The 72089-nt window shown below is 42.5% G+C and overlaps 1 protein-coding gene across 6 annotated transcripts; it reads left to right on the forward strand.

Moving 5' to 3' along the window:
• The first annotated feature begins 1234 nt into the window (after window positions 1–1234).
• DUT (deoxyuridine triphosphatase) lies at window positions 1235–13462 on the forward strand. 6 transcript variants are annotated; one of them, XM_028506887.2, is made up of 7 exons: window positions 1375–1497; window positions 2568–2706; window positions 4543–4634; window positions 6795–6839; window positions 12327–12401; window positions 12547–12617; window positions 13026–13462. In XM_028506887.2, exons 1-7 carry the CDS (start codon window positions 1473–1475, stop codon window positions 13080–13082), a joined length of 504 nt encoding a protein of 167 aa, XP_028362688.1. In that variant the 5' UTR covers window positions 1375–1472; the 3' UTR covers window positions 13083–13462. The 6 variants fall into 6 exon arrangements, with proteins under 6 accessions (XP_035889115.1, XP_035889124.1, XP_028362688.1 ...); XM_036033237.1 differs by lacking the exon at window positions 1375–1497 and adding an exon at window positions 1751–1874; XM_036033249.1 differs by lacking the exon at window positions 1375–1497 and adding an exon at window positions 1898–2029 and having other exon boundaries at window positions 2590–2706.
• The last annotated feature ends 58627 nt before the right edge of the window (window positions 13463–72089 follow it).

Raw genomic sequence — 72089 nt, forward strand, 5'->3', positions numbered from 1 at the left:
GAGGAGTGAGACAGGGGAGGGTGTTTGAGGTGGGGGGAGGGCGGGATGGTTGTTTTTCACTGTAGACCTTACAAAAGTGTTATTTAGAAAATAAAATCCTTTGATTAAAAATTAAAGGAGTGAACAGAAAAATCAAGACTTAGAGAATTGATCATATACAGAGGCCCAGTGGAAGAGGCAATGAGACCTCTACCATTTATTAATATCACAAATATTTATCAAGCACTGTTCAGAGTCAGGCACTAAGCTAGGCCTCAGGCCCTGGCTGGTGTGGCTCAATGGACTGAGTGCTGGCCTGCGAACCAAAGGGTTGCTGGTTCAATTCCCAATCAGGGCACATGCCTGGGTTGCAAGCAAGGTCCCCACTTGGGGGCCTGTGAGAGACAACCACACATTGATGTTTCTCTCCCCCATCCTCTCTCTCTAAAAATAAATAAAACCTTTAAAAAAGTAATTTTAAAAAAGCCAGGTCTCAGGAATACAACTGTGATCCCAGCACTCATAGAGATTATGTCTACTACAGCAAATAGTAAACAAGAAAATAAATGCATAAAGGAAGTACAGATTGCAGAATAAGTGGTGAACTAGGAAGAAAAACAATGGTGGTGTGGAGAAGACAGGGCAGCTACTTCAGTTAAGTATGACAGGGAAGGCCTTTCTAAGATGATTTGAGACTTGAAACCCATGAAGCTCAAACCAAGGGTGGATGCGTAGAGATTCCCAAGCAGGAAAAGTCTGATGGGTCTAGAAACTGTTCAAAAACCACCACCGATAGAACACCAGGACAGAACACCACCAGAGGTGAGTGGGATGATGGCTCTAGATGAGATTGGAGCTGGATCATGTGACCATAGGTATAAATTGAGGAGTCCTCAGGGCATAGGTAACATTTAAAGCCATGGGAGGAGTTCCAACCTTCAGGAGGAAGAGCCTGTGAAACAGACTGAAAAGGTGGGGACTGTAAGCAAAAGAACAGCAAGGAAATTTGAAAACTTCCCCAACAATACCCTAACATTTTCACAATTTTTCTAAAACTGCGCCGACCCCCCAGTTTGTAATTAGTTTGACTAAGTTTGGTATTCATAATTCTACATCAGTTCTGGAGATGAATGGAGGTATTTCTATCCTAGAAAAATCAATTTACTATTATACAGAAAGTGATTTGCTCATCCCCACTCAAGGGTATACCAGCGTGGCTCAGGATCTTTTGAGTCATGGGGGATGGGGGGCGGGGGCGGGGCACTCTAAGATGCTCTGGAATTTCAACTGGGAAGTCGTTGAGGTTGTCCTTACGACCCAGCCCCTGCCCCGACTTAAGAGTAACAATACATCTGCACACTGGGTGTGGAAAGGCAATCGAGAACACAGCCTACGGCACGGCCTAGGGCGCAGCAGAGCACAGCCGCCTGTCTCGGGAAATGTGATGCGGTACCGTTGCTGTTGCTGCCCCTGCGAGTACTGCCTGGGGAGTCATGGCCGCGGGCGGCGTTGCCCCAGGTAAGTCAACAGCCAGGCGTGCAATGGGCCCCGCAGATAATGCCGGGAAACGGGGTCCCGAAAAAGAAAAAAAGGAGAATAGAAGGAAAAAGGTAGAGGCAGCCGGTGGCAGTAGCCGGATTCCCGATTTAGAGCGTGCCGCGTCCCCGGAGGCCTAGGGCCTCCGCCAGCCCGAGAGCGGCCTCCGCACCGCCTCCTGCGCCCCTCGTCAGACGGCGGCCGTTACTGCTTCCGAGGTCACTTTCCGGTGCGCACTCGGCAGGCGCCTGCAGGGCCGCAGTAACCAACCCGCGCCTGAAGCTCGGGGCGAATGACTCCCCTCCGCCCTCGCCACGGGCTCGTCTACCACTTCCTATCCTCTTTGCGCCGCTCAGTGGGTAAAGACGCGCTCGGACCGGAGCCGAGACGGCGGCCCTCCGCCGGCTAGGCCGGCCCCCTCGCCCCGCCCGCGCCCGGCCGGGGACCGCGCAGCCGGGGGCGATCCCGGCGCTGTCCAGCGCTCGCCGCCTGAGCAGAGGATGTCGCAGTGCTAGTAATGTCTGGGCCCAGGTTTCGTAAGGCGTGGGGAACCTGGGAGTGCCGCCAGCTGTTCCCGCACTCGCCTGGAGGTCTGGGAAGGCGCGGGCGGGGCAGACGAGCTACACCCCGGAAAGCCTTCTGCGTGCTCCGCTGGGTTTAGGGGAGGGCGCACTGCCCCTTAGGCGGGAGAGCAGTCCACTCCGGTCACCCCCCGGGGTGGGGTGGTTCTTTTATTGTGAGACGGGGAGGCCACCGAAGTAGCCCCCTGAGTTACACCCGTGCGCTAATTTAGAAAGCGTAAAAGGGCTCAGTAGTTTCCGATCCCAAATCTGGTTTCGAAGAGTGGTTTCCAGCCCCAAATTTGCATCCCGCCTCCCCTCTCAAGTCAAAATGTGGGCTCGTCCAGGTGGGGGCTGCTGGGACAGGGCGGTGCTGGCGGGAAATTAAAAATTCGGCGCTTAGCCTGCGGTTAGGCTTATTCGCGTCTTTCCTCTTTCCTTGCTTGTTGCAACGTGTGCCGGCGTTCTACTCAGCCATGCCGTGCTCTGAAGAGCTACGCACCCTCTCCCCCAGCAAGCGGCCCCGGCCTGCAGAGGAGGACGGCGCGCGGCTTCGCTTCGTCCGGCTGTCTGAGCACGCCACCGCCCCGACCAAGGGGTCCGCGCGGGCGGCCGGCTATGACCTGTACAGGTGGGTGGTGGCCGCTGGCCGCCCGCGCCCCCGAGTGAGGCCAGTCCCTGTCCCTGCCATCCCTGCTCCCTCTTAGAGGAGGCTAATTCCCGAATTTTAGAGCTTTCTTATTAGCTTATATTCAGGCCCTCTGCTGCCATGCCACAGCTTGAAACGTTCACCTAAAAGATTACAGAAACAAATGGGTTTTGGTGGGGTTTTTTTGCATATATATACGGTTTCCGACGTTTCTGTGTTGAAAATTTTAGCTTTCCTCTTTAGCGTAAATTCAGTAGGGATTTGGGCAAAGAGTTTGGAAAAGTAAGTAATATACATAAATATCCTCTGAGGCGTCACTTTGCAACATTGCACTCTCCAAGTGGAAGGTAGAAAGGAATGAGGCCCACCTTGGCCTTCAATACCTAGGCAGGATTAATGAAGGCTGCTTTTGTCTTAAAGGGTTAATACCATTTCTCCACACGTCCATCTTTAACTTGGCCCGGAGGACAGGAAATTTCAGAATGGGCTTGAATATGAAAAGCAAGAATGTGGTAATACTACCACCTTTGCATTTGTACACTTTTTACCTATACTAAAAACTTTTCCATATGTTATTTTTATAAGTCCCCACAACAATCTGAATACATGAGTGTTACTTTTTACAGATGAGGGGGTTTGTAAAGAGCTGAACTAACAGCCCGAAGGCTTGAATGTAACAGAACTTTTGACCTTGAATTCAGTGCTTCCCCACCCCTGCCTGCCCTAGACTATGGTGCCCACTTCTTAGAATCACTAAGATAAGTGAAAAGCAATATTAGCGGTAGGGAATGTTCATTGCATGACTAAATCCTGAACCTTGGGATATTCTAAAGCATTCCAGGTCATTCTAACGTGCAGACTACTCATCTAAGTCATAAGTAAGTACAGGAGAAGAGGAGAAAGAAGTGTTACGGTAGTAAGGGAGAAAAAAAGAAAAGTGAGGTATAGACTTGTAGCTGAAAGGGCTACAGTTCAGCTCCTTAATTTTCAAGAGTGAAAACAGTTTGACAACATGTAGTTTGACTACCCCATGTCTGGGCACTTTTCTGAATCTTAGAAGAGACTGGTTTTAAGGCACCTGGAGCATCTTCATACACTGAAATAGAGACATAGGAATAACTGACCTCTTTAATAAATTAGTGTTTATTCAGAGCAAATTGCATTGAGGGAAGTAAAAATATAGTACTGCTTTACCAGTTTAACAAAGGTCTGCAATGTAACTTCCAGTTGCACTTGTTAAATTTCTGTCAAGGTGAAGGTACAAGTAATAACAGTAGCAGCATCTGCAGGGTGAACCTTAGAGAATCAGTTCCTTCACAGTGTCCGTCTCCAGGACTGTGCACGGTGGTCAGCTCTCACCCTCAGCCAGTGAAGGCCGTGGCCGCAGCTTGGTATGCTTGCTCCACTACCAGGACCGCAGGACAGACGCAGCCCAGCTCTACCCTGTGACGTGGTTCACCCACTTCCCCCTTTCCTTCTGCATGGTTTCCATTATCCCTTAGGGAACTGTTGTGAGAATATATGAGCTATTATAAAACGTAGTTAGACCTGTGCCTGGGGCATAGTAAGGACTTAATAAATGTTAGCTTTTATTTACCCTTCTTTTTTAGTTCTCTTTTCATACTGTGTTAGTGAAGCATAGACCTTTTTAAAGGTCTACCTTTTCTGGTCCCTCCTGCTAAATAATTACCTGCATTTCCCAACCAAATTTTGTTCAGGGGAGAATACATTTACATCTTGTCACCTCTTGCACCAGAAAAATTCATAGAGAATTACACTATCTTAATACCAGTTATTTTTTTCCTAATGTCTCCCTAGTGCCTATGATTACACAGTGCCACCTATGGAGAAAGCCCTTGTGAAAACCGACATTCAGATCGCTCTGCCTGCTGGGTGCTATGGAAGAGTAGGTAAGCCACTGAAGATTCATCCTGCTCTTCCTTTGTAACAATGTTCCTTCATCTTGGTTTTATCTGGGGTGTAAGTGAGGGGCAGGGTATTGCTCAGTCTGTGTCCCAAAATAAAAAAGTGCCTATGGTGATGGAAGCTGCAGCCATGTGAAAGCTTTCATCTATATACAAGCACACTCCAGTGTTGCAGGCTCTGATGCAAACACCACGGTGAGGCAACTAGCACAATAAAGCAAGTCATGTGATATTTTGGGGGTTTCCAGTTCATATAAAATTTGATGTTTACACTATATATTGTAGTCTATTAAGAGTGCTGCAGTACTATGTCTAAAAAGTGTACGTATCTTATTTTTAAAATGCTTTATTTCTAAAAAAAAAAGGTGTTAGTCATCATCTAAGCCTTCAGTGAGTTGTGATCTTTTTGCTGGTAGAGGGTCTCACCTTTGATTTCTAAAACATGCAATACCTGTGAGACAAAATAAAACAAGGTCTGCCTGTATCTGCTTTTGCCTCTCGCTATTTTTTGATTCCTTACTGGAGCTTTTAGAAGGCTCACATTGGCCTAAGAGGTTCTCAGAACCAACTCACTGAAAATATAGGTGATTATTAATTGGCGCTTTTTCCAGTGTTACCACCAACTCCCCCTTCACAAATCAGATTGCATATGAAGGCAAGATTTCTTTGTGAAGATTTCTTTGTGATGAGAATGGCTCATACTAGTTATGTAAGAAAAGAGAGACAGTCTTAGGATAATGAATGGCACAAGACATTTTACATCATGGGAGCGAGACTTCTACCCTGTTGATCCCAGAGTATATCAGTCTACCTGGCCTTCTCCCCTTTGGATTTACCCCCTTGGGGCATGTTAGGGTAAGGGGTATTCTTCAGAGAGGGAAACGCCTCAGAGGGAGGAGCTAGGACAAAATGGAGTGCAAGTTCACGGGTGCGGCTTTTCTGAAGTGATTCAGTTGTCACTGGAAAGAGGGTTTAAAGCTTTTCAAGAGCACAAGTACTTGCTGACTAACTTCAGAGTAAGCGTGAAGGAGCAAATGGAGCTGTGACCCTCCCTGTAGGGTTGGGGTGGGAGGTGGTGGGTGGCTAGACCACCACTATCTATCCTGTTAACCCAGGGTCTGAGAGCCGCTAATACTTAAGCCTTTAAGAGAAAAATGAGATTAGCTCCCTCTCTGTTTTAGAGTATTTCTGGAAGGGGGCGGGCGGATCAGGAGATGGAGTGAAATGAAAGTAAAGGCAGGAAGGAGCAGCATTTATTGACAAAGATTGCTGATTTAAATTATTCTGGAATAAAATACCAGAAGTTAGAATAGTTAATGGTAGGCCTAATGCTCAAGTCAGCAAGTATAAGTTAATAAACTTAGCTTTTTATTTTTTCATTTTAAGAATAAAAGGCATAGTAAATTGATTTTTTAAGGTTTAGGCAGTTGGCTTGACTGATACTAAGCCTGTTACTCCGGTTCATTTGTTACACACAGACTTGTCTTTCAGCATCTGTATCATGGATCAGAGTCCCAAGTTCTAGACTAAGTTCTGCTATATTTCTTCCCATCTACAATACACTGCAGCATGCTCAGAACTCCCACCTTAAAAGTCCCAGCCCTGACCCATGTGGCTCAGTCGGTTGGGCATTATCCTGCAAAGCACAAGGCCTGCCTTTCAATTCCTGGTCAGGGCATATGCCTGGGTTGTGGGTTCATTCCCCAGTCGGGGTTCTTACAAGAGGCAACTTATCGATGATTCTCTCTCACATTGATGTTTCTCTCCCTTACCCTCTCTCTCTAAAAAAAAAAAAAAGTCCTTCTGCTCTCTTCATGCCCCTGGCAGCTATAGTCCTCCCGTTGTGGCCAGAGTTCTTCACAGGTGCCTATGTCCCCGCTTGCTCACCTTCAGCCCATTCCAGGGGTCTGTAGCTGCACCACCACTGCAGTTGTGTGGGGCTGGCCTAAGTTGGCTTCAAATTAAACCTTGTCTGGTTTTTCTGAACTAATTGACTTGGGTAATACGGTAAATAAATGTATTCTTTAATTCAGAACCACCTGCAAAAGTTAAGATGAAGATATCAGTGGTAGGATGTGAGTCAATTATAGCCAGTAATTGCCCTTCCACCTTAAAATAGCCAATTTCTTCTTTTTTGTTTTCTAGCTCCACGTTCTGGCTTGGCTGCAAAACACTTCATAGATGTAGGAGGTATTGTATTTACATTTTTATTTTGTAAATATTTTTAAGTATTTACTTTGCTTAAGAGGAAGTAATCAAGTGACAAATTTTATATTTAAAATAAGGAAATGGTTTTTGTTGTTTCTTGCCTTTCAGAAATTTCTATCTCTGAATAATAGACAATTGTGATATTTCGAATGCTATGTGATTATATGTAACCTTTGACCATTATGTGAAATGCATGTTGTTTTACTAATAGGTTTACTAGACACTGACAGATAGGATTTCTGCTTTGGTTTAGTGATAATCCACATTTAGTCCAAAAATGACTCCATTCATAGAAGAAACTTTGTTATTATAAGAGAAGGAAAAGCTTTTATGTCATCTAAGCAATTATATTTTGCTTAAATAATTGCTAAGTATGTATATAATAATTATTTAAGCAAAATTTTCTAGAAAATGCCGTTTCATCTTATAGTAGGAATTTTCTTAACCTCCTTAAAGGAGAGGAATCTATGTTTGGCAAGATATAAAAAGAGAATCTTTCCCTAGTCAGGAGAGCAGACACAGCTTTCCTGTCTAAATTTCTTGCTGAGCCTGTCCTCCACGGCTCCTATTTCTTTTATAACAAAGCCTTACTCGTGTCTCCCAAAGTCAGCAACTTGCTCGCCAGGTCCCTCTCATGAAGAAGCCCTTGGCTCCTGCTGGCCACGCTGGTAAGATGTCTCACTGCCCCTCGCTGTACAGAAGTTCTCTCCTTCCTGATAATGCCTCCCTTGCTTCCAGTCTCATTACTGGGTACAGACCCCACTGACAGGGCTCTCCTGTCCTGACTCTTCTTTTTTTTTTTTAATGTTTTTCCTCCAGTTTTCTTTTTTATTTGTGCCATTTAAAGTAATTTTCTTACAATAGCTTTATTGACATATAATTTACATTTCAGACAACTCACTCAACTTAAGGTGTATAGTTCAGTGGTTTTAAGTGTATTCACAGAACTGCAATCATCACCACCATTAATTCCAGAACATTTTCATCACCTGTCAAAGAAACCTCATATCCGTTACTACTCACTCCCTCTTGCCCCCCAAACCAATAGCCCTGCGCAACCACTAACTTATTTTATGTTAACATAGAACCATATTTAATACTTGGTTGAATTTTCCATTATAAGTGGAAACAGGAATAATCAGAAAAAGAAAAAAGCCTATACTCACCTTAGAATTTCTGCCATAATGTGGCTCCAAGCATATCTGTCCTCAACAAACATGTTGAGGCAAGGGAGGGGGTGCTGGGTGGAGGTGGGCAAAGAGGGGGGAAATGGGGGTCCTCTGTAATAGTGTCAACAGTTTTAAAAAGCTTAAAAATTTGTAGATAAATCTCTAATGGATAGATTCATGGAGAGTTTCATGGAACATCAGTGTTTTAGAAGTGATCAGGAAAGGTGACACCACACATTTTCCCGGTGCCTCTACCAGAAACAGCTAGCAGTGTCCTGACCCTCCCTCCTCCCCACTCACAGTAAGTAGTGAGGGCTTCATGCACAAGACCTCTTGGCCCTCGGACAAATGGGTGTGCTAGGCTCTCTGCCTCCCTCCATTTTTACAAAGCTACTTTCCAACAGATGAGAACACTGGCTCAAAGATGAGCCCAGGTTACACATTGAAAACTGGAATCTCCATACGATTCCAATCTGCTCGTTCTTTCCACCACAGTCAAATGCTGTGGAATACCCTGCCACATCCACCACCAACCAAGCTCTGTCTTGAGTTAGGTCGTTGTCACCTGTACCGCCTGAGTCAAGAATGGGATGAGGCCTGTCCCTGCGCTATCTCTTGTCTGCCCCTTGGGCTCCCTGTGGTATCACTGGATGGTGCTGTGGGGCGAGCCCAGAACCCAGAAGTGTAGTCCCTAAGAGAAACTGAGCTTGACACAACAGGAACGGACAGGCCACTGGGGTTGAAGATTATCTGAGCACATTGTGTTTGATTTTAAAAAAATAAAGTCAAGTATGGTAACTTAGCATATAAATTAAAGATATAAACAAAATTGTACATATCCCTGGCCAGTGTGGCTCAGTTGGAACATTGTCTTGTGGACCAAAAGATCATGGGTACGATTCCCGGTCGGGGTGCATACCTAGGTTGCAGGTTTGATCCCTCGTTGGGGCACATTTGAGAGGCAACTGATCAATGTTTTTTAATGTGAAAACTTTGTTACTAATATTTGCTGCTTAAAACAAGCCTCTGCTTTAAAAAAATTCATGTAAAAGAAATGGAAAGTTAGTTTTCGTGATGGTTGGTGTGGTATTATTTGTAAAATCACTCTGGTGTGTTCTTGGATGCAGAATATCTTAAAAATGTCTCTTAGGCACAAGTTTAGCATAGCTGGCCACAGAATTTAGTTCAGAGGAGAGATGTTAGAAATCTCAAGCTGTAAATAAGGGTCAAAGGGAAAAGTTGAATATGCAGGATTCTGTTCAGAATTCACATCTGGTAGGTGTGGATAGTTTTTCACTAAAGGTTTCCAACAAATGACATGCCAAAGTCTTGACACAGTAAAAGTTTGCCTGAAGTCAGTTCATCACCCTGCCAGTTCCAATGTCTGATTTTTCCATTGATGACTTCAAAATACTTTCTGCTTTCTCTCAAAGAGAAATATTCCTGATGTAACTTACATCTCTTATGTGGGTTTTTTCTTGAAGGTCAAATTGCCTTTGAGTGGTAAATGAACTAGGAACTATTGGATATTTTTATACTGTTGGCGTTCGTGCTAAAAAATAATTCTAATTGAGGACCTTTTTTTTTTTCTTCCCTACACTGTAATTGACTTCAGATAACTTCATTTCTTTTAGTTGGTTGAAGGCATTTCCCATGTCTGTGGCAAGCACAGAATCTTGGCAGATCACTTGGCATTGCAGAATCCAGCACACCCAGCCATTTGAGTTTGATAGAACAGCTTTACTGATAGATAGGAAAGAAAGGCCTTTACAGAAGGGGAGTGTTTTTTGTGTGGTAGAAGATAGCATAGATTAAAAAACTTAAATACTTATAAGACAAGAGAAAGTTAAATTCACAAACAGATAAGAAAAAATATAAGATACAGAAGAGGACATGCAAATGTGCAACAACTGTACAGAGGAGGAAAGTCCAACCTCACTAGTAGTGATCAGGGAAATGCAAAGTAATACCATGAGGTACCATTTCTTACTCAGCACATTGGCTGGAGTCACAACGATTGTTACCATCTGGTACTGCGGGGACTTGGAAAATGGGTCTTAAGTATTGTTGTTGGTGGAAGTTTGAAGTGTTACACTTTTTTTGAAAGTTGTTCCAATTTAAAATGTACACATCCTTTGACCCAGGATAGTGCTTTTTGGAAATTATTTGGTGAGGATAAAAAGTGCTAATACACAAGGATATATGTACAGGGCTCCTTTGTTTATCAAAGCCAAATTGTGAAAGCAACCTGAATGTGTGGTGATGTGTAAGACATACATACAAATAATGATACTGTATTTACATATCTTGGATCTAAAAAGAAGGACTAAGATTTATACATAATAATTTCAAAGGATGTCTATGATATTTTAACTGGAAAAAAAAAGAAAAGAAAATGTGAAATATATTATTATAATACTGTAACATTGGCTACCTGAGGGAGGGTAGGGGAATGTCATTAGCTTTTATTTTATATATACTTGTAGAATTTGCATAATCTAAAATGTTCTAATAAAATAGGAACAAAAGAATTCAGTCAGCCCACGCTGTCTTTAACACATTCTCAATAAATGAGTGCTAGTCTGTACTTCACACCTCGCAGCGTGGAGACCTGTGGCCTCCTGTGGTCATCTGTTCTGGCCTGGAATGAACAGCGTGGTCTGTGGAGGGGCTTCTTCATTAAACGTCATCCAAGTTGCTCCTGCAGCCAAGACTTTCCGCATACAGACAATACAGGAAAGAGCTGGTCCCATCTTTATATCGATTCTTCCAGTAAACGTTGAGGACTGAGGTAGTGGTCAGCTGGCTGTGGGGAAAGAAACCAGCGTCCTTGTTCTTGGGATTGTTCTTTGCCGTATAAGAAGAAAAACTGTTTTAAGAAGTCCTTAGAATTCAGTTCCACTTATCCTTAGTAATTTATTCATAAGGCTCATTTAAACTTCTGTAATTCACTGGGAACATCTAGAGTGTTGGTTTTCTGAGTATTATTCCTATGGTGGAACTTTTTAAAAAGTTTTTTTTTTTCTCTCTATATGAGAAAATTGAAAGGAAATACCCTTATTCAAAAACTTTTTTTTTTTTTAGTTGACCTTCAAATAATGAGTCCTGCCAACCAGCATTGGTACCCATGGAGCTAAACTCCTGATTATGTTCATTTACTTTTTTCCTTTGATAAGAGGATTTATTTTTTTATTTTTTTATTTTTTTATTGAGTTAGGTATTAGTGTGATGTTCCATGGCGCTACATTTAATTAGATTCACCTGAATTCCATTCACCATTCTGTAAACTGAGGGGAAAGAATTAACATCTATGGAGGAAATTGGCAGGGAAGGTGGTTTGGGGGTTGGAGAGTGACTTTGGTAGGTAGGGGTTTTTTGGGGGGTAATGAAAATGTTCTGAAATTGATTGTGGTGATGGCTGTACAGCTCTGAATATACTAAAAATCATTGAGTTGTGAATTATGTCTCAATATTAAAAAAAGGAAATGAGAGGGCCTGGTGCACTTATATTATTTGTGGAAACACTTTAAATTCTTGGCCACAGACCTTGCGGACAAGTCTGGTAAGTGTGCCCTCTGGGCCGAAGCAGGGCCTGGCTGCCCTTTCTCGCCTGCCCTTGTGTTTACGGTCTCAAACGGTACCGTCTCCACGGGAGTCTGTGAAAGTGTGCTCATCATTAAGCTTATGTGCTAGTATCTTCTGAGAGAGTATTCTCTAAGAAAAGATGGTGCTCAAATTAAAAGGAGTGAAAAACTATCAATTGAAAGAAAGGTTCAGCTGCGTTTTTGTTACAAAAATTGAATGTTGGGTATTTGCTTGACAGCTGCTTCACGGTGTCAGCGGCAACTCTGCTGCAGAGCTTCGAGCTTCTTGACACTTTTATTTATGACTCAATCATATTTCAGTGTGGATATTAGTGGGAAGCCGCTGCCAGGAAAAGCCTTTAAAACCCAAATCATAATTTTCTCCTAGTCTGTTTTGGCAGGTGTGCAGCAGAGAGACAGTGGGTTTGGGAAGAGCAGTTCAGGGTGACCTGCTGAGTACCTGCTCACAGTTTAGAGTAGGAAATAGTCACCATTTGTAAGGGTGACAGGTTGGAAAAGAAGGGCTGTCTTCTAAATTCTTACTTGCCTATTAGTAATATTTCTTAGCATTGAGGCTTTGAATAGTACCGAGCAAGATTCACTCATTCGGTTATGTAAAAATCTCAGAGTCGCAGAAGAATGATTTTGAGGTAATTATACACTCACAGTGTTTTGGTAGCATAAAAGAAGTTAATATGACTTTTCTTTTTCTCTAGCTGGTGTCATAGATGAAGATTATAGAGGAAATATTGGTGTTGTACTGTTCAATTTTGGCAAAGAAAAGTTTGAAGGTACGTTAAATACAGTCATGTGGATGCAGTAAGTTTTCAGTTTTATGTGTTAAAATAACATACTCTGATTCTCGTACTAGGCAGGATATAGAAAATGTATTGATAAAAGATCAGTAATAAGCTGTTTTTCTTTTCCTCTTTGAAGTTAAAAAAGGTGACCGCATTGCACAGCTCATTTGTGAACGGATTTATTATCCAGAAATAGAGGAAGTTCAAGTAAGTATCACAGAAATTGAGTAGGGAATGAGTAATGTAATGTCTTCAGTGGAGGAAAATTAAAATTTTGAGAATTCAGTATGCTATTTATAACTAAATGGTAGCATATATGACTAGTCCCATTTTAAGCAAAATTAAAGTGCTAGTTTTAGAATTGAAATTTTCACAACTTTGGATGATAAATCATTTAAATATCAGTAGAATTCTATTTCCTTAGATTTTTTGGAAATTATTCAATATTTAAATTTATGAAGCTTTTTGAAAATTTATTTATTTATATATTTATTGGGTAATTTTTTAAAAAGATGGAATAGCACGAAGGAAAGTCTTACTAATGAGGAGCCGGGAGAACTGGAAGAGGGCCAGAGACTGACGTGCGGCCTGCTGCTCTCCTCTCTCTCTCTCCAGGGTCTGGACGACACGGAGCGGGGCGCGGGGGGCTTCGGTTCCACCGGGAAGAACTGAAATGTATGCCGACGACAGGAAATGGGAAAACGCTTGTTTCTTAAAAATCAGAAGTTGGTTTGTTTTTGCTTTTGTTTTTTTGTGCTTACTAGCTTTAGCTGCTAAAAATACCTAGTTCTCTTATGAGCAAGGAAAGTGTGTATTTTTCTGCATTTGATTGTTAATATAAATCTGCATGGTAACCTGACACAGTTTATTTTCTCAGTCAAATGTACATCAGTTCCTGATGCGCTCCAGAGCTCTTCTTTAATTTACTAAATGCTACCCCTTGAACAAGGTGTTTGCTTTATAAATGATATGCAAAGCCTTTTATTCAATAGATTTTAATTTTTCAGATACAGATTATGACATAAACTGAAATAAAAGACAATAAAAAGTTATTTCTTGTCCTTTTCATTGATCTAAAATTTTTAAAATATATATAAAATCTAAACATTTAAGATTTCTTTGTGAAGGTGGGAAGAAGAGAATCATCAGTTTATTTTTAGGGTCTGTTTTAAAATCTTTTGGTGTGTGCTATGTTGACTGGGTAGAGTATGTTTGTGAAAGGAAATGTAACTGGGGAATTTCCCGTTGATTTCCTGTGAATTTGAGTCCATCAAGTAAATTGTAGGAGATGTAGATATATGGGTTCCCCTCACTGAAGTAGCAGTAATAGGCTGTATCCATGAAAATATGCAATTTAACTGAGATAAAATACAATAGATAAAATGATCTATGCTCAGTCCACTGGGTTTGTCCCACCTGTGTACTCGTGTTTATATGTGTCTAAGCAGCATTTCGCTGCAGGTGGGGCTGTGTTGGAGGACTACGCACATTTTGCCTCATATAATGCATGCCCATGTTTTTGGCCCAAACTTTCAGAAAAAAAATATGTTAATTTTGTAATTCAATTATTTATTTGTTTATATTTAGATATTTGGGGGTTTTTTTAATTATAAAGGAATTTTAGCATTTATTTTTAAGCATGTTATGGTGTAAGAAATTTTATGTACCAGTAATAGAATTAGTACTACCCATGTATAATGCACACCCTTTTTGCCCATCAAAAATTTGGGCAAAGAAGTGCACATTATACACAGCAAAATATGGTAGTTTGATGAACATTTACTGGCACCTTCTAGATGTGCTTTCCCCCAGGCCCCTTTACAGCAGGGCTCTGGGTGTCACATAGGCCCTGTCAGGCACACTGGCATGGGACTCGCCCCCACTCTTTCTGGGAAGGTGGGGCATGCAGCAGAGTGCTCCTGGAGCTGGCAGCTGCCAGGGTCCCAGTAGCCCAGGCCAGAGTTCGTTTCTTCTGCCCTCCCAGTGATTCTCCGAGTCGTTCAGTGCCCTGCAATGTAGTAGTTTCCATCTGTGGGTCATGGTCACGATCCATTAGTCATTAACACAGTGGGTCATAACTAGCATTTTAAAAAATTGAATAGGAAAACAGGACAATACATGTCAGGTGGGTAAATACTGTGAACATTGTTTGAATTACATATTTATGTGTGTATACTGGGTCATGGTATAAATTATTTCTGCAGCTTAATAAAATTTATATAAATCCTTTTCTGCTAAACTAGCCAGAGTAGATTCTGTTCGCTGAACCCTAACCATGCATCATGACGGTTGAGTAAGAGCAAATAATATGACTACCAAGAGATACGGCCTTACACTGTCAATGTTAGTTACCACTTACTGAAAGTCCACTATATTAAGCACTTACAAAATGCCTGTTTCTTTCTCATAGCATACCTGTGGGAGAGTAGATAAAACACTTTTTATAGATGACAAAAGTCGGCTCAAAGGTGTTTTAACTTGCTTAACACTTTACTTCAGCTAATATGACCACTATTAAAACCTTCTTTGCAGCACTTCTATCTTTCAAGTGGTAGAGAGACTATGGGGTGGAAGAGATGGTTAATGAAAGTCCTTCTCTGGTTCAGACCTGGAATATTGTTTCCTCTGTGCACCATACTTGGAAGATGCTGAGATCTGCAGCTGCTTTGAAAGTTAGAAACTTAGAACCACATCCAAGGAGGGTCCATGGAAGACCTGGCTGTTGAGAGAAGTGTGTGCTCTAAAGAAGAGGAGGTGTGATGGGGAGGGTCAGGTGGCAGGAGGAGGTCCTGGGATTTGAGAAATTCCTAGATCATAAAAGACTCAAGGGGAGTTAGGCTTGTCAGACCTGAGGGATTGGCATCAGCACTTAAACTGCAGGTGTTATCTGTGAGATAATAGAAAATACATATTGGTCCCTGCCCCTGGTTCCTTATGGCTCATAAAACCCTTGTAATTTCCTAAGTGATAAGCGGCATCTCTTGTCTTAACATTGGTCTTCAACCTCTGTCCCTGACACAGCTCCTGAAACCCTTGTCATTTCCTGGGCGACAAGTGTCTGGTTCTAGTAGGGGACTGCGTGGGCTCCTGGATGGCTCCTGGATGAGCGCTAGTCGCCAGGAAGACCATGAGCAAAAGCTGAGAGTTTTCAGCCCCACTCGCCATTCTCTTGGGAAGGGAGAGGGCTTGAAAGTGGAGCTAATTATGGACCAGGCCTATGTGATGAGGCTTCGATAAAATCCCGAAACGAGTTCAGAGAGCCTCCAAGTAGTGCCCAGACGGCGTGGAAGCCCCACTCCCCTTCCCACATACCTTGCCCTGTGCTTCTCTTTTTTCCGGATCTTCATGTGTACTTAACGGTATCCTTTAGGAAACGAGACGTGTTTCCCTGAGTTGTGTGAGCTGCTCCAGGAAATTAAATCAAACCTGAGGAGGGTGGGTCTTTGGAACCTCTAATCTCTAGTTGGTCAGAAGCACAGGTGATAACCTGGGTTTAAGACGGGGTTTTGAAGTGTGTGTGTTGGGGGGTAGGGGAGATGGAGGGGCGTTCTTGTGGGACTGAGCCCTTGTGGGATAGCTTCCAGTATCTTCAGGAAGACGGTGTCAGAATCAAATTAAGTTGTAGGACACTCAGCTGGTGTCACCGAATTGCTTAGGGTAGGGGAACACCTCCACACATCTGATAACCAGAGTGAAATATTTTATGTGAGTAGTAAAGGATACTCATGGGGAAGACGACAGCAGGGAAGAACGATTTCAACAGCTCAGTAACTTCCAAGGCAGTTTTCCTAATCCTTGACAGTTCTGCCTCACTGATGATGCCCACTGTCCACTCCTGTCCCCGGTACTGCATACATCAGGAGGGAAATAATCAGGTGACTTCACACACCAATCTAACATTCTACTACTTAATCTACCTTGGTGCCTGTCCACAGAAGAAGCCACATCCTTGTACTTAAAACAGTTGGCCTAGATGGATGGGGGGTGGGGTGGGCACCTTCTCTTGATAGTACTTCCTGCCACATAACCATCTTCATCCCACTGGACAGGAGAGAGCGAAGGATCATTTCCTCAAATTCATTTTTAGTCTCATCAATGGAAACATGGTGCCAGGTTAGAGGGCTAAGATACGCAGGCGCCTGGAGTCTTATGAAGTGAATGTATCAGAGTTTGGGACTAATGGACCTCACAAATATCCACATCATTACATGAGTGTCGAGTCTAAATTGTCATACAGGGCATTCTCAGCAAGGCTCCTACCCCAGTCAGCTTGCTTTGACTATTCCAAATCACCCTAGGTCCTCTTTCTCCTCTGCCCTCTCCCTACTTCTTTAACTCAAGCGGTGGTCCCTGTTAGGAGGGTACTGATAGTTTGTACTTACCTCTGGCCCCCAACTTTTCCTCCCTCCTAACCTCTACTGCATTCCCATAAAATGATGGTGGTAGACTGTTAAGACCTGCAGCTACAGAGAAGGATAGAAACCACGTGAGCCAAAATTTACTAATAGTGGTAATGATATTTATAGATTCAGAGAGCACCCCTGTATATGGAGGAAGCTTGACAAAACCCGCACTAAGAGGCATGTAATCAGTCATTCTAGTAAACATAATGTGATTGACCTTTGTTCAGGCATTTAAAGCCATTTTATTTTATGCCCCTTAGTGTAAAATACACTATTTTATGTACCTGACCTGATCCTTTCAGCTGAGAAATACCTTCTAGTATTGTGTCATCTTCCAAAGAAGAGAGGTGAGGTGAGAAGGAATAACTTCTCAAAGTGAAAATAAAATGCCTTCTGCCGAAAAGATGTATTTCCATTTGGAGATGGGTTAGGGACACGGCTTTTCGACATTGCCGTTCTCTTTACTGAAAAGAAAATGAGAAAGATGTATAAATTAAACTGAAGTTTTCACTGAGAGAATCTTCTAAAGAAGTATATGAAGGAAAAAAGTGTATTGAAAATGGTCTCTTCTTATCAGCAGGTAAACATGGTTAAGTTGGGAGAATTTTAAAAGATTCAGGCAGTATCCTAAAGACGATGTCTAACTATAAAGTAAGGTTATAGAGGAAAATTAAGATTAATTTAACAAGTTATTACATTATGTTTTGGTTTATATCTAAATTTTTAAATGAGTAAAGAAAATTGTCTAATTTTTCAATTTAAAATAAAAACCTACATTTATTCTTTTTTTAATTATTCTTTTTTTTATTGTTGTTCAAGTAGAGTTGTCTCCATTTTGCCCCTATAACTCCCCACCACCCCACCCACCCCCACCTCCTACCCTCAATCCTACCCCCTTCAACTTTGTCCACATGTCCTTTATACATCTTCCTTAATGACCCTTCCCCTTCTTTCCCCCCTTATCCCCCTCCCCCACCCCTCTGGTTACTGTCAGTTTGTTCTTTATTTCAGTGTCTCTGGTTATATTTTGCTTGCTTGTTTGTTTTGTGGATTAGCTTCCACTAGTAGGTGAGATCATATAGTTGTCTTTCACTGCCTGGCTTATTTCACTTAGCATAATATTCTCGAGTTCTGTCCATGCTGTCACAAAAGGTAGGAGTTCCTTCTTTCTTTCTTCTGTGTAGTATTCCATTGTATAACTGTACCATAGGTTTTTTTAAGTATATTTTATTGATTATGCTATTAACATTATCCCAATTTTTCTTCTCCTCTTTATCTTCCTCCACCCTGAACCCCCCACCCTCCAGCATTCCCCCAAACCCCTAAGTTCTTGTCCATGGGTCATATGTGTAAGTTCTTTGGCTTCTACATTTTCTACATGTCTATTTTATGCCTAACAATTATGCTTTTTATTCTCTGTACATTTTCCCCCAATTTTCCCCCTTCCCCTCCCCACTGATAACCCTCCATATGATCTCCATTTCTGTGATTCTGTTCCTGTTCTACTTATTTGCTTAGTTTTTGTTTTTGTTTTTTAGGTTTAGTTGTTGATAGTTGTGAGTTTGTTGTCATTTTACTGTTCATTTTTTGATCTTCTATTTCTTAGATAACTCCCTTTAACATTTCATATAATAAAAGCTTGGTGATGATGAACTCCTTTAGCTTTACCTTATCTGGGAAGCACTTTATCTGCCCTTCCATTCTAAATGATAGCTTTGCTGGATAGAGTAATCTTGGATGTAGGTCCTTGCTTCTCATGACTTGGAATACTTCTTTCCACCCCTCCTTGCCTGTAAGGTTTCTTTTGAGAAATCAGCTGATAGTCTTATGGGAACTCCTTTGTAGGCAACTCTCTTCTTTTTTCTTGCTGCTTTAAAAATTCTCTCCTTATCTTTAATCTTGTGTAACTTAATTATGATGTGCCTTGGTGTGTTTCTTCTTGGATCCAATTTTTTGGGACTCTGAGCTTCCTGGACTTCCTAGAAGTCTATTTCCTTCACCAGATTGGGAAGTTTTCCTTCATTGTTTGTTCAAATAAGTTTTCGATTTCTTGCTCTTCCTCTTCTCCTTCTGGCACACCTATAATTCAGATGTTGGAATGTTTAAAGTTGTCCCAGAAGTTCCTCAGCCTCTCCTTGTTTTTTTGAATTCTTATTTCTTTATTCTTTTCCAGTTGGATGTTTATTTCTTACTTGTGTTCCAAATCATTGATTTGAGTCCCAGTTCCCTTCCCTTCACTGTTGGTTCAGCGTATATTTTCCTTTATTTCACTTCATATAGCCTTCATTTCTTCCTTCATTTTGTAACTGAACTCAATCATTTCTGTGAGCATCCTGGTTACCATTGTTTTGAATTCTGCATCTGGTAGGTTAGCTATCTCCTCGTCACTTCTGTTTTTGGAGTTTTGATCTGTTCTTTCATTTGCCAATATTTCTTTGTCTCAGTGTACCTGTTATGTTGTAAGGGGTGGAGCCTTAGGTATTCACCAGGGCGGGGCAACCCACATCCCTGTGTTGTGGCACTGTATGTGGGGGATGGGTCAGAGAGGGAACAATGCTGCTTGCTTGGCGCTCGTCCCACTTCCTGTCACTTCCCTCACTTCCCACAAACGGATTGTGCCCTTTCAGGTTCTGATTCCCAGGTGGGTGGGTTTATGCATGTTCTTTGACCCCTTGGGTCTCCCCAATGGACTCTCCTGTGAGACTGGGAGTTTCTTCTGCCTTTGCAATCCTCACAGAATTTTACAGCCAGAGGTTTTGAGTCTTTAGTTTCCCATGCTGAAACCCTGGGTTTCATGGTCTGTCTTGCTCCCCATTTGTTTCTCCTGACTTACCTACACACGAACGTGGGACCACCTGGTCTGCCACCCCCCACCTTGTCCATGGAGTCTGCTGCCTTGACACACATCCCTTCTGCTCAGCTGCCTCTCTCCACCCCTCCTACCAGTGTAGATGAATGTTACTTTATCTACTTGGTTGCTGGAGTTCCATGCAATTTGATCTTCTGGCAATTCTGGTTGTTTTTTGTTTTTAAATTGGTTGTTATCCTTCTTTTGGTTGTGCGAGAAAGCAAAACGTTTCTACCTATGCCTCCATCTTGGCCAGAACTCTCAATGTACCATAGTTTTTTTATCCACTTGTTTGCTGATGGGCACCTAGGTTGCTTCCAGCACTTGACTTGTAAATTGTGCTGCTGTGAACGTTGGGGTGTGTAGGTTCTTTTGGATTGGTGTTTCAGGGTTCTCAGGGTATAATCCCAGCAATGGAATTGCTGGGTCAAAAGGCAGTTCCATTTTTAGTTTCTTGAGGAAATTCCATTCTGTTTTCCACAGTGACTGCACCAGTCTTCATTCTCACCAACAGTGCACTAGGGTTCCCTTTTCTCTACAACCTCACCAGCACTTGTTTGTTGATTTGTTTATGATAGCCATTCTGACAGGCGTGAGGTAGTATCCATTATGGTTTTAATTTGCATCTCTCTGATGGCCAGTGATATTGAGCATCTTTTCATATGTCTCTGGGCCCTCTGTATATCTTCCCTGGAGAAGTGTTTGTTCTGGTCCTTTGTCCATTTTTTAATTGTATTGTTTGTCTCCCTGGAGTGGAGTCGTGTTAGTTCTTTATATAAAAAATTATGTCTAATGTTTTTAAAATGACCTTTAGAGATGGGTAAAGAAACCTCTGGGAGAATATACACCAAAATAATAATTGGAAATGCTGGGAATTTTTTCCATTTTGCATTATCTGTATTTTATCATTCTTAAATGTGAAAGCTATATACTTAGTTTAAAATGCTTGAATTTTTATAATAAATTTTTGTTTAATTTTGATCACATTTTAATGAGTGATCTTAACATTGAAAATGCAAAGGAAAATTATAAGTTTTGAAGAAAACATGTACAACTGGGGGCGGTGGGGAACTCTAGCTTTTGCAGCTTTAGACCCAAGTTTAAGTTTTGCTCTTTGACTAATTAAAAGATCTGAATAATTTAAATAGCCTTACAAATTCTCAAATTTCTTATCATAATATAAGGTGAGTGCATCAGATAATTTCCAGGGTCCTTTCTTGCTCTCCTATATGATTTTTTGAATCTGGAGACCAGACTTTCTGGCTGTGGCAAACTACTGCCACCTGGTGGCAGTTATTTAAAATGACGGGTCTGTCTTTAAGGTATAAAATCACCATTGTTCATTCATTCATGCTTCTGTTTGCCTAGCTACACGTGCTGGGCAAGTGCCAGCATCATAATTCATTCAATTTAGTGTTTTTCTAGATAATGTAGGTAAAACAACTAAGACATGAACTGTGACACGCTGGCTATGTTGCCCTGAGGACATTGTTTAACAACTTTTGAGTCTCTGATTTCCCATCTGAAAAATAAAGATAATGATATCCACCCAACAGTATTAGAAAATCTAAAGACAATAGATATATAATATCTCCCACAGTCCATGGAAAAATATTTGGTCAATAATATTTGTTATATAATATTTGGTCAATATAGTTGTTAGCAACTATCCTCAAAAAGGTTATCTAGAAGGTTACCTACAGTCCAGTAAGCATATAGGTGGTTGCCATCTATATTCTAGACAACTACAGAAGTCTAGGCAGCATGTGATATGCCTTACACATTCAAAGAAGGCATAAGGCATATTCAGAAAATGGCAAAACTGAAGTTCAAATGGACTAGAGTATAAAGGACGTATAGGGAACTGCTAGTAACTGGAATGGTAAGTTGCTCATTCACTCCAGAGGGTCCTTACCACCAGGGAAGCAATGGCTAGCCCTGGAATGATTTGGAGCAAAGAGTAAGATCACCAGAGCTGGGCTTTGAGAAGATTGCTGTTCAACTAAATGTCTGTGACTCGGGGTTAAAAAAGCCATTGCCAAAACAGCTAGGTAGTGAGCACAGGCGATGGCAAAGGAACAGTGGCTGAAAATGATACTGAGACTCAAAGACAAGGTTGTAAATGAATCTTTCTAAGGCGACTTAAGACACTGTAAGATTACAAATGACCTACCTGAGACAAAGGGAGGCTAAGGTGTGCCTGATGTCATGGGAACAACCAGACTCCAGGGTCCCTAACTCTGGGTCCAATATCCCCCTTCCCACCCAGAAAAGATATTAACCTGCTTTCCACTCAGGTATGAACACTGAACCAAACGTGAGGTCAGCCTTCTCACACACTATACAAGTATATAGGAAAGAAATGAATTTTTTATCTTTTCTGCTATGTCGGGGATTTGGGGGACATATGACTCATCTACAAGTCCATTCACTTTGCATATTGAAAAGGGCATTATTCTTGGAGCAAAATAAAATCCCAAGTGTGCCCCATTTTGAAATCCCTGTGGGATTTATAATGGCTTAACTTTTATTTGACATGAAGTATTTCTTTTTCTGGCATCTTAGAGAAGCAGGCAATTTCGGAGGTGATGTTTTGACAAATAGTAGCATAGATCAGGACAAGTGACAGGAAGCTCTCATAAAATACTTTGACTAGAGCAAAGGCAAATAATGACATAATCCCCTGCAGCTGTACTTTTGGAGTGGAAATGTTACATTGTTGAGGATGATAGGAAAAGTAACATTAGAAGAAAGTGTAATGCTGTGTGGCGTTCCTGTGAGATGGGGAGTGTAGGATAATTCTCTAATAAGTGGAATAATACGGTTCAGGAAAAGAAGGCTACTGCTAACTGAGACTGTGTTTGATTATCTTAGAAGAGATGAAACACTTCTTCATAGAAAAATCAATATACAGCCAAGGAAGAGAAGCTGTTTGATGATAAGGCAATAAAAACTTCAAAGAGTAACTTTAAAATGTTTCCTAATTCATTTCAGCCTGAATTTATCCCACGCCCGCCGCACGCTGTCCCACAGAACTTTGACTGGAATACGTTACCCAGTGTCCTTGGAGTCATTACCAGGTCTCCTTGGAATGGAAGCTGCGTCAGACTTCGGGGGGAGCAGGAGGGAGAGTGGTGCTGGCAGAAAGAGAGGAAGTGCTTTTTCAGTGAAGAGCCAGAAATGAGTGCTGACGTAGTCTTGCATGTGTTTGGGGACAGTGACACATGCCAATGGTAATGCATCCACTTTTCCAAATCCTTTGCTCACAGGTGTTTGGCAAGTGGCTGCAGAAGCCACAACTACCTATCCCTGCCTGCGCCCAAGCCTGAGTCCCATTCCTCCCTCCTGGAACGGTTAAAAGGGCAGTTTCCACCTCTGCAATATTAGCATAATCCAGAGTGAACTCCCATAGTCTACCCCCACAGGTATTTTGAAGTGACAGATTATTTTTCCTTACATCACTTCCTCTGTTCAAAAGCACACCTTTGGTGGGGGGCTGGCGGTGGGGGATGGTGGTAGTGGTGGTGAACACGAACAGCAGCTGACTTCAGAGCTGTGCTGAGCAAAGCCTGTATTTTCCAGGCTAAAGCAGAGGAAATTAAGTTAAAGGAGTAGTTGCCAGTCAACGCTGACTAAGAAAGGAGAAGGGATGGTTAACCGCATTGGGCTGCATGCCCTTGCCCCTCTCTCTCCTGGCTCACTGAAATTCATGTGGTGGGGGTGGGCAGTGGGGGTTCAGACTGACTGAGCTGGCTGTGTTAGCTGCTTAGGCTAGGCTACTGCGGGATAGCTGAGTAGCTGACAGAAAGTTCCGTGGTCTATTTTAAAAGATAGTTTTCCTTACGTATGACACAATGTCTACACTGCACATCTTTTGTTTAGAATGCAAAATAATCACCATTTGCCACATTTGACTTATGCTTTCTCCCCAAGACTTATTTATAGGCCTAGAACATCACCTTTTAAACTGCTTTGTCCTGTTATAATTCTCTGTGTCAACCTTTGTTAGCATCAACTGTCAGAACTTTAATTAGAATACAAACAGGGAGAGGAACAGAACTAACCTTCTAAAATGCTATCTATGCTAGTTGTGTTGCCTGTACCCGAACAGGGTCTTTTTGTCAACTGGGGCAGAAATCCTTTTAGCATGAAAACTGATTTCTTTATTTTTAGGGAGTTAGCAAACCTTCCTGATGGGCTGCACAGGTGCTAGAGTGGGTCCCAGAGCCCAGGGCTTGCTGGGGCAGCCCGAGGAGGAAGGGAGGCGGGGAAGCCCAGAAGTTGTGGGAGGAGGTCCCCAAATGTGGTAGGAGCCTAATCGGAAAAGGGATGGAAGCCAGTGAGAAATTTCCTGCACCGGGATCACCAAGCAACTCATTCTTTTAAGTGTCTGTCATGCAAATTTCAATCACGTATACAAGTAAAAGACATAGTATGGTGAACCCCAAGCACTTCATCACCCACATTCAACCCTGAATCGACTCACAGCTGGTTTTGTTTCTTCTATATCCACACCTGTGCCCCCACCCCCAACCCCCAGTGAATTACTTTTTTCATTTCAAAAATTAAATTTACTGAGGTAACATTGGTTAATGACATTATGTGAAATTTAGGTGTGCAGCATTGTGAGTCAGTATCTGTACACTCTGTTGCATGCTCACCATTCAAAGTCCAGTATTCCTCTGTTACCACACATTTGACCCCCTTTACCCAACTCACCCTCCCACCCCCCCTTCTCCTTTGGTGTCTGAATTTGAGTCAGGTTTTGTTTTGTCCGTTTGTTTATTACTTTTTGTTTTATATTCCACATACTAGAGAAATCGTATGGTTTTTGTCCTTTTCCTCTTCATTTATTTCCCTTAGCATAACATCCTTAAGGTCCACCCAAGTTGTTGCAAATGGCAATATTTCATCTTCCTGTGGCTGAGCATTATTCCCACAATGAATTGTTTCTGAGCAAATCCAAGACATAGCATCAGTGCGCAGATTACACTCTAATCCGTTTGCTGAGCCTTCTGCGATGTTGCTTCCCTCCTGTTGCCCAACCTCAGTAAGGTTGCCTCTACACCCCGTGTTATAGTGTCTGTGGTCTTTGGAGGAGGCATTTTTTTCATTTTTAATGCTCACCCAAGAGCACTTTTTCCCTGCTGCTTTTAGACAGGGAGAGAAGCATCAGTTGGTTGCCTTCTCCTATGCTCCTCAATCGGAGATCAAACCTGCAACCTGGGCATGTGCCCTGATGGAGAATTGAACCTGAGACCTTTAGGCCCATGGGACGAGCCTTACTGCCAGGGCTGGAGGAGACCTTCTAAAAGCTACAAAGTCTGCATTCTGGCCAAAGTGAGTCAAGAACAAGACAGTTCTATGTACATCACAACAAGCCTGATGTACTATAAGCTGAGATTAAGAATGCACGGTACTCCCATGAATTCTCGTTATGATTCGGGGAGTGGAGGGGAAGGGATGCTAGTTTTTGACAGGCAGTCAGAGGAGGGCTGTGTGCAGGGCTGTGTGTGTGTGTGTTACTGAGATGAAGAGTAACTCTAAGAGACCAGACAACCTGGGGATAGCCAGACAGATACCATCTGGGTTACAGTTGCATATTCCCAGTTTCCTTTCCTTGAAAGAAAGAAAATACTAAATTTAAATACCATTTTTCAGTTTTCAGTCAATAATTTCCCTTTCAGTCCCCTTCACAAATGTAGTCTCTAGACATCAGTGTGAGGCATCAGTTCCCCACGAAGCCTCCCAGACACATGGAGTCACTGGAGCGGGGCTGTTAATCACACTCCCAATTAAGTTTTCGGCTGCTGTCTGGGTAGCCCTGGGAAAGTTGCTTTTCTGTAATACCCTGCGGTGAACCAGTGAATGTGACCAAAAGTTATGGCAAGTGGACCTAGACACTTGCATAATTCTCCCCCAGCTTTCTCAAGGGAAAAACAAAATCCAAAACAAACCCCGAAACAATAGAAAGTAGGAGCAACAGTTGGCCTAAGTACAGATTTGGCAAATTAATGATTCTCTTTAAGATTATAGATAAAGAAACACTTGACATGTCATCTCGTGAGAACCACTGACACAGCTGATGATGGGCCAAACACATCCCATGGTGAATACGCCACGCCTGCCCCTTTGTCTGGGCACACTTGTAGCATGGGTTACAGGTGAGCTATTTCCAGAATGTTGTATCTTGAGAATTGTTACTCATATGCAGTGGCAAGAGAGTTTTTTCTTTGAGAAAAGAAAATGACAACTTTCCTATCTGATAATCTGTCTCTCTGTCTTAAGAAAAGGCAGACACCAAGAACAAAAATGATAAACAGTATTATGATAATATACTGCTGAGACTATTGCTATTTAGAGACCTTAGAAAATAATATCCAGACATCCACTAGATGTCACTTGATGTTTGCTTTTTTTGTAAAGGTGGTACACATGCTTCTTTAAAAAAAAAAGAAAAAGAAAAAAAAGGTTTATCTGTAATTATGAATCTGTGGCCCCACAGGGTCCAAACTGACAGAAAACAAGATGCAGTAATATTTGAGTGAAAGCAGACAAAAGCCATTATAGGAGAACAGTCATTATAACTTTAAGTACAGTTGGGCTGGCTGTGGGCTTTGCACAATACCTCCTGGCCTGTGCGAGGATGAAGAGAAGCCAGCAGCTTTGCCCTCCTGCTGTGTTTAAACAAAAATTGGAAAATTGTAATGAACAGCTAGATTTTTTCCTATCTTCCATTTTCTTTTTTCTTTCTTTCCATTCTTAGGAGAATGTGAATTTTCAAAGGATTTTCCCTTATTGAAATTATTTTGTAACATTTTAAGGCTAATTTTTTAATATTCATATTTCTACTCACAAAATTAAAACTGTTTTAATCCACATCATCTCAGTGACAAAAGTAAATGGGGAAGATGGCTAGAAGTTCTGTGAAGCTTCCCTGGAGTTATCCACTTCCTGTATTTGCTAAAAATCTAATCATCAGTTCCAGTAGAGACCATGTATCCAAGGGGTTTGTTTTGTGTAACAGCTATTTGTTTATTTTTTTAACTGTCATTGTATTTTGGCTTCAGGATGGTTAAATAAGTCTCAGAATTAAGTAAACTTCTCTGACCCTGCCTATTTCCTGTCTTGTCAAACCTTTCCTTGTAAGAATAACAGTGTTCTTTTATTTGGTAGTGTGCGGCATGCTGTTTTTGGCAGGCTCAACATTTTTGACTTGCAAAAATCTGTGACCTCAAGTGTGAGAAGTGAATACTTGCTTCAGTGCCTTGCAGGGTCTGCATCGCACTACGGGTCCCGTCGCAAACGTGTTAGAGCTGCACGAGAATTATCAGCACATTTATCTCCAGATAGCACAAATAAGAAGCAGGAAGAGGTTTATATTTTTTATGTGGTTACAAAAATTATTAAACCAATGAATACTTGAACATTTTACTGCTACCAAACTCACATAATTCCTCAGCTTGACCTAACTATACAAAAACATTTTATGTACTGTATCCTGTCTAAAATATTCATATTTTAAAGAAACGTGTTTTCAGACCAACACACATTAGGTGGCATTACCAATTGCTGTTTCACATCACAGAAGAGAAGAAACATCTTTGTCACCTAATCTTTACATACCCACGTCTACCTTTTGGTTAAATGGATTCTGTGATGTAAACACCACTGAGGTCGAAGGTCTCAGCTGAGGGTCCCTCACCCTTTTTAAAGGGTGGCTGTTTGACAGCTGTCCCTCTGTCTTTCGGTTTATCTTTTGTTGCCCAGTAGTGTAGACGTTATGAGAGTAAACACCATGCTGAACATCACCGGCTTTGAAAGATTGACAACTGCTAAATGTTTATCTTGAAATGTCAAGAACTAAATGGAACATGAAGAAAGCAGATCGGGTTGATTTGAAAATGTCACAGAATACATTTTTATAATCACACAGCGGTAATTCTGGTAATTTTTGAAACTCTCAGCTAACAAAATTTTTCTAAGTATCTGAAGCAGATAAAAATGGATAAAAATATTACCAGGTCTCTGGTTTTTTTTTTATCTTCAGTCTAGAAATATTGTCCTAATAAAGAGCCTATGAGAGGCAGTAACAGAAAAAATTGAGGACTGAAAAGACCCATTTGTCATCCTGATCTGAAATACTTTTTCTCTAAAGGTCTGAAACACAGAGCTGTAAACTCAGTTTAAGATGGTCTTAAACATGTCATCAAACTTCTTTCTCTTGTTCAATGTCGTAAGGAATATCTTCTTTTGCAGAGCTGAATCAAAAGAGATTTAAATAGTATTATCAAGATTTATTCCATTTATACCACACACATATGCTTCCCTACCCTGTGTAGTCCAAACACTATCTTACTGCCTTCCTATAAAGGAGTAAAAATGAATCAACTTCTACAGTAATAGAAGTTGATTTATCACCTTTTCTACTTTTCAATACAAAGCTATAATACAACATAGTAAAAATGAAAAGTATTTTTAAAATTAAAAGCCATCATGTTTTAAAGAAACGTCCTTCATACAAAGAAGACAAAAACTCAGACTCAATCTCAGAAATTACGAGCAGCCTCGGCTCTGCTGCCGAGTCACTGCGGTCACGGGCCTTGGGCTGCCCAGTGGCAAACCGCTCCTGCGCCACTCATCACACTGGGTTTGGAGAAGCTAATCGACCTCTCTGTGCTTCAGTATCCTCTTCTGGTAAAATGGGGGACATTATGCTGCTTACGTTACTTTTCTTAGAAGAGTAAATTAGTCCTGTTTTTCAAAATGCCTAGCACGGGGCCTTGTCCCTGGTAAGTACTCAGTAGGATCTACTATCATTATCTTTATTATGAAGGCAGACAATTACGTCCTTTCAAACTTTGGCCCTCTTTATAGCATCTGTCATATTTGCCTGATGAGAACTTTGCAGAGTTGAGTGTTTGAGGTCAAATTTGTGTCACTAAAGCACCTGGAAACACATCATATATTTGGTTTGTGATTATTTCTACCATCTTAATACAAACACAAAAACCAATGAACTTGCTTGTTATAAATTCTTCGTGGTTGTAATACACAGAAAAATATTTCAAACAAGTTTGGTACGTACGTACCATGGAATGTTATTCAGCCATAAAACAAGAGTGAACCCTTACCAGTTGTGACAGTGTGGGTGAACCTAGAGGGTGTTACGCTGAGTGAAACAAGGCAGTCATAAGAAGACACATACTGTATGATTTCACTTATATTTAGTATCTAAAGAGCAACATAAATGAACAAACAGAACACAAACAGACTCATAGAAACAGAGTGTGCACTGGTGGTCCCCAGAGGGGTGGGGGAGGGAGACGAGGTGAGAGGGGTGAAGGGACTGAGCAGTGCGAAGTGGTGGTCACAAAATAGTCATCGGACCGTGATGCAGAGCGTAGGAAATACAGTCCACAAGGTTGTAACGACCCCACACGGTGCCAGGTGGGCACTGGGAACATCAGGGGGAACACTTTGTAGAGTGTGATTGTCTCACCACTCGGCTGCACACCTGGAGCTAATGTAAATAACACTGAACGTAAACTGCAACTGAAAAACAGAAAAAAATCACTTTAAAATATCTATTCATGTAGAGGATATTTTGCAGACCAATTGTTAAATATTTGCCCATGTAAGACAGACTATAGTGAGGGGGTGAGCAAAATATAGCATATTTACTCGCCATTCGTTCTCTCCTTTTAAAAAATTAGCCTAAAACATCCCCAGCACTTTGGGAAGCGTTGACTCATGACCAACACCATCCGTGCTCATGAAACAGTCTTCCTACCACATTTAAGATTGTTTAGTACTCTTAATGGCGATGGGTTAGAAGTTCATGTGATTAAATAAATAATCTGACTGAGAGAAGAGCGAATTAAGTGCTATGGTTCCACCGTGGCAGCAGTTCAACCCAAACAAGCGTCCTCATCAACTATTCAGCTGCAGTATGTACAGCAGACATACCGACCAAAGTAATACAAACGACAACATTCAGACATCTCTCTTGAACCCAGAGGCACACCAGAAGGATGGGGTTTCTACATTTGTTGCAATTATGGAATCCTTCTGTGTTTTTCTCCCACCGTGTGACATTGTCTGCCACCACTGACTTGAGTCTGCAAGGCCAGCATTATAGACGTGGTTCGTTTCCTCCCGGGACTGGGGCTGCCATTCCAGTGGGCCTCCAGCAGGCGCCCCTCGAAACCACGTGTCCGTGTCCACGCCGGCAGGCAGCCTCGGGAGTGACAAAAAGTGTCAAAGGTTGTGTAATTTTCCACTTAGTTACACAATTTTATATTTTAAGTGCCTTGTACTTACATCTGAGTGTGACATTTTTCAGACTTCCTACCACATCAAAGTAGAGAAGGATTTATTTTATTTCTTTAATAGCTCATTTTTACTGTATTTTTCCCATTGCTTCCTTATACCCTCTTCCACCTCCAGCCCCTCCTCTTCCCATCACCACACTGCTGTCTGTGTCCTTGAGTTCTCTTTCCTTTTTGCTCAATCTCTCCACTCCCCCAAACCTGCCCTGAGAGCCTTCATCCCGCTCACCATCTAGGAGTCTGTCTCTATTTTGTTTGTTAGTTCAGTTTGTTCATTAGATTCCACATAAGTGAGATTATATGGTATTTGTCTTTCTCTGACTGGTTTATTTCAGTTAGCATAATGTTCTCCATCCATGCTGTTGCAAAGTATAAATTTCTCTTCTTTTTTAAGGTTGAGTAGTACTCCATTGTGTACAAGAGGTGTCCCCCCAGAATGGAATTATCTTCTGGAGGTCAGGCCCCTTGTAGTACAGGCTTCCCCGACTAGGTGAGTGTTCTAGGAACCTATCTATATCAGTGTACCAGCTGGTGTTGTGACAGGCTGTGTTCACCTACAGCAATTTTTTGTTTGAAGACTCAACATGTTTGCCCATTTAATGATGGGTAATTCACACGTGCCCCTGCCCACGCTGTGCTGAGTATTCAGCAGTTTTTGACCAAAAATGTCATGACCCCCCATGCCCCACCCTCCCTATTCACCCAATGTCACCCTGAGCGACTTATTTTTGTTTCCCTAAATGAAAAAAGGCCTCAAAGGGAGACATTTTGCCAATATGGAAGAGGTGAAACAAAAAAACAGCAGCAGCACTAAAAGGCATCAAAATTGACACATTCAAAAATGGTTTTGAGCAGTGAAAAAAAATCTTGAGGGTGTATTGCCTCAAATGGAGAGTACTTTGAAAGTGACTGAAGATTAAACATAAGAATCAATACACAACTTTTTATAAATACATTCTGGTTTTTTGAGGGTCCTCCCTTGTAAATGTACTGTAGCTGTTTTATCTACTCATCTGATGGACACTTGGGCTGCTTCTAAATCTAGGCTATTGTAAATGATGCTGCAATGAACATAAAGGTGCCAACACTTTTGAATTAGTTTTTCTGGTTTCTTCAGGTAAATCCCCAGGAATGGAATTGCTGGGTCATAAAGCAGATCCATTTTTAATTTTTTGAGGTAACTCCATACTGCTTTTCACAGTGTCTGCACCAATCTGCATTCCCACCAACAGTGCAGAAATGTTCCCCTTTTTCCACACTCTTGCCAATACTTATTGTTTGTTAATTTATTGATGATAGCCCTTCTGACCCTTCTGACAGGTGTGAAGTGATAAAATACCTTGGAATTAATTTAACCAAGAATGTAAAAGACCTGTAGTCAGAAAAGTATAAGATGCTGAGGGAAGAAATTGAAGAAAATACAAATAAGTGGAAGTATATACTGTGTTCATGGATAGGAAGAATTAACATCTTTAAAATGTCCATGCTACCCAAAACAATCTATAGATTCAATGCAATTCCTATCAAGATACAGATGACATATTTCACAGAACTAGAACAAATATTCCAAAATTTATATGGAACCACAAAAGAACCCAAATAGCAACAGTGATCTTCAGAAAGAAGAACAAAAGTTGGAGGAATCACACTACCTAATATCAAACTACTATAAGCCCATAGTTATTGAAACAGCATGGCACTGACATAAACATGGACACATAGATCAATGGAACAGACTGGAGAGCCCAGAAATAAACCCATGCCTTTATAGTGAATTAATATTTGACAGAGGAGGCAAAAACATACAGTGGGCTAAAGATAGTCTATTCAGTCAATGGTGTTGGGAAAATTGGACAGCTACTTTCAGAAAGATGAAACTAGACCACTTTCTTACACCACACACAAGAATAAATTCAAAATGGATTAAAGACTTAAATAGTAGACTCAAACCCATGAAAGTCATAGAAGAAAATACAGGCAGTAAAATCTAGGACATTGGTCATAGCAATATAGTTTTGATATATCTCCCCAGGCAAGGAAAACAAAAGAAAAAATAAGCAATGGGACTACACCAAACTAAAAAGTTTTTGCACAGCAAAGCAAACCATCAACAAAATTAAAAGACAACCCACTGAATTGGAGCCATATTCACCAATACATCTGATAAAAGGTTAATATCCAAAAGTTATAAAGAACTCATAAAATTCAACAAACACACACAAAATAATCCAATTAAAAATTGGGCAAAGGACCTAAATAGACACTTCTCCAAAGAGGATTTACAGATGGCCAATGGACATATGAAAAGATGCCCGATGTCACCAATCATCAGAAAAATACAAATTAAAACCTCAGAGTAAAGACTTTAAATTATGAACTTAAGACAGCTTTTTAAATCTTCAACAGTTATTCATATTTCCCTCATACTTATTTCTCATACATTTGTACTTAAAACAATAGTATCTGTTTTGATTCTTATAACTACTATTGAGATGGGCGTTATTATCCCTTTCTTGTAAAGTCTGTATTTATTTTTATAGAGGAAGAGAAACATCAGTGTGTGGTTGCCTCTCATGCACCCCCTACTGGGGCCCTGGTCTACAACCCAGGCATGTGCCCTGACTGGGAATCAAACCCACAACCCTTTGGTTTGCAGGCCAGCACTCAATCCACTGAGCCACACCAGCCAGGGCTATTACCAGTAATATAAATGACTTAACCTAGGAATCTCAGGAGGACCCCACATCTTTTGATCTTTTGAACAAATTGCTTCAATTGTATCATCACTATGCTCAAGTTATAACTTGATATGCTGTGGTTTGCACCCAGGCCTGAGTTGATCTAGGCATTTTCTTAGGGTTTGCCTATTATTTGGAGATCATTAAATCTAATAAAAAAATCTAAAGCCTTCGTTTCACCAAAGCATTACATTATCCTAGTAGGAAGACATGCTGTTTTCTACATGAAGCTTATTATGGAAAAGGCCTATCTGTCCTCCCAATGTCCTCTCTTTTTGACTCTCTCTTCAAGTTTTGACAAGAATTTAAAAGATAAGAAATTTGAGGTAGGAATAGCATGACAACCTTTGCAATTGGTGCATTTGCAATTGCCAGCACATTCTGAGTTTCTTCCCTTTTTCAGTGCCTTTGGGAATGTCCAGAGTTGTTTCTCCATCAGTCTCCCCTCCTGCCCTCCTGACAGCTCTTACTCTCCATGGAAGCATCAGTGTGGTTCTAAGAAGGTTGAGTTCCCTTGGTGTTCTCCTGCATTTTATGGCCAGCAACTGGCTCAACAGTAGGCATGTGATCTAAGCCTGTCCAATGTGAAAAATTTGAGACTTTTGCTGGGCATTATCAGTCAAAGGTGCTCACTCTTTTCCAATGGACTTGAACGAGGAACTATTAGCCCCAGAAGAGAGTACCATCCATCTTAAAACTAAGAGAGGTGCAGCCTCAGCAGGGAGCCAGCTGCTGTGGGAAGCAGAGAGCAGCGGAAAGGAAGTGGGCCCTTGCTGACATCCCTGATGCAGCCTTGTCTGTGATCCTTTTTTCCTCTGAGAGTTTTAGGTTAATAAATAAGTTCCCTTTTTATTCTCCAAGCCACATTGAGTTGAGTCATTTTGGCTACTGACTACTCTTAGCATCTTACTGAATACAGTACCTATTTTTTTCAAATTGATGGCTCTAATAAGCCTGCAAAAGTTGTAGGACTAGCCTCTTCTAGGTACAGGGTGCCTTGTTTTAGTGGGACTATGCTCCCTTTAACAGAATGTAATTTTTTAAATTGTATTTTATTGATTCTACTATTACAATTGTCCCCATTTTCCTCCCTTTGCCGCCCTCCCCACAGCATTGCCCATGCCCATGGGTCATGCATAGGGGTTCTTTGGCTACTCTGTTTCCTGTACTGCACTTTACACCCCCATGACTATTCTGTGACTACCTGTTCGTGCTACTTGATCCCTTACCGATTTCACTCATCCCCCTGTCACCCCGCCCATATGGCAAACATCAAAATGTTCTCTGTATTGATGATTCTGTCTTTGTTCTACTTGTATATTGTTTTTAGATTCCGTTGTTATGTATTTGTTGCCATTTTATTGTTCATATTTTGAGTCTTCTTCTTTTAAAGAAGACCATTTAGCATTTCATATTGGTGGTAATGTACTACTTCAGCTTTTTCTTGTCTGGGAAGCTCTTATCTATCCTTTGATTCTAAATGATAGCTTTGCCGGGTAGAGTAATCTTGGTTTTAGGTCTTTGCTTTTCATCCCTTTGAACATTTCTTGCCAGTCCCTTCTAGCCTGCAAAGTTTCTTTTGAGAAATCAGCTCACAGTCTTAGAGGAGATCCCTTGTAGGTAACTAAGTGATTTTCTCTTGCTGTTTTAAGATTCTCTCTTTAACTTTTGGCATTTTAATTATGTGTCTTGGGGTGGACCTCTTTGAGTTCATCTTGTTAGGGACTATCTGTGCTTCCTGAACTTATATTGTTGGGAACCGCCCTGCCTGGTTTCAGGAAGCTGTAACCCCCATGACTAAGGCTGAGTAAGAGACCTCCGGACCAGGAGACACTAAGGAGACAAAGCTTCTCTACCAATGAAAGTTACTAGGTATTATAAATGCCTTTAAAACATTAACTGGAGCCATGACTGGTGTGACTCAGTTGGTTGGGTGTCATCTTGCAAAGCAAAAGTTCATTGGTTCAGTTCTCAGTCAGGATGTTACAAAACAGACCCGGGTGGGAGGGTAAACGATACACTATTAGTGAATGGACCCACCCTTGTGCTCTGGGGGTCCCCCACTCTGTACTAGGTTCACCTTGCCCACCACCAGGGAAAGACGTCTCTCAATGCCAGAGATTGCTGAAAAGGAAAGGGATTATTTATTTAAAGAGTTATACAAACTCAAAAGTAATGACTTAATGTCTTCATTGAGACCCCAAGGTCCTTTAGAATACCCACAAACACACAGTCCTTCATTCCCCCTCTGCTCAGCCTGGGGTATCATATCTCAGAAAAAGAAATAGAAGTCTGAGGTTCTTCTCTGCCCAAGCTGCGTGGTCCCAAAAATACGCTGCTTGTCTGCCATCCCTGGATTTAAATCCCAGTGCCAATCTTCCTCTGCTGCACCATTTCCAACTCCTCCCACAATTGGCCATAGCTGTCAGCATTCCTGTATTTTTTCCAGCTTTACTGGGCTGCCATAGTAAGTCCAAGCAGGTGTGGCCCTGTGGTGTGGAGCCAATCATCTCCAAGCTCTCATGCAGGCTCTGTAACCAGGGGGAGTTGCCTCCTAGTTACATCATGTGTTGAAGCACGATGTAACTCCCATCCTGCTGGCTCAAAGCATGGCCACAGCTGTTTAACATATCTATGAAACCAGTTAAATGTTATAAATATGTTAAATGACTTCTAGAGGTTATCTGCAAAACTGTTGCTATTCAAAGCAGCTCTCAATGTCCCTGCTCCATGCATTCCATCCCCCAGCCCAGGCTTGTGGGGGTGAGGACATCCTATATGTATATATTTTTCTAATATTTCCTGGACACTGAGTTCTGGACCCCTTTACAAATCCCCATTTGGGGGCCCCCTCTTGACTGCACCCTGTCACAAAGGCATGTGCCTAGGTTTCAGGTTTGGTCCCAGTTGGGGCACATACAAGAGACAACCATTCAATGTTCTCTCTCACATCAATGTTTATCACCCTCTCTTTCCCCCTCTCTTTCCCTGTTTCCAAAAAAATAAATAAATAAAGTTAAAATAACTAATTGGAATCAAAATGCAGTTTGAAATGAGTTATCCTATTTTATTTTAAATGTCTTGCATTTTTCTGAGATGTGTTTTAACTGTTTCAACATGGTGCTGAAATACTTTGTGTATGTAGCTTTAGAAGCCAATGTTATAACAAGATGTACAATAAAAAAAATAGCAGTCCTTCTCCATCTTGAGTCACAACACTTTCAACTGTTTGCTATTTTCGTTGCTTTCATGTTTCTAAATAAGATGCATGTGCAGCTATTTCCTTATAAAAATGTAGGCACGCTTCAGGTTTTCTTCTGCAGCTGATGAGAATTAAGCTTTCTTGCCATACATACCTCTTGGCCACATACCCACCCACCCCACCTTCCTTCTTCCCATTGTCCCAATGCAACTGTATAACAAGGGTTTGGCTAAATTTATAGAGTGGTCATATAGTATACTATTGTAAGGTGTTTATGTAACTTCTTTTCATTAGTAATAGCCTCGTTTTTGTTGTTGTTTAGTTTTGTGTTTATCATTATTTCTTCCACAAATTCTTTGAAGGAATACTAACATTCTCTTGAATAGAGCTGAACACAAAGATAAGCTATCTGTTTCCTTTTCTTCTCCTTTTGTTCTAGATGCTTCTCTGTGCCTCTTCCTCTCATCAGGACCGACTGACTGCACCCCAGCCTGCTACGTGGTGCTGTCATGGGGATCACCACTTCAGGAATCCCCTTCATCTCTGTCCTCTGGATGATTTCCTGTTGCCTGCATCCTGTGCTTTCCCGCTTCTAGCTTTATGTTCTTATTTCGATGGATCACAGCCTCCAGACGTTTCTTACAAAATACTCTTTTAGTTGATGCCTTGATCAGTGTGACTCAGTTGGCTGGGCCTCTTTCTGCAAATCAAAACGCCACCAGTTTGATTCCCAGTCAGCGCACGTGCCTGGGCTGCGGTTCCGCTCCCCGTCAGGGCAAGTAGGAGAGGCAATCAATCGATGTTTTTCTCTTGAATGGATGTTTTTTTCTCTCTCTTTCTCCCTCCCTTCCTCTCTCTAAAAATAAATGAATAAAATCTTAAAAATTATTTTAGTTGAGGTACAACAAACATATAGTAAAGTGTACTAAACTTATGTATCCAGCTCAGTGATTTTTTGTGTAGATAAACATTCGTGTAACACCATCCAGATGGAGAGATTGAATATCTCCACACACTATGGGGCTTTCTCCTGCCTCTTCCCTGTTGGTACCCTCCACCATCACAGCACCCCCAACAAGGCCACTACGAGTTTGACTTCTATCACCATCAATACTTTGCCTGTTCTTAACCTTCATATAAAAAAATCATAAAGTACGTACTCTTATATCTGGTTTTCTGTTACTCTTCTTTAAGTTTAGGAGAGTCATCCATATTGTTGCTTGTACCAGTAACTTACTCTTTTGTTTGTTTGTTTGTTTGTTTGTTTTTTACTATGGCAGGTGGTATGAATATAAAGTATTTGGATATTATGATCACAGCTGCTACAAATAGTCTTGTACCTGCACTCATTTCTTTTGGGTATATCACCTACAAGCAGAATTGCTGGGTCACATGGTAGCCATTAACTTTTTGGGAAATAATGTAGTTAAAAATATTTTTGGTAGGTTATATATTGGTTAGGCCAGAATATGCTACAAATAAGCCTCACAGCTTATGGTTTAATTTATCAAGTCTCTTCTGGTTCCAACAAGCCTGCTGGAGGTCGGTCGCTCTCCAGGGCAGCTGTCTTTCCTGTGGTCACTCGGTGATCCAAACTGCCTCAGTCCTGTGGCTCTGCCATGTCAACATGAGGCCTCTTCAGAGAGTATGAAGTTCACACCTCTCCCTTCAATGCCTTGACCGGGAAGTGGCACATGTCACTTCCCACAGCCACTTAATCAGAACACATTCCTCCTAGTGACCTCGCCAAACTAGGAGGAATCTGGAAGGTACAGTATTGGTGAGTGTATATCTACCACACCTCACACACCTGGCAATACCTCTGTTCTAATGCCATGTGGAAATGAAAGTTTGCCCATGTGTTAAATTCTAGGTAGAAGGTAATTATTTTCCTTGGAATCTTGAAGTCATTTCTCTACTATCTTTTAGCTGCAGGTGTTGCTTTTAAGAAACCCACTGCTGTTGTGATTCTTTATGTCTCTTTGGAAGTTTTTAGGATTTTTCTCTATCCCTCATATTTGGACATTTTATAATGGTATGCCCTGGTGTGGGTATTTTACTTTTTTATTTTCCATTATTACATTTTTGTACTACTTTCTGGAAGATTTTCTCAACTTTACCTTTCAATTATTTATTGATTTTAAAAATTATTTCTACTTATATATTTGTAATTTGCATGACATTTTTTATTTACTTATTCTCTTTTTCTTGCAGCTGGTTGTTTTATGGATGTAATAACTATTAATAAACTTTTTAAAAAGTTTTCTTCTCTTGTATTGCCTCTCTTTTCTCTATGGTTTATTTTTCCCCCATTTATTTGTGGTTGCTTTTGGTTTTTAAATCTCTCATATTAGGGGATTTTCTTATACGAGTATGTCTGGAGATCTTTGGCTGTCTGTTTACATTTAGGTGTCAAGGAATAAAAAGTTGATTGGCAGCCCTTTGTACATGGGAAAGACTTATTGCCTAGTGGGCTTCTCTGTAGAGTGATGAGTTGGGATCCAGGCATTTCATTGGATGACTTCCATATATTGGTAGGGTCAGTATTGTCAGTATTGGCAGGTGTTTTCTACTGGGGATGGTCACTTTCTTCAAAGAAAAACTTGCCAGTCTCCTCCATGGGAAGTATAAGCTTGGAGTACCTTCATGGAACTAAGGGAATATTTCCCCCCTCAGAATGTGAACTTGCACTTAATTCTATTTCCGTCTCACTTCCTGGTGTCACTGAGTGCAGAACCCTGCTGGTTCAGCATCTCCAGAAAAGAAACATCTTGCTTCCTACAGGGGCAGGGGAAAGATACTCACCAGGCTGTGGGGCAAAGGGAAGGGTCTATAACTTATGCACACTTTCAACAATTCTTTGTTTTTTTCTCCACCCACCCCTTTCATCAGCATAAGCACCAGGGACCGTACATTTCTGACCTTGCCAAAGTTCTTTAGGGCAACTGATCTTGCTTCTTTTTGATTTTCTCTTCTTAGGTTTTTATTAGGCTTTTCGATTTTATTAGCTTTCTCTACTCCTCTTCTCTTGGCTTCCTGTCTTCCAAAATGCTGTTGACAGTTCTTGTCTGATGCCTCCTCTCTGGCGCTTTTTGTCCTTGGAGTTTACACCTTTATTAATTCCCTCACTGTCATTTTCAGTAAGTTGTAGAGGAAGTTTATATAAATACTTACTTTTAATTTTCCATGCATAATTTGAGTCAATTATTTGCTAAAGCTAAATATAATCATATTCCTTTTTCTAAAGTTTGTTCACCTACAGCACTAATTCTAACCTTATGTTAGCATGTAAAAATTTTATGATTTGACTCTTGGTAACTTTTATAATTTTAACCCAACAATTGAGCATACAGGGTTATTTGCTATTTTTCAAACATGTCTGCTCTTTCTCCTTTTCAACACCATGCATAGACTGTTCCAATTACTTGGAATCTACTTTTCTTCTTCCCATGAAACATCTACTCATTCTTCACTTCTCCTATGAAGCATTCTTTGACTCCTCCAGACCAAAGTCCTTCTTTTCCTGTGTTCATGTGGCACTGAATCCACTTGTATAAAATCAGTTCTGTTTCCCAATCTACAATGGAGAATTTAGATGTAGTATTTCTCAGTCCTGCAGTGAACTGCTGCACCTCTCAGCTCTCAAGGGCTAAGACTGTGTCTTCTTTAAATTTTTTTTAGCACTTGACAAAGTCCCTTTAATATCTTAGACATATATATCTCAATATGCATATAGCCAATAAGGAAAAGATAATACCAGACCCCTTGGGTGTTGTAAACAAAGGCACCAAAGTTCAAACTCCTCACTGGGAAGTAGGACTTCCAAGTCCTGATTTTCGCCTGACTTGAGTTTGCAGTATATAATCTAGCATAACTCACTCCTGTCTTCCTACTCCCATTTTGCTCCCTTGTGGAACAGGGATACCTCACAAATGTCATCATTTTTTGGAAAGAAGTTAAAAACCTACTTTGAACTTCAAAGCCTGGGCCAGCTCTAATAAAGTTATGAGCACCTCTGTTTCAAACTCTGTAGCTGAATTGTGCCAGGTAAAGTCCTTCTTCCATATGCCTGGATAGCAAGGACAGCCTCCTGGGGAAGGTCCTGCATCTAGGCATTGTAAGCTACCCACCACTGAGGCTGTGCTGTTCTCATTGGCAGTTTCCTCCTCCGGTAACTATCACCAATGCATTTTACAAGATGTGCCTGCTCTTGTTTGCTCAATACTGACCTCAGATGAGACTACATGCAAGTCCCACCCCACAGCTGTCTCACTTGGTAATCATGTCTCAGGCCAGGATTTGTTTTGTCAAAGATCCAGCTGTATGGAAAATCCCAACAATTGCAAATACTCAATAGAGTAGACTCCTCAGCTTTTTGTGGCTGAGACTTGCAGGTGGGAAAACCTGCTAAAGGATGCTCCCTCTCAGGGCACTGCATTTCAATACCCACGAGCCTTTCCAACAGTTGCCTGATTGGAGACTGTTCAGACAAACACATTTTCCTTCAGAGTGTTCCTTCAGGGCATCATCTTCGGAGCCAACCAGACATGGGATTCTGTTCTTTTTTGCTTTCCAACTTTGGCAGGTTACTTCACTGTTTTCAATGTTTGTGCTCCTATAAAATAGGTCTGGTTGTGAGAATCCAACGAGATCATATGTATAAAGAAACTGGCACATAGTAGGTATCCTCCTTTGGCATTTCTCTTAGAAAAAAAAATAGTGGAGTTCTCTCTAGTTTTTCTTCTTTTACCATTAACTTTTAAAAAATTGTCCGTCTTTTTCAGTTCTATTCACTGCATTGTCCTCGTTCATTCTCCTTTTTTCAGAGTGCACGTTTTTTAGTTTTGGTGGTGACTTTAAGAGCTTAAATTTAACAAATTCACTTACATTTTGGTCAGATCTCTTACATTTAGTTTGTTATTATTCCCCTCTTTTTCATTTCTATTTTTCTATTTTCTTTTTTGGCACTTTGTATTTCTCTTGGCTTGGTGGCTTTAAAGGTAATCCCAATCCCAAATAGAGTTAGAGAGTTGTTTTCTCAGGCATTTATCTTCATGGCTGCAAGGTAGAGAGAGCCAGCAAGGCCCACTTGCAGAGGGGCCGGTAGTTCAGAAGGGCAGTTGTTGGCAGTTGTGGTAGGGAGCTGTGATGGCTGCAAACGGAGTCACAGTCATTCAACACAAGAAGTGAAGAACCACAAGAGCTCATGAGACCTGGAATATTGCTGGAAACTGAACTACTCTTTCTAAGGGTATTTTCCTCTCCTCTCTCTTCCCTGCTCCTCCCTTCTGCTGTATCTGTTCTGTTCTCCTCTCATGCAGCACATGTCCTATGATGGCTACCCCAGGCCCCTACTTTACATGATTTTATTACAGCTAAGAAGTCAATAGCTCAGTTTTCCAAGTCCAAAAATTTCAAGGAAGGAAGCTAATTGGACCAGTTCTTCCTTTCTCACCTGTTCACATCCTGCCTACGGTTGGGTCGCCTTTATTCAGAGTCCACTCTGGTCCAACATGGCATTGCCAGGCAGCACCACTCACAACTCTGTGGCCTCCAGGGCCTGGCCCTTCCAGCTGGAGGGTAAGTCCCCTAGCAGATAATTCGACCAGAGTTTACAGCCCCAAATTGTAGTGAATGGGACACTGGATTTGATTTTTTTTAAATGTATAAATATTGGGATGCTGATTTTAAATGAGAAACTTCAAAAAATACAAATACTATATCAGAAAAAGACAATACCCTGTGATATTAAGTGTTTTGGGAAATTTCCCCTAGTGAAAATTTGCATATCTGAGTGATCACTCCCTTTTCTTTGGAAACTTTTCTTATGTGAAATCTGTCGGCAAATAATTCTGCTGTGGTATCTCCCAAATTAAAACATCTCACCTGCTAAGGAAGCTGCTAAGATACAGCATCACAGGTTGTCTCCCTAACTCATGTCAGGGGAGTGCCAAGGGGTCGAGCTACAACTGAGCAATGGCCCTATCCGAAGAGTTTGATGGGGAATGAGCCCTCAGGCATCACTGGCACACAGGTCCCACCGGAAGGCGTGGTCATGCTCGACAATGGAGCTCCTGAGGGACACAGACAGGAGGGATCTGGCCCACTATGCTAGGGGCCTGGCACTTAACCCTGTGTGACCAAGCCAAACTGTTGACACAAACATGAAATATGTTTGTCCAAAATTCTCTTCCCTCAGTTTGCACATGTCATGTTTCCAATCATGCCTCACATTCTCCTACATATATCTAGGAGAGAGAGAATAAAATCTCATGAGCTTTTCTGAGCTCTTCCCCTGCTGTCCCAGTTTGCTCAGCAATCCTCTTTCTGTCCATCCATGCCCCCACCTTGTTTTCTCCTCTTCCCCAGGCTCTCACTTCCCCTTGGACATGGTAAATCCATGTTCTCTGACTCCCCCAGCACGGCTTCAGAAGCAGCCTTTTAGGATATCTGACTAGGGAGTCCAGTCCCCATCAGGGTCCTCACTCTGAGAACACGGGACTTCAGCTTGCGAGGCCCAAGCTGATAGTGTTGGCTGCCACTGGACCTAACCCTAATTTCTCTTTTTTCTTGTCTCCCTGAGTACCTAACAACAAGTCCCTCAGGTTGAATAATAAGGATGCTCTACTCTCCTTCTTCTCTTTTATTTCTATTTTCTCAAACCCGGCTTTTGTAAAGGGTAAGTGACAAGGTCCAGGAATTTGGTTCTTAGTCCAACCATGAGAACTGGGACTTAAACCCTCATTACTTCTCCCCACCCATTTTCACTTATTAACCCTGAAACGTTACACTTTGCCTTCCTATCCAGTTCAGCAGGTTCTTTAAGAAACAGGTGTGCAAAGTACCTCCTAAACAGATGATAGAGAATTACTTCATTACATTTCAATTCATAGAAAATATAACTTACCCAAAGGAACAGAATTTCAACAAGCTAGGTGACAAATATCAGACAGAGAAGGGAGTTACTTATTGTTTTCAGCAACTTTTCTTCTTTTGGGCAAGAATCCTTTGAAAGAAATGGGTCAGTATCAAGCTCTTACTGAAAAAATTCCCAAAGACGGTGTTAGTGTTTTAGTCTGCTTTTTACTTAAAGAGCGTTTAATGAAAGACACACCCAAGCAGCACAAGACCAGAGCTTGGGAACCTCAGTCCATTCCAGAAACCAGAATTCCCTCATAACCACATAACGTGCTGCTATCAGGTTACCAGCTTGCTACAGTGCCTAATACAACAGCGAGTTCCGGGCACTGCCGTGGGGAGGCGCAGTGGGGGGGGGGGGGGGCGGTTACTCAGGCTGAGTGGTTGCAGTGCTCAGGAACTAGCGTGCACAGGCCAGTGCTCCACGTCAGTATTCAAACCCAGGCCAAGGATATCCAGGGTTAAACTTGCCAGGGTCTTTCCCCCCTCTCCGAGGTAGTATTGTATATCGGCTGTTGTTTCTGTGATACAAGGGTCAAGGAAAGGATAGCATTTAATTGCACTGCTGGTCTTGTTTTCATGCCTCTGAAATGTCTTTATTTCAGAATCCCCAAAATGCTTTCTGACAAGATCTCTGAATTTTCCTATGCAGTGGAAAAAATTGTTTGTTAACTTTCAATAACAGATTTAGGAAGGTGAGGATGTTGGCTTATCATTAAATTTAATCATTTTATATCAAATTTTAATACGTATCAATCTTGATCCTAATTCTTTATCCAGTCTGACCTGAAATCAGCCAGGCTTACTAGTAGAATTTATGGAGTTCGGCGGTCGTAGCCAGATGACGGGGATTCCACACATTTATGAAAGCGCTAGGTAAACGTGGAATGCTTAAAAGACAAGACCCAATTCTGCTCAGTGTGGTTGGTGGTGTTTCCAGTTGAACTTAGCTCAACAAGGTTCCTGGGAGTGAAGCCCACGCTGGGTCATTGGAACCTAGTAGAACTCTGGCACAGGCACGAGAAAAACCTGGCATTGGACTCCCTCCATCCGTTTTTCAGTTCTGGCCCACACCACACGCATTCCCTGACGCAGTCCTGCTCAGATCCGAGTTTCCACCTGCACAGCCTTGGTGGGCCCTCCTCTGACCCCAGATGGCCATGTCCCTGTGGCCTCTAATCCTGTGTCTTAAGCCTGATTACGACCCCAGTTCCTAGGTCCTTCCGTGTCACTTCAGGTCCTGGTTCGTCTCTTTCAGTGGCAAATTCCTTGGCCAAACGTTATCCATATGTCTTAGAGAAATAAAGAGGCAAGAGGTTAAATAGTCCTGTATAAGGATGATTTTAAAAGACTTTTCCTAAATAATGGAATGTCTTTTCTTCAAATTAACTTGTATGCAGCTGTCCACTACCTAAGGCAGACGAATGTGCACTGCGGAGGTGTTCCGCGCTGAGGAATCTCCGCAGACTCCTAGGCTCCTCCGCGCATAGAGTGGAAACACTAACTTGCAGGATTCTGAAAGGGAAGGGAAGCCAAACGTTTGCGGCTCATTTCAACAGCTGTTTCACTCAGTAATTACAGTTCTATTCCTATGACCTGCTTCTGAACCCAGCTTCCTGGATCCTATTCAGAGCAAGGGATGGAGGTGACCTATAGCACAGCTAGTTGCCCACTCCCTTCCTCAATTCCTTCTCCAAGTTTTCACCAACTTCCTGCTCTTGTAAATTCTGAGGGCCTCCAATCAAACAATCCAGATTCCAACTCCAGTTCTCTGCTTCTTTCCAGCTGTGTGTGAGGATCATTCGAACTCCCTAAAATTTGATTTCTTCCTGGGTCGATAGAGATAATAATACCTACGTTAGTTGTAGGAATGAAAACTAAAATAAGCTAACTACATAAATGAATTGTGTAAACTCTGCATTCTACATACTTTTTAAGTTATTATTAATACATACACTATGCTAGAGTGCTGGAGACAAGAGCTCTATAACCGAGGAAGTTTGGTTAGACTGTAATCATCATCTTAAAAGCTTAATGGCTCTGGAGGCACACATAAAGGATACAAATTTAGGAGGAAAATGGTCTGGCTTGTTTTTCAGCATCCTCCCAGTGCGATGGATGCAGTGTTGACCTATAACCTATGGTCATGAATCTCAGCACGTGCCAGGAGGAAATTTAGGGAAGATGCACACCTCCAGAGATAATGTGCTAAAGAGCAGAGGATAGCCACTAAACTTAGGTCTCTAACAACAATGGGGAAACAGTGAGTTTCTGAACAACCACTACCTCAGATTCAGCCAAGCACCTATGTGAGGTCACAGACACAGCAAGGCAAACTTCATCATCCCTCCGGGGTCAGCAGTGTGAAAGTTGCCACAGAGTCCATGACTGTTTCAATGAATTTAAGCAGAAACTCTTAAGATCTTGGAGAGAAGGGTGCTGAGGGCCAGAAGTAACAAAAGGGGCATCAATTTGGACAGTGACCTAAGACAGAGCACTGCTGGCATCACTCATACATTATTAGAATATTCAAAGAAAAAAGAAAAGTATTTAGAGATTATTTGGTGCAGAAGTTAGAAACCCATGACCTCTATGTTACCTTACTTTTCTCAAGGTCACAGCAGACACCACCCATCAAGACTCTTTAATTATCCTTATCCATAAAATAGGAAAATGATGACATAATTTATGTAAATCACTTAGGACAGCAACTTTCACAGAATACTAAAAAAATTTGTATATTCCCACTGAGCCATATTAACACTTATTCACTTAGCCATGATACCATCTCGGAATTTCTTTCACCTCAGCATGACAGGAAAATATTTCCAAGATGCAAGAGGAAACTCATGAGCCATTTCTGATCTAACTCAACACCCACTCCCACCCTTGCCCCCCCACCACTTTGTGACGAAGGAGAGTGAAACTGAGGGAGAAGGAGGGGCTGCCTGCTCGGAACTGTGCTGTCTTTGAAGACTTATCGCCACCGGACACACGGAGCATAACATCTACTTCTCCACAGTGTCATGGACAGTATCCCATCTCCCTTTTAAAAAGTCCTTGAAAGGCAGAGGTGCTGTCTTCTAACATTTGAGTAAACTCACTCCTAATGCCAAAGTCACTGACACCTAGTCAAGTTACCGTGACAGGAGGTGGAGGGAGGCTCTGGTTCGGCAGAGAGTGATATTAAGAAAAGAGAACCACGGGGCTTTAGAGGTGAAGAAAAGAAGAATGACATAGCAGACTGTGTGAGTAGTCAGTGACAAGACAGACTCCCTAAGCCCGAACAGTGACTGCCATAACATTCATCATGCAAAGTTGGCAACAATAGCTGGCTCGACCCTTATATTTTTAACTTCTTAATTTGCTGTGCTTCTTGATGATTCCAAGTAGTTGTACAGCCCAGGGACTGCGGCAAGTCTCCTGTAGGAGAGACTGTGAGTCACTGCTCGGAGGTTCCCCGTGTGCGGCTGCCTGGACTCAGGCCATTCTTTCTCCTCCCCCAACCTCCTCCTCAGATGGCTTGTTAATTCCCTTTGCTTGGTCCACTCCCTGCCTGTCTCAGCTCACAATTGCTTCACCTTCCCCAGGCTGCCATTATCTGCTTCCACTGGCCCTTTGGGCATCCCCACCCCTCCCCGCCCTGCATGGTTCTTCTCCTCAGGAGCCTCTTTCTCTGCTCTCAGTCCCACTGCCCTTTCCTAATCCATTTCTTTCCACCCTCTGCGTTCATTTCCTGAGTTCCACCCTTCCTTATTCATCCCGGTTTTCATCTTTTATATTTATTTCTCTATCCACTTTTCCCTTTTTAAATATCATAATGCTGAGGTTTAAATTCAAAGGAAAGTGTCTTTTTCCCTGTTGAGCAAATCTTTTCAAGGGTTGGCATTTCTCTTCATGCTCTACCTTCAAATGACTCATTCTTTTGCCTACTGTTAAACTTTCTTCAATATCATGTAGTTATAAAGTCTGATCTAATTTTTCTTTGTACCAGAAGGGGCAGGAGGATAGATGGACAAAAGCACACACATCTAAAAAATGTTCTACTGGATGATCACTAGCATCCCCACAAGCTTTGAAGTTCTGGAAGCTGCGTGTAATTTCATCATTTGAATTCATAGCTCTCTATATTACTTCTAAGAATACAAGTATATTTACTCCTTTATGTATAGAAACCCTGGTTAGGAGCAGACAGAGGGGTTCCCTAATGAAATTGTTGGGCAAATTATTTTTTATTTACTAAATGCAGGAAAGTAATGGGATGGGGATAAAGAGGAGTGGATATAGTATAATATGTCTCTCAATCTCTCTCTCTGCCATAACTCTCCCTCTCCTATCAGTCTGAAAAATGAGGGGTTGAAAGTTGACCAGCATAATCTGGCTTCCAAAGATTGAGTTACATTGGGCCTTTTGGTAGCACACTGTTATTACCAGAGAGGGCCCTTTAAAAATTGTGAAGTGGCAGTTTGTTTTCTCTGCCTTATCAACTTGACCTCATAGTTTCATAGGTCTCCCCAAGTTGCAGGTCCTGGGACAAACTAAATGTCATGATTCATATTTCAAGGGTCTGTGCCCCATGTACATGAAGTGGGACCTCAGCCTCCCCAGGTATTTTGGGCATTTCTAGGGCTACCTCACATGTGTTCACACCTAGTTCTGACAGCCGCCCATTCCAGCCCCTCATAGGTACTGGCCACTGAATCAGGTACCTTGCCACATCCCCGGCCCCTTGTGAGAATCCCTCCATGAGCTCCAGTTCCCTCCCCTCTGTGGAGCACTACTTCCTGGGGCTCCCAAAACTAAAACCCTGAAGGTGCTAATATGACAGCCGGTTTCTCTGGGTCCTGGTTGCACTGGGGTGTTTTGTGTTCCCCGAAGGTAAGGTGGAAGTCTCTGGGATGCATCGTGTCTGTTGCCCAGCCTCGAAGCCTCTCTGTGCGAGTGTGGCATGCTTTGTGGGGCTCAGAGAAGGAACACAGTGCTTCACTATCTCAGTCCCCTGCCTGCCCCCGATGACCCTCACACACACAGTGCTCTATCGAGCCCTCCCTTCCCCTTTCACCAACACCCTCCTTCTGAAAACCCGCACATTTATGGCTTTGATCGTGGTCATGGTTTCATGGGTGTATATTTATCCCCAAACTCATTGAGCTGTGTACATTAAATACGTACAGGTTTTTACATGTCAACCATATTTCAATATAGCAATTTAAATATTAGCCCAATCAACTCACAGATAGGCCAAACCATCTGTTTTTTTCTGAAAGTGACATGAATGTGTTCTTTAAAGTTGTAAAAGTAGCTGATAGAAGAACTAAAAGAATTAATAACACTATTTATAAGTTATGATAATAGGAGCATAAGTCTATTATTATAATCTAACCCTATTATAATCCTGTACAATCAGGAGGATAAGAGGAGGGAAAGAGAATCTATCACTCCCAGGGCTACCTACCTCTCTTCCTCTGGCCCTCACTTGGTTCCTGTTTTCTTGCCTTCCCCCCTCTCCCACCCCAATCAAAATGCTGGGTTCCTGAGGGTTTGCTGGAAAGCAACTGTGCATTCCAAAACAACAACTGTTTTGAGGGTGGTCACCACTATGAGGCCCACAGACTGAACCAAGCTTGTTAGATGGGACAGCTGGCAGTATTGGAGGGATCTGTTTCCACAAATGGTTGGGGGCAGAAGTCAGAATCACAAGAAGGGTTTTTTTTCTGAAATTGCACCTTTTCATTTTTGATGAAACTTTGGGAAGATAGGTCTATGAAAGTGTGCACATAACAATGCCTATGAGGCTGAGCGTGAGGTTAGGAATTTTGAACCTGGAATTCAGACAAACTAGCCAGTAAATATAAGTTCAAAATCAAGATCTTTCCAGACATGTAAGGGCATCCTTGCTTGAGATTGTTTAGGCACGCATGTTAGGAAAAAATGAAAAAGAAAACCAAGGAAGAGGAAGCACGAGGTTCAGGAAACAGAGGCTTCAACTCAAGAACGTAGTAAAAGGGAGGTCACCTGTCTGTCGTGAAACCAGAGGATGTACTGCTCAGAGGGGCAGCCCTGCAATCAACAGCATAACTGAGGGGTAGAAAAAATGGAAGGAAATCATAAGAGCACATTATTCTTTTGTCAATTAGAAAACAAAAAACAAAAAAAAGCAAAGGCCATTAGAAATTCCAGAAAGAAAACCCCCAAAAATCTAGGCAAGAAGGTCTTGCCCAAACATGACAAAAATAATATAGCTCTGATTTTTTCTGATTCTTTTCATTTTATTTTTTTTCACATTTCTTAATTGTTGTTCAAGTACAGTTGTCTCTATTTTCCCCCCACTACTCCCCTCCACCCCAGCCAACCCCACTTCCTACCCTTGATCCTACCTGGCTTTGGTTTTAAACATTTGATAATGTGTAAAAAAAGAATGCTTTTGGCTTTGAGTGCTAAAAGTATTTCCCCTACACAGCCCCGATGACTTGCTGAGAAGAAAATACAAGCCCAGTACACTTCTTAGTTCAACAGTGAACCATATTTACTCACTCACAGTATATATGTTGTGTATTCAATTTTGTCCTTTATTTTTTAAATTATTTTATTTATTTTTGTTGTGGACACTACTACAAATTTACACCCCACTCCTTTGCCCACTTCTACCCAGCCCCTGACCCCCTTCCCTCTGGCCATCACCACACAGTTGTCTGTGTCTGTGGGTCATGCACGTATGTTCTCTCACTAACCCCTTCCCCTTCTTTCATTCCATCCTCCCTCCCCCTCCCATCTGACAGCTGTCTGTCTGCTCCATGTATCCATGCCTCTGCTTCTATTTTGTTCATCAGTTTATTTTGCTCATTAGGTTCTACATATAAGTGAGATCTACATATAAGTGAGATCATATTAGGTTCTACATATAAGTAGAGATCATATGGTATTTGTCTTTCTCCAACTGGTTTATTTCACTTAGCAGGTCCATCCATGGGTAAGATTTCCTTCATTTTTATGTCTGCGTAGCCTTCCATTGTGTAACAAAGCACACATGACTGGCACCAGAAGCATAAATAAATGTTAACTGCTTTGATAATGCAAAGATTATGTCTATAGTTGTAGCTTTTTCTAAGAGAAATGCATTGAAATGTTGACTAAGGTGGATGGAGGATGAAATAGTAATATATAAAGTTGCAAAGGTAGACAACAGAAGAACCGAAAGGAGTGATATAATTATTAAAGATCAAGAGGATAAAAGGGGAGAAAAGGTGAAGGATAATATAAAAGAGTTAAATTGTCATTTTAAGAGTAAATTGGTTTCATTTAGATTTGATAGATCAAGAAATAGAAATTCATGCCTATTACCCAGGATGATGCTGTTGGAGTTGTTGCCTCTGGGGCATGGCATCGGTGGGGGAGGGTAGGTTGGAAAAAGTATAGAAAAAGATTGCTTTAAAACACTTCTCTATTTTTTTTAAAACCATACTTATTCTCATTGTATGATGAGACACCAGCCCACACTGTCTGCAGTGTTATGGATGAGACAAGACAAATTCACACAGACTACTGAGTCCTGTGGAGAAAAAGGGATGGCACAGCTACTCTCTCAAGGGAAGAATGCCCCAACCCTTGCCTTGACAAGCTTTTATTGGGTTCAATTTGCACCAGAATACAAGGTGTATACATAAAACTCATCAATCATTGTCAGGCAAAAATGATTAAACAATAGATAACATTCAAAGAACTCTGAGGGCTTATTCTGAGTCAGGGTCAGATAGCTAAAGGGCCATAAAACTTTGGGGAACAAACTCATTTCCAGCTTGGACCCTTCTCATTTAAATTAAAGGTATTAGCAAAGTAGGTGCCATAGGATTTTTGCATTCTTTCTTAGGCCTGATCGCCCCAGGGAACCCGCCCTTTCCAGCACAGGGCCACACCCACCTCCAGCATTGTTTCAGGCTTAAGGCATTGCTTCAGGCTTAAGTCAGGCAGCAGAAGTAAGGCAGTCAAGAGATTAGAAGACTTCTGGCAGACAGAATGAGGACTCAGGCTATGTCAAAGCCGAGGGGCAAGGGTCCATCACCCCCTTTTTCTATAGCCCCCCAAGTCCTTCCCTGAGGGCCCCTTCATGACTTTGCCTGTCTTAAGTCATCCCTCCTTTGAGAAATCTTACCCATCATTAGCTAACCAGTCATCCACCTGGGGCCAAACAAGGTGAAATAAAGGGGGCAGAGGTGGAGCCCCTGCAAAGAAGATAAGCTTTGTCTCATAAGTGGCTTATGGACCCAAGGTCTTTTTACTCTGCCTTAGCCATGGGGGATTACAGTTTCTGAAACCAGTCAGGGCAGTTCCCAACAATTGTAATCAAACATGCAATTAAAATTAAGTCACACCTCACTTTGGGTGTCTGTGCCTATTCAGGACAGATCACACTCAGCAGCCACCAGGGATTTGTGTGTGTGTGTTTGTACATTTACCACATCCAACATGTTTGTTTTCTTTCTTTTGCTGCCATTTCTCTGGTAATAAAATGGCTGAGGTGGTGGTACTGAAATTTCATTTCCTAGAAAATAAACATGACCATTTTCCAACTTGGATTGTATGACCAACTAGAAAAGCAATTTATGCCCTAGGTCCGGTGTGTCCAGAATTAGACACAAGGGCCAGGAAGAATCCCCCCAAATGCCCACACATTTTCATTTTCTTTTCTTGGGTGATGACACCGAGAATGTTCCATTTTCACAGATGGCCTGCTTGCTGAAATATGGATGGAAAACTGTAAAGAGCAAATTGAAACTTATTTACCTGTGTTTATCTGTGTGGTGTACCCTTGCAGCTCTGTCCATCTGGAAGAGAATCTAGGAGCCAGCAGTGTTGGCTTCCCTCTTCTCAGGGTGTCCATCAGGGTTGGTCTTCCTGATCCCAGGGACCAACTTAGAGGAGAGTGAGGTGAGACTCTCACACTGGTTAGTGAGTGCTGGCTTCATTGTAGGTGCCCAGAAACCATCCAGGATCATCAGAAAGCCCAACTTCAGTTACTGAAGTTCACATATGATCACATTGCATAACACCCCCTGTTGGTATGTCCACAACCTATGTCTGACAGCCACCTAGTCCATTCATTCGAAGCAATCAGGTGAACTGTGGACATAGGCACAGCCTTCTGGAGCCAAAGGATAGGAAGAAGGCAGGCAGACACTTTCCAAAATTCTGAAACATAAGTCATTAATACCCTCGAAGCTCCAAAGTGTCAACATTGCTTCTACAAATCCTTAATTTCTTCTAAGGAAATCATTTCTACACTTAGTTAATATTTCACAAACCACAGAATGAGAAACACAGGATTAAATAACCTGATCTTATACCCTTTGAAGCCATTGCAAACTTCTGGGCCACCTCTCATTGATGTATACCTGTTGACCAAAAAACTTAGAACACAGTAGTCTGCATTTTATATCAAACAATGTCAGATCTTGATAGTTAAACTCATTCTTTGAGGAGAGGAGAAATAAGAAACAAGGTATTTAAGAATCTAGATAAAACAAATTGAGAAAAACAACTATAGAGTCATAGATACAAATAGGAATCCAGTTTCTAAATATTAAATAGAATTGGAACTAAAAAATAGTATCTGACTATGGAACATGCCAGGGTCAGGGGAAAAGTGAGAGAACATATGGTCCGGAGGCCACTCAGAGGAGCAGCAGCCAGGTGAGAGCTGGGCAGAGAGCAGGGCGTGCTGGAACAGCAAGAGGAGGGCAGTCTGCTTCAGTTGCTCCTCCTCAGCCACATGGCACCTGGCCATGGCACTGGAATACCCTCCCCCACATTTTGTTTGCAAGTGCAATTCATGTTCCCCTAGAGAATGCCACTCTAAGGTAGCAAGGGCCACTGTGTGATGTAGACACAGGGTGTCCAACCTTTTGGCATCTCTGGGCCACACTGGAAGAAGACTTGTATTGAGCCACACATTAAATACGCCAACACTAATGAAAACTGGTAAGCAAAAAAAAAAAAAAAGATTTAATTTATGATTTTGTGTTGCACCACATTCATAGCCATCCTGAGCCACATGTGGCCCACAGGCCATGGGTTGGACACCCCCTTTAGAATATTCAGGTGCCAGAAAAGTTCCTCCCTAGCATTTCTGGGAAATGTCTTTAACAGCTCCCACTGAGCAACACGATTCTGCTCCTTGTCATTGACTAGATGCTAGGGCCTGTCCTCCAGGCATGTCCCATCACCACGGGGCCTGTGAGTGCCCACTGCACCACCAGGATCTCTCTTGGGTTATGAGCATTGCTACAGAAACCCGCCACAGCTGGATTCTCTGCCACCACCAGAGAAGGAGCTGGCCTTGTGTCTTAGTCCGTTTGGCTGCTATAACAGAAACCATAGACTTAGTGGCTTACAAACAACATTTATTTCTCATGGATCTGGAGGTTGGGAAGTCCAGGATCAAGGCACTGGCAGACTGATTGTCTGGTGAGGGCTGACTTCCTAGTCCAAGATGGCCATCTTTTTGCTGTATCCTCACATGGCCAAAGGGACAAGACAGCTCCCTGAAGTCTCTTTTATAAAGTTACTAATCCCCATTCATGAGGGCACTGCTCTTATGACCCAATTACCTCCCAAAAGCCCGCCTCCACACAACATCACATTAAGGACTAGATTTCAGCATATGAATTTGGGTGGGGAGGGACACAAACATCCAGTCTATAGGACCTGGTCATTCTGAGGCTGCCGTGTGACAAGGCACACGTCCTCGACTTGCCCCCTTGCCAAGCCGTCTGATATTCCAAGTATCTTACCAGTACTTTACGCTTGGATTCCCCTCATCTCTGCATTGGCTGAGGGTTTTTTTCTGGACAGAGCTTGTGTGCCTGATTTCAGCCTAAATTTTTCACAGGTCTATGCTTTGGACTCATTGAGAACAGTGATAGAGTGTTATGTATCATTAGATTCCCCCCAGAGTGCTCAACAAGGAATGATTTTGTAGTTGAGTAAAGTGAAGCAATCATATTTTGCCCCATTGTTATATCTTGTTTTCATTACAGGGACTAAGATCTCATGGAGCTAATTAAAGCAAGATCTCCAATGGTTACCCCAGTGACTTTTTTTTTTAAGTCTCTACACTGACTCTAGAACTGTCTTCAGTAGGGTTGAACTTTACTGTGAGAATACAGGATGGAGAGCTAAGGAGAGCATGTCGCCAGAAATGTCTTCTTTCCAGTCTTTAAATACAGGGTGGGGCAAAAACATGTTTACAGTTTTGAGTATGCCAAACACACATTTATTTTTTAAAAAAGATTTGATTTATTTATTTTTAGAGAGAGGGAAAGGGAAGGAGAAAGAGAGGGAGAGAAACATCAATTGGTTGCCTCTCACACACCCCCAAATGGGGACCTGGCCTGCAACTCAGGCCTGTGCCCTGACAGGGAATCGAGCCAGCGACCTTTCCGTCCACCTCTGAGACACACTAGTTGGGGCACACACAGTTTATTTTTGTATTACTATTTATTAATTACTACGTCGTTTTCCATATGAACAACTGTAAACCTACTTTTGCTCCATCCTATATATTCCTATCAACGTTTCAAGTACAGGGGATGTAATAGGAAGAGTAAATATGTACCTTTTTTGATGGAATCAAAAAACAAGAAAAAATTAATTCAACTGGTCATTGAACCAAAAGGATTAAAATTAATCATCATGAGAAAAACCAATATAAGTTTCTGACTCAGCCTCCAAAACCAATCATTAAAATATAAAAATGTTGTGTAAAGGGATATGTGGGGTAGGAAATCTGATTCTACTCAAGCACAAAACTTATAAATTGAGCAGGAAAGTTTAGTCTATATTGCAATGACACAACACCCCAAAATCTTGTGCGTAAAGCACCAAAAGCTTTTTACTCAAGCAAATTGTTCTGTGCATCCAGGCAATCTGCCAGGGCATCTGTCCTCTGGGTGTTGACTCAGCATCCCAGCTTGATTCAATCCACGACACTTCCTAATCAACACATGTGTTGACAATGGTCGTAATGGGAAAAAATGGGTTGGAAAGCTGAGAATGAGTACTTAAATGCCTCAGCCCTGAATTGATACATGAGATCTCTGCCCATTTTCCATTGGCCACAGCTGGTCACATGACCACAGCTAACTTCAAGGAGTGGTGACATGTATACTTCCCATGTGTCTGGAGAATAGAGCAGAATTGGCAATTGATTACCAGAACTATCATTAATTTTCCCATTACACAAATTTTAGTGGGAAGTAAATTAATTGTAAATCCCCAAATTCATAAGGCTGTTAGAAACTTGTAACTGTGAGGGTACATTAACAGAAGTAAAATCTCAGAATGACAGAGCTAATACTAGTGCTATTTCCTTTCCCTGGACAGAATATTCATTGAGTGTTATGAACACACTCTAAGGGAGTCTAGTTAAAGGGAAGGACCATATTTAAGGGGCCTTCTGGAGGTGTTCATAGGAGAAGAACTAAATGCTCTTCTCCTATGAGTGAGTGATCAATAACACTTTGTGTTTATACTAGGGAAGTCTGAGGACAAAATAGCCGTATATTCTCAAATATATGAATATTTGACTTGCTTGAAGGAGCTGTGGGTGGTAATTTACAGGGAAAACATAGCAGCGATATTCACAATTGTCAAGATCTTGAAATAGCCCCAGTGCCCCGTAGTAGGTGAGTGGATAAGAAAGTTGTGGTACATTTACACAATGGAACACTCTGTGGCCATAAAAAAGAAGGAACTGACAGCATGGATGGACCTAGCGATTACTATGCTAAGTGAAATGAGCCAGTCAGAGAAAGACAAATATCTTGTTATCTCACTTATATGTGGAATCTAATAAATAAGATAAACTGAGGAACAAAATAGAAACAGAGGCATGGATACATGCAAGAGACTGACAGCTGTCTGAGGGGAGAGGGGAGAACTGGTTGTAAGAAGGTGAAGGGGTTAGCCAAAGAGCATAGAAACATAACCCATGGACACAGACAACAGAGTGGTGATGACGAGAGGGAAGGGGAGCAGGGACTGGGTGGAGGTTGGAGGGTGGAGGGTGAGAAATAGGGACATCTGTTATAGTGTCAACAATCAAAATAAAGAAAAAAAGATTCTTCGGCATTAAAACTATATGGATTGCCCCAGTGTGAGGGGAGTTCCTTCTCAAGGATGGGTCTAAACATGGGCTGAACTTCCTCTTCAGCACAAAGTTTGGAAAAAAAGGAGAATCATCATATGCCTCATTGGACTAGATGACCCTTAGAGATGCTTCCCACTCCACATTTGATAATTGGATGGTTGCTAAATTGCCCATAAGTCCCATCTGAGTGATGACCCCAGGACTTCCCAAACTGCCAGCACTTGCTTGGACTTCCTTCCAGGACATTGGAGCCATACGTTGCTGAGATTTGGCTACACAAATAAGACACCGATGACATATCCCAAAGGTGAAGAGGATGGGGTGTGGTTCTGAGCCCTGGGTTGCTGCACTTCATCCAGATTTATGTTCACAAGACAGCCTCAAGTCATTCCAGAGCTAGCTGTGGAGACACACGAGAAGCCACGCACCCTATTGTCTTCTTGTAATGAATCTGGGCTGAACTAATGAAAACCAAATTTGATTTAAACAAAAAAAAATCAAGAAAGTCTTGTTAAGCAGTGCCTTTTTATGTTGTTATATCCTTGAGTGAATATCTTCACAACTGAGTTGGAGATTCCATCAAACAGGGATTAGAACTTCTTCGCCAGCTCCTGGGGGGTATCCCAGCCGGTGTGTACATGCCGGTCCAGAGCCGCCCTGCTCCGCCACCAGGGGTTAACGGCGTTCTTCACTCAGTGCCCTTTTCTGACATCCTCCTGATGACACACAAACGCACTCACTTTACACTTTTTTTTTTTAATTCATGAGTTGCACTTTCTTGGTTGCTATGGCTTCAAGTTGTTGATCCTGGATTCAGTCAGGTTTTTATTCCTTTTTGTCATTTTTTCCCATGAACTAATAAGCCACAGTGGAGTTAGAAGTGTGAGTAAATGTGAGCCTTACACAAAGCATTTTTAGATTCTATTGCCATTCCCTTCTTACCCTTCATCATTTAGAGTTGTTAACACAAGAAAATGAAAATGTTCAGCATCCTCTTCTCCCCCCTCCTCTTCCCTCCTATTTCCCAAGCTTCAGGGGACCTCAGCCATTTCCCATCAGGACTGTTTGCAAAGGAACACATGTCCTCAATTACCAGGATGAGAAACTGAAGACACCTTTTGGGTTGGTGATGGATGACTGGTTGGCCCTGCCTTCTGTTGGATATGCACCATGGATGCCATGGTGGGAATGGCTTAGCAGAGTAACATTTTTCTCTCCTGTGGTTCAGGCGGCTTTTGTTGTGGGCCATGGACCCAGTGCTTCGTGAGTGTGAGCCCAGGCTCAGTTTGGGTGTGAGCCACTCCACAGGAGAATCCAAGCTCACAGCTCCTCTCATGGGGAAAAAGATCTCAAACTGAATCAAGAGGAGAAGTGCCTCAAGAGAAGAGTAACCCTTTCTATGGCAAGAGAGTAGGTTCTAGAGTAAGACTGCCTGGATCACTTCTTGCATTTCTTACTTGCATTACTTACTTACCAGTTACATGACTTTTTCCCAAGCTGTGTAACTTCTGTCAGCCTTCCTTTTATCATCTGGAAAAGGAGATAGAAAATAACAGTCCCTATCTCATGGAGTTGTCATGAGGGTTAAATGAGATAACACAGGAAGAGGACTTAGCTCACTGTATGGCATTGATGAAGTGCTCAGTAAGGGTTAGCAGTTGTACTAGTCAAGAACCTTTTGCTAGCAGTGGAATAAAAAACAGCTAAAACAACGTCAGTACAGAAAGGCATTTATTGACTCATATAAGGCACGCACGTACCATGGGCTCAAGCAGTGTCAGTGGGACTAAGTCTTCGCTCCTCCTCTTCATTCTGCTGTTGCAGTAATCAGTCTCTCAGATGAACCCCAGTGATCCCTGCCTTCTGGTAAGACCCTTTGTGGCCTGCTCCCACTTATGCCAGAGCTGGTCTGTGTTACCAGTAGAATAAGGCAGAAGAGACAGTAAGTTGCTTCTAAGTTTAGGTTATAAAAGACACTGTGGCTTTCCTATTAGTATCTCTCTCTCTCTCCTCTCCCACCCCCACCCTGCCTTCCTCCCATCATTCACTCTGGGGGAATCCAGCTACTATGTGTGGACACTAGGGAGAGGCCCACATTGTAATGAATTGAAGTCTCCTGACCATCACCACATGAGCAGGCCATTTGGGAAGTGGAGCCTCTGGCACCAGTCCAGCCTTCAGGTGACTGAAGCCCCTGATGACAATGTGACTGCAACCTCATGAGAGATCCTGAGCCACAGCTATCCATCCAAGCCACTCCTGGATGCCTGGCCCTCAGGAACTCAGTGGGATGATACTTGTTATGTTAAGCTGCTAAATTTGGTAATTTTTAATGTGGCAATAGATACTTAATACAACTGTTTACTTTGATGACTTCACTTGCAGATAGGCCTATAAGCAGTGTTGGGCTTATACTATCCTCTCAGTTGGAAATCCTAGTAGTTTCCCTTTCTCCAAAATGACAACAAACTCGCTAAGCTAAGTTTCATTGGATAGACTGGGCTAAGTTTCCTTCCCTTGACTAAAACTTTCCAAAAGGTTAAAAAAACCGTGCTATTACCACAAAAAAGAGAATTTTCTTGGGAGCAAAAACAATAGATGTCTACTTTTGTTATTATTACTAATCACAATACAATTATTTATCTTATGTAGGCAAATATGTTGGCAGTAATAACATTAGGTAAATCCTATTGCTGTGTGTCAACAGATACTGTTCTAAGAATTTTACATTTCACTCATTTAACCTTTACTACAAACCTAGGAAAAGGCTACGATTGTTCTCTTATTTTATGAGGAGAAGAGCCACAGAAAGTTTCAGCAACTTTCCCAAAGTCACACAGCTAGTTCAGTGGTCAAGCTGGGATTTGAACCAAGACCGCTCAGTTCTAGGATTCAGGGTCATAAACCGCTCGGCTAACACAGCGGCACCATGGAGTATCACGACCTAGTTAAGCTCAGTAACACAACTATCTTGATCCCACACTACAAACTAACTCTTAATTTAACACTGGACTATTCCATTATCAAATACAAGTAATACTGTTAATATGAGTAACAAGAGTAACTTCTCCCTGCATGAACTTTTATCAGAACAAATAAATTACTCATAATTAACAGCAAAATAAATTTAACTTATTAATAAACCATTTACATAATAACTTGGTAGCCCAACACAGGCATGCATTGAAGGAAAGATTTTTAAAAGTTAAGTTTTGATTTCAGGTATTTTGTCCTCTTAGGTCAAAGTTTTAAATGTACAACATGTATCTCCGCTGAAATAGACAGAGAGAGGATGCAGCCTTAACCCTGAAATACAAGACACAGTTAATACCTGATCACAGGTGGGCAGAGGATGTAGAAACACTTTCCCGAGAGGTACATTTAGTGTTCTGCTGCAAGTACCTCCTGACTGATAAACCATTCATACAAAGGCCCCCCTCGTGTCCAATTCTTATACCATTGAGAGAAAGAAAAAATAAACATTGACAAAGGAAGAGTCTTTTTGTGATGGATTGGCTAGAGAGGTGAGTGTGGGAAATGTCACTGGGATGAACCAATTTAGGTGCATATCTGTCCCCAACATTTTATTTGTTTCAGTTAATAGTTTGACAATATTCTCCACCTGCCCACGATAGCAGGAAATTTGGTGTATCCATCTGAAACCCACAAGCTGAACAGTACAGGAACCTAAGGGGCTTGTTGGTTCAGCTTTCAAGCTCCAGGCTGGCTGTGTTGCTGACGCCCTGGGGTGGTGTTCAGGGTTCATTGCACTCTTGTCCAGTGTGGTGACGGGGCCCTTGTGAGCCTTGTGCCAGATCTGGATACACCTTGGCCTTCAAAGCTTAGGTTCTTTGTGGTTTAGGCAGAGGATCAGCTATTGCTTCCCAAACACAGGGTGGCTGGTCTGGGATAAGAAGTAAGATTGTAACTACAGCTATACTTGGACTGGAGCAAGCTTTTCCCACAATACAGTACCCCGGTTCAGTGGTCCAGACTCCTCCTTCCTGCACGGGTCACTGTCCTTTGGAGCTCTTGGTGTCCCAGGGAGCCTCTGTCAGGACCATCTCAGTCCACCAGAGAGGCTTCAATCCTGCTGCTCTCCAAGAGCGTCCCAATGGTCCTGAGACAGGAGCGCAGTACACCCTTTCCCCCGGAGAATGGCCGACTCTGCTTGACAGAGACCTTTCGAGCATTACAGGGAAACATTGCCGGGGATCTGTCCCAGCGTGACTTCCTGCAATTCCTAGACTCCAAAGTTGGTGGCATCTTTTCTTGCTAAAGATGTATTCAAGTTATGCTTCACTGGACATTCTGCTAGAAAAACACCACAACTTCTCTGTATATCAGATGGAGCCAGGTCTTCTGCCCTAAGAAGATCAATGTAGTTAGAGAAGTGGAGAAGCAATTCCCCAAAGAGAGGGGCGTTGCGATCCCAGACAGACAGAGTGCTGCCGGGCAGATGGAGGGAAGGTGACCAATGGTTTAGAAGTGTGTCTGTCATTTGCTGGCTCTGAGCTTGTGAGAGGGGCAAAACCATCTTTTCAACTCCAGTTGGTCCTCTTTTCACTGTTGAAAATTAGGCATTGCCCACCATGGATGACATTTTTTATGGAAAAATTAATTTTGAGCTAAATAAAATTTGAGACAACTATTTGGATTCAGAGTTTGGAGGAAAGTGGGGAGTTATTAAGCAGATGGTGTCACTGAGTCAAGATCTCAAAACTGTTAAGTACTCAGTCTCTACACTGAATTCCATTGGGAACAGAGGGCGTCAGTTGTCAGTTAAATGTGCAGTTCTAGGTCATTTACACAGGGGCAGGGTTATCTCAGAAATAAGAAGGCATCAAGTGAAGCACCAGGAAATGCCTTTTTTTTTTTTTTTTGATGACCAGAGCTGCAAGGAAAGAACTCATCACCTCTTCTGTCCTCTCTGCCCTCCCCACTTCCCTTCTTTGAGTGAACAAGTTGCTGGGGATTAAGAATGTTTGGCAAAAGCATTTCCCTTCGGAGCAAGGGGAAATTAATTTGGGGGTGGTATGAAAAGACAGTGGGAGTCGTGAGCATGAAGCCAGGTGCTGATGATTTCCCTGCAAACAGGAGAATTTCTAATTAAAAGCTGGCAGCCCTGCCAAATGGCTTGCACCTTGTGGGAAAGCAAGGACTGAGCGATCGGTCGGGTGGGATGAGGAGACCTGATGTAATCGCATGCCTTTGAACTCAAATCCTTTCCTGTGGGTACACGATGTCCTGGGATATGCTGCTCTGTTCCTAATAAATTTCACCAGGCGGAGACGCAGACGAACCACCTAACAGAAGTCTTCAGATGACAAGAGTTGCTGCAAGTCAGGAAACAGGTCTGATTTCCCACTTAAGTAGGTTGGTCTGCTCAGCAGGGCTCCCAAGTCCGCGTTGCAAAGTTATCTGCTGACTCATCCTGAAACTGGAGAATTTTCAATTTTCCATTGTACAGAGTTCTGTCTCTTTCTAGAGGAGTCTTTTTTAAAAAATAATGATTTTATGTGCCATCTGTGAACTATGTTTCACTGCTCTAAATTCTAACCAGAAATGGCGCTTGTTCCTGATTTCACTAAAGGGGGATTTGGAACCCTTCTCGGTTTAGAATGTGAAAAAGCACAAGCCATGGGCAATTAGTGGCCTAGTTTTTTGAGATAAACTACTAAAACATACATCTTTTTTTAAAGCCTTGCCAAATTTTAGTAATACTTTTTGGTTTTGCATTTAAGAGGTATGGGTTGTCTTTGTCATTCCCTTGAAGTTCATTTATTTGTGCAACCAGAGAAATGAGTTTTTGTTTTTCCTTCTTTTAGTAAAAAGAAAATGGCTTCTAATAACTCCTCAGTGACTTTCAAACAAATTCTTTCTGTTCATATAAGAGGTCCCAATCTTCTTTTCTCAGATTCCGGGTGTGTCTGCTCAGGTAATGAATCCCAGAGTTGGGGGAGTGGGAAGGACCTCAGACACCCTCTAGTCCAAATCACAATCAGTGAAAGAATTCTGTCCACACCCTTGTCCCTCCCCATTGCTCATGCCGCCTCTGCTTGGACACCCAGTGATGTCTCTAGTCTGTAAGGCTATTTTAGAGGAGATGAACTCATTTTCAAAGATGAGCAGGACAGATTAGATACAAAGTCCTCTGTTCATTCATGCATTCCCTCATCCACTTGACAAACATTTAGTAAGCTTCTCATTTGTGCCAGGCAGGCTTCGTGTTGGCTCTGAGGACAGAGGTCAGCAGAATTCACATGGTCTCTGTCCTCAGGGAGCTCCCACTAGGGGAGAGAGACATTGAATAAGTCTGTGCACAGAACCTTTAACTGAGACTCTTTATTTTTTAAAGTATGAGTTAGATGGTCCCTACTATATACAAAGGAATATCACTTGATCATAAAAGAATAATATCTTGCCATCTAAACAACATGGATGGACCTAAAGGGTATTATATCAAGTGAAATAAGCTAGTCAGAGAAAGACAAATACCATGTGATTTAACTTATACATGGAATTTAATGAGCAAAAGAAATAAACAAGATAGAAACAGATTCATAGATACAAAGAACATCCTGACAGTTGCCACACAGCAACAGGGGGGTCTAGGATGGGTAAAAAAGGTGAAGGGAGTAAGAAGTACAAATTCATGGTTACAGAATAGTCACAGGGATGTAAAGTACAGCACAGGGCTTTCCAAGCCAACGGGGCTCTTGCAAACATAGTGAACGTTCCTAAAACCCATCCAACTTTCTGAAAGAAGGGCAAGCATTCATTCTCTGTATGCACAGGGATGGTGGCATTATGACAGGAATCAGTGTGGCCATGGTGGGCAGGCTAAGCTGATTTTCTGCAAAAAGACTAACACTACAAAGATGTGCTGAGGCTTGAACGCGTTGAGCCAGCTGCGGGTCTAAGAGGATGCTGGCTGTTAGGAGATGAGAGCTTTCTGAGCTGGGAGGAGACGGGAAGAGAAAGGGCCAAGTGGTCCAGTTCTAAGCTTCATATTCTGTTTCATTATGTGCTGATAAAATACTGAGGATAGGTTTCCTTCAAAAAAAAATAATAAAGTACAGTACAGGAACAACAGTCAATAATATTGTAGTAACTGTGTGTGGTGCCAGGTGGGCGCTGGCAATGTCAGGGGAGCACTCTGTAAACTGTACGATTCTCTAACTACTTGGCAGTGCATCTGAAGCCAATATAAAATAATATTAAATATAAACTGATACAAAATAATATTGAATGTAATTGAAAATATATAAATTGAAAAAAAAGGAAGTATGGATTAGAATTTCTTAAAATAACTACTTGTTAAAAGAGGCAAGTGTCGTAAAGGCGAGAGTATTCATACAACCTAGATGTTTTCTTTTTTTTTTAAGATTTTATTTATTCATTTTTTAGAGAGGGAAGGGAGGGAGAAAGACAGAGAGAGAGAAACATCAATGTGCGGTTGCTGGGGGCCATGGCCTGCAACCCAGGCATGTGCCCTGACTGGGAATTGAACCTGCGATGCTTTGGTTCGCAGCCCGCGCTCAATCCACTGAGCTATGCCAGCCAGGGCCAACCTAGATGTTTTCAATAAGGGAATGGTTGAGTATTTATAATATATATATTTGACAATATTATATGGCCTTAAAACTAGCCTGGAAAAGGGTTTTAATTGATATCAGAAAGCCCTTATGTTCTAAGTTTAAGTAAGGAAAGTTGCAAATGCAGAAATAGTGTTAAATACACACTTGCTCTGTATATGTATATGCCTAGAAAATGTGAAAATTATATATAAATGTTTTTCTTTCTACTTTTATTAAGTATATTAAAAATATGCAGACAGATATATTTTTATGGAACTGTATAAAGCAAACTTCTGTGTAACCACAGCCAAATCAAAGAGTAGAATATTGCCAAAGACCCCTCTCTCCTGTCCCTTCCCTCATACAGCATGTATCATAACCTTCTCTCTTCCCTACAGGCAACACTATCCTGACTTTTGTGATATGGTTATTGATGAGAGAGAAAGAGAGAAAGAGAGAGAGAGAGAGAGAGAGAGAGAGAGAGAGAGAGAGACATGGGTCAGCTGCCTCCCATATGTGCCCAGACTGGGGATGGAACTCACAACCTTTTGGTGTATGGAACGACACTACAACCAACTGAGCCACCCAGTCAGGGCTTGTTATTTTTAATACATTGTTTTATCACTGTATGTATTGCTAAGCAATGTAAATTAGTTTTGCCCAGTTTTGAATTTTATATATGTGGAATCACACATATGTTTCTCATTTGTTTTGCTCAGCACTAGGTTTCTGGAATTCACCCTTGCCATTTTGTCCAGTTGTAGTTAGTTCACTCTATCTCTGTAGTGTTCCTTTGTATGAGTGAATACAGCACGGTTTGTTTATCCATTCTACTATGGATGGGTGTAGGAGTAGTCTCCGGGTTGGGTCTACCACAGAGAACAGCGCTACCGCTATTCTTATACACACACATTGTCTATGATGTATTGAGCTTGTTTGTTGTGTAAACCTCTAAGTGCACTTGCTGGGTCGTGGGAGGTACTGGTTATTTTGCTTCTACCTTCCCACTCCCATTCCATTCTTCATTTTTCTGTGCCTTGCACTGTGTCTCTTCATGAACCATAGCACTGGACTGCTTTGCCCACAGGTGTAGTCAAGTCTGGCAGTTGTGAGGGCGGGGAGGGTGTTGGCGGGCAACAGCAGAAGCCCGAAGGGTGGGAAAGGAGGGCATCTGGAGTATTAATTCTCCTGACTTTCTCTCTGCTTCCCCGAAGTTCTGGCAGCAGCTGAACTGCATTGCTTCTTGGGTTCTGGCTCTTACCACACTCTGGTAGGACTCTTTCTTCTTCTTGTTACTTCAGGCTTTGCAGTAGAAAAGGTCTCTCCCATTAGATAGTACCCAGTAGTTTGCCATTCCTGTGGCTCTTTGTTAACAACTCCTTTGTTAAACTCTCTTCACTCACACCCTTTTGAACATGCCATGCCCTTCCTCCCACTTAAGATACACAATCCAACATATGCACATAGTTGGTTATCCATTACCACAATCAATTTGAGAACATTTTCATTACCCTTAAAAAACACTGCAGCACTTAGCTGTCAATCCCAATTTCCCTACACTCCCCCAGAGGTAGTTATCTACTGATCTACTTTCTGTCTCCATAGATTTTCCTATTCAGTGCATCTCCAATAAAAGCAATCACGCAATATGCGGTTCTTTGTCACTGGCTTCTCTCACTCATCAGGATGCTTTTATGGTTCATCCATAGTGTAGCACATCTCAGTGCTTCATGTCCTTCTATTGCCAAATAATAGTCCTTCATATGGATATAGCACATTTTGTTAGTTCACTCATCAGTCAATGGATGTGTGGGTTGTTTTCGCTTTTTAAAAAAATTTTTAATTAAAAATGTAGTAATTCTCAATAAATGTTGGCTGTATTTATGGTTATTATCTGATACTTGTATTAAAAATCCATCTGCCCACTGTCAGGAAGGCAATATCATATATCTAGGCACAAGTAGTAGCAAAGTGTTCACCCCCTGAAAAAGTTCAAAACAAGCAGATATAATAAGGAGAGAACATTGTCCACTACACCAACTGCTTTACATGACCATGAAGAGTCTTCTCCTCCAGCTCCCCTCAAACTAAAATCCATTAAAGTTCACTTTGAAGGCAGCAGGGAAAGAGATGTTTAGAAATTTGAAGGAGGTCATTGTGTTTGATATCTGTCTGGGTCAACGTGGTACACAACGGACACATCATGCTGGAAAGTAGAAGTTTAAGTGGCAAAGAGATGGCAATAATATAAACCCTCAGGATTTCAAAGCAATCCAGGGGAAAGCACTTCATTTCAATCTAGGGGGTGGGGGTGGAGATAGGATTCGAGCCCCTTCTACCCAGGTCTAAGGGGCAGAAACACACCATCTGAGTTACCCAAGAGGTAAAGCCCAGAATGCACTGCTGGCGCCACCTTCCCCAGTTGTTGGCTGCTAAGCAAGGTGCTGTGAATCTTCCTCTCCTCCCTGCTGTGCTCCTTCTTGGCAACATTCCTTATGGATAGACCAGATGGGCAGTTTTGGATCCTGTATTTGCTCTGGCTTGGTGGTTTGCCGCTTACTTCCTGCTAACATTCCTCCATCCTCACCCTGAATATGGGTCTCTCAGAGCCACCTGCCCCTTCTCTTCTCTGTACCCATAACCTCTGCTCTCAGATTTCTCCATCAGCTACTTGGCTTTTGACTGGGACTCAAGTCTAACTTTTGTTCCAGTATTCCATCTGAACTTCTTGTTTGGATCAGATAGTGTTTCATCATGGCGGGTCCATGCTGGGATAGAAGAAGGTAGTCCAGAATGGTACTGGAAAAGTCAAGTTCATATATCCAAATGACTTTAAAGTGAGACCAGATAAAACCTTTATTCCCATGTGTTTCTGTTCAAAAAGCCTCAGACCCAATTATGGCCGAGGAGGCCAGTGCTGAGTTTAAGGCCAAAACCAGCTCAGGGATGAACACTGGCTCAGAGTTGGTACACAGGCCATCACATTCTCTCACATTTACCCTTCTGGGTCTTCTTAACTGAGGCTGTTGGTCTAGTGAGAGAGTCAGGCCAGGCCATAGTCCAATGCCAACACGTGTGCTAAACTGCCACACCCTGCATATGGTAGGACACGTCCTGGCTGCTCACAAACCACTCAGGGTTCATCTCCTCTAGGGAAGTTCCAATAAGGGCTTTCAGCCTTGCTGCCTCTCCGTGATTTTCCTCATTTCCCCCAGGTCTAGGGGCTCCACAAAGAAACACACTTACTACCTCAGGAACTTCTTCCCTTGACTTTATCTTGGATGGACATCCCAACCACGAGCACTTAGTGAGATGGAACGGTGCTGTGCTATTAATCAGGGTGTGTGTTAAACCCCAGTTCTACCTGTTATGTGCTGAGTGACCTTGAGCAATTCCTTTAACATCGTTTACCTGTTTTCTCAACTGTGAAATGAAGCCAATAATACAAGGGAGTGTGAGAATTTAAGTAAGGTGGGTGATTCCCTGAACGATATGCTTGGTCATCCTGAGACAGGACATAGGATTGATATTATGTGTGGAGAGGAGGCCCCTTCTTCACCACCGATGGGCAGAGAAAGGGCGGTGCATAGCTGAGTTGGGAAAAATAACTGTGTGTGAACTCAGAGCACAGTGTATAAAGAGCTGTGCCCTAACACTTGGTGTTTGGTGTCTGAGGGTCCTTGCATTTAGGTGACATGGACAGAGGACAGTGGAGCACAGCAGGTGCATCTCTGCAAATTCCTGTTTGAAAGGGCCTGGCTCCACTCCAGGAGCCAGGAGTGGCCCTGGAGGCCCTAAAGGCCACTTCAGACACTGGGTCATCGATGTCATTGAGGGAATGTTTCTGGGAGGTTTAGTGGCATCTCAACAGTGACTGCTGGAAGACGTAACCACAGCCAAAAATAATGAGGCTTCTTGGCAGACTAGGTAAGGTTTTGGGTTTTATGCCTTAAGGTAGTACTCACCTACCAGCCCATTGGACAGAAGAAGACTTCCTGGGGCCTCAGAGCTCTTAGAACATGACACAGTGGCATTTAACGCTCACTTGAGAGAATGTAAGCTCATTTCATCTCCTGAGCGGGTGCATTGGTTACATTTGTAAAGTGGTTAACAGGCTGCCTGACACATTTTAAGGGCTCCATAAATGATGCTCCTTTTTATTAAGCACACGTGCCGCAGCAGCCAGAGGGCAGGGCAGTGCTCCTTGGCAGCTGACGCTCCCCATGGGGAGGGTGGTGGCTTAGGAGCTGGGAAGGGAGAGTGGAATCATTTAGCAGCTGACACATACCCAGGCACTCCAAGGAATCTCCCATCCCAGCACAGAAGTCTGACCCAGTTTGCTCGGCCCTTCTCCTGAAACTCTGGCTCCAGCTACAGATCTGAGCTGGGAGCATCTTTCCTCTTAGCTGGCTGTGGTTGGGAGGCAAAGAGGGTGGCCTGGGGCTTGCTCAGACTTGGGAGCCTCGAGCACTAGCTCATCTCCTGTAGCACTCCCTGGGGCTCTGGAGGCTGTGAGAAAGGGAGGACAGAGGGTGTGGGGTACCTCTTGTGGTCAGGGCGACCTCCCCTCCCTTGGAACACACAGCAGCCAGACCCTGGGCTCATCAGGTTGTTTATCAGCCTCAGTCTCAGGGGAAAACATGCCCACATGACAGTGCTTTGCAAGGTGGAAAGTATTTTCCAAATGCACAAGACCTCCCTTGGTCTAGGATTTGGCTGTAGGACCTTTCGAACTTGGGAGCACAGGGTCCTGTGTGAATTCTCTCAGAAGGGGGTTCGCATCTCTTGAGTTATGCTGGGGTGGAGGGGCCCCATTAGCAACTCCAGTGGCAAGCCCTGAGCTCTGTTTTCTTGCCCGGAGCCTTTCTGTGTCCATAAAGAAACCAGAAGAATGGGAATGACATTGACTGGGCCATCCCAGTCATTGATTCCCATGGAACCTGAGTGCAGGAAGCATGGGGGATGGGCTTGGAGGGAGCAAGGGGAGCAGGCGGACATGGGAGGTCACCCAGGGCAGCTTTCAGGCGGAACCACGCCATCTGCTTCTCACAGGTGTGCCAACTGAAGCACAGGGAGGCTCACCTGCTCACCCAGATCCACCACCCACCCTGCTGCCGCCTTGGTCCTGGTAGCTGTTTACAAGCTTAAAAGAGTTTTCCTTCTCCGATGGCACTACTCGATGGCACTACTCCTTTGCTGCCATCAGGGCAAAGCCACAGCTTGAGGTCACTAATTTCACAGACTCGGCCTGAGCTCTGTGGTTGGTTTGCACTTCTCCGGTCTTCCCACAGGGTCCTGCATTCCAGAGCCACTAAGGCCTTAAGAGGTCGCCCATCTCCAAGACTTTGAGCCCCCGGTCACACTTGCTTCACCTTTCGTTTCTCTTACCAAGGTCTTATACAAGCCCTTTTCGTCTTTCATAACCTCTTCTATGATCCTGTCTTCTCAGGGTTCATAGACAGGGGACCAAGGTGGAAAGGTGGCAAAGGTGGAAAAACAGAGACGAGGAGAGAAGTGAGCTTTCTTGGATCACTCGCCAGAACAGCAGTGAGGGAAAAGGACCGCTCACATCGTGGGGCTCTTGAATCTGTTCCCTCCCTTCTATCTGGCTGAAGCCTCCTGCGTGGACTCCTGCAGCAGCGCATTCTTTCAACAAGTGATGGAGACAGAAACAGCCCCTGCCCTCATGCGTAAATGCCCATCAAGATAGGGGGCACAGGCCAAGTGATTGTAAACGAGGAATGGAAAGTGGGAAGTCAGCGGCTTCCTGATTTGCTCCACTGCCTCAGGCAGTCCTCTCCACGCCTGCTGGGTTAACACTCCTAATACTCCCCAGACAGCCCACTGCATTCCAGTCTGGTCTAGGCAGTCTTTCTAGCCCCTCCGGGACCACACCTCATCCGTGACCCTGCTCCTCCTGCTCAGGCTCTACCTGCCAGCTGGCCCGACTGCCCTCTGAGTGCCCTTACTCGGCCTATTCTCCCTTTAAAGCCCAGCGTGGCTGCCGCGTCTCCAAGAAGCTTTCACCAACACCCATGATGGAAATGGTCTTTCACCACCTCCACTATACACTCCCTGACCAAATTTTAGGACTTCTTCCGTGGATAAGATGTATGTTACAAGAGTCAAGGAATTTACAGCTCTTTTAGGTAATGAAAAGCCCCACAGCTGACAAAGAAACTGGAAGAACTTGAGTTATCCACCTCTTGGCTCCTTTTCCAAAAGTTCATCCTGGTCCACAGAACATTCACAATTCATCATTTCTGAGCAATTGCTCTGTTCTAGGTGCTGAGTATTGAAATGTAACATGGAAAACACGGGCCCTGGCCTTCACGAGTTTACACTTGGAGAAAGAAGTCCCTGGGAAGCCTGCAGTCTGCATCAGCTGAAAAGCACTGAGGAGCCCTATGTTTCTCAAAGAGCTGCTCTCCCCTCCCCTGAGGGCTTAGCTGTGCCAGACATCACTGCATTTACTCCACCTCACAGGCAGGCATCGTAGCAGGGCTGCGAGCACACCATTGCCTCCCAGCTTAACACATTTACTCCGGTTCCTCTCGGCTGGAACTATCTTCCTCACACCCACATGTCAGCACCTTACTCAGGTTCCCTTCTTTGGGCTCCCAACTTCAGCTCTCCCACTCCTTTGGACTTCTTTCGGGACCTGTAACTTAGCACCACCTAATTTAGCTCTTCTTCACATGGTGAGAAGCGTGGCGTTTCGTGGCTTTGCAGTTTGTGCAGAGAGAGGTAGTTGACAGGCAACGAGATTTGCTCTCCTTCCACCAGTCGGGTTGTTTCTGGGACACAGGTACCCTGCACTCCACTCCCCACCCCCTTTGCGTCTTACCAGGCCTGTGAAACCAGTTGTGGTCAATGTGAGAACAGTGATCTGTAGCTCCCTTGCACGGGGTTATTACAGTCTCTCTTGTGCCCTTGTCACTCACCCTTCCTCTCCATCGGCAATCTCAGGGGCCAGACCGTGGGAACAGCAGGGCTCCATGAGGGAAGGGGCCTGGACTCCCGAGTCTTCACCTGGACAGTGACTCCTGGGAGAGCCAGCCAGGAACACCTGCAGACTCCAGGCAAGAAAGACATGTTGACTAGGTTAAACCCCTGAGATCTTCTCTGACCAAAACAGGGTTAGATAAATTTAGGACTGGATCTATCTCTGCCACTTGTTAGCTGTGTGATGTTGGGAAGATTCGTTATCCTTTCTGGGCCTCAGACTCTCCATCGGTAAGAAGGTTTTAGCCTAATTCTGCAGAATGGTTATAAGACATGAAAAAGATATTTCTGAAGTTCTTGGACATTGTAGAAACCAAATATTCCCTGTTACTTGTGTGTGTGCGTGTGTGTGTGTACTCTCCCACGGAGTGGCTTCCTGTGTGTTAATCTTGTCACTGGATTTCAAATCCCTTGAGCAGTGGCTTGATACTATGGACCTGCTTCTCTTCATGCCAGAAAGCCCAGCACAGGGCGAAACACACAGAAGATATCAACAGGTATTCAGCAGAAGGCAAAGCTACATTAGTCTAGAACAGGCAAAGCTCAGGTTCCGTGCCACCTCTTTAATGATTTCCCCTCTTCGGCCACCCACCCCCCACCCCACCACACGCCTCCCTCCCCTCTCTTCCTCCAAGACCCTTTCCTGGCTGGTCCAGTGCCTCAGCTTCTTGCCACCCCACCCTATAAGTGCATTTTTGTGTAAACTTGTTACTCAGTAAGTGAGTAAATGGGTGTATCTATTTGGATAAAAATCCTTTTGTGGTTTGTAACCGATGGAGCAGAAGCCAGACAGGGAAGGGAGAGGTCCGATTTTTGAGGTCTTTGGAAACAGACGGTGAGGGAACCATCCTGGAGACAACTTTGTTTCATATTCTCATAAACAAGCTAAAGACCTGAGGTGTGTGATGAAATTTCTAAGTTGGAAGATGTTACTAAGCACTTCAGCCCATGATAAAATGTTAAGCTGATGAGGATCAACCATCTCATCAGGTCGCTATGTTGAGTCTGGGAATTGTGTCGATGTGTTTTTGAAAAGAGGGCACATATTTAAAAAATAGGAGCAATGAAGGGATGATGGAATATCTAAAGTTGGTTTAGCTTATTATAAAAAAATCAGAGTCTGCCCTCCACTGTTGCATAGGCAGTGGAAGCTCCTAAGTCTGTCTGATAGTGTTTGACATGCTTTTTACACACACACACACACACACATTTCCTAACCTCTTCTGACAAATACTCTGATGATAACAGGCAGAGAATAAATGCCCACCCATTAGGAGGCAAACTTTTTTTTCATGAGGCCCTATTTGAGAAATTTCTTTTAATGTTTGGACTTTATATATATCCATATGTATCCCATATATGTGTGTGTACATGTGTATATATATGTATATATATATATACACACACACACACACACCATATATGGGTGTGTATATGGATATACACACACTTGCATGCATACATACCATCAGGAAATGTAACATCTACAATTATGGTAAAGCATTTAAAA

Source organism: Phyllostomus discolor, chromosome 1 (assembly GCF_004126475.2).
Source record: "Phyllostomus discolor isolate MPI-MPIP mPhyDis1 chromosome 1, mPhyDis1.pri.v3, whole genome shotgun sequence".
NCBI lineage: Eukaryota > Metazoa > Chordata > Mammalia > Chiroptera > Phyllostomidae > Phyllostomus > Phyllostomus discolor.

What these genes read in the sequence shown, in the direction of transcription:
- DUT (XM_036033222.1), top strand. Translation starts at nt 1,250, where the DNA reads ATGCTCTGGAATTTCAACTGGGAAGTCGTTGAGGTTGTCCTTACGACC. An exon ending in TGGGTGCTATGGAAGAGTAG is followed by an intron (nt 4,635 to 6,794) that starts GTAAGCCACTGA and finishes TTTGTTTTCTAG; the next exon opens with CTCCACGTTCTGGCTTGGCT. An exon ending in ACACTTCATAGATGTAGGAG is followed by an intron (nt 6,840 to 12,326) that starts GTATTGTATTTA and finishes CTTTTTCTCTAG; the next exon opens with CTGGTGTCATAGATGAAGAT.